Source organism: Oncorhynchus gorbuscha, linkage group LG10, assembly GCF_021184085.1.
Source record: "Oncorhynchus gorbuscha isolate QuinsamMale2020 ecotype Even-year linkage group LG10, OgorEven_v1.0, whole genome shotgun sequence".
NCBI classification, from domain to species: Eukaryota; Metazoa; Chordata; class Actinopteri; order Salmoniformes; family Salmonidae; genus Oncorhynchus; species Oncorhynchus gorbuscha.
The window spans coordinates 44,528,186-44,600,274 of record NC_060182.1 but is presented as its reverse complement, the minus strand read 5'-3'; the positions used below and the strand labels follow the sequence as shown (position 1 = coordinate 44,600,274).

Genomic DNA, 72,089 nt, shown 5'->3' with positions numbered 1-72,089 from the left:
TTTCTATGTTAAACAGTTTAGTTATATTTTAGTCTTCTGTGATGTATATAAAGTGTCATATTGGGATGCAAACTCAACATGTAATACATTTTAACTCTACATCTGACATGGTACAGGTGTCTCCTCATTTTAAAAGCCCTTAACCATGTGTGTGAGGTGTGCACTTTTGTTTCAAAGTAGACTTGTTTAAGACGACCAAGAATCACTCTGTGTGACCTTGATTTAGCCCACTGCAGTAAAAGGTGAAATACGTTTGGTTGTTAAGACAAGACTAACACAGAGGTAATGTGTTTTCTTAAAGGATTATTTGGTTGTCCCTGTAGGAGAACACTTTTCTGGTTCCAAAGGTACAGGGACAGAAGTGTAGCTCATTTTATATATATATATATATATATATATATATATATATATATATATATATATATATATATATATACACCGTATACAGGTATGGACATAGTAAGTGTGTTGTCTGATATGGTGAGATAAGACAATATGACATGAAATATGTCTACGGTAGAGAGAGAGATGCATATTTTCAGCAGTCCTTACCTTCCTCGGGGTGACAGTGCAGAGGATATTGATGATGCTGTTGGACTTCTCCTGTCCTTCCTGGGGATAGTTTTTACGGAACAAGCGGCTGCTGCTCGGGATGGAGAGGGAGGGAGGAGAGTGAGGGGAGGGAGGAGAGTGAGGGGAGGGAGGAGAGTGAGGGGAGGAGAGTGAGGGGAGGGAGGAGAGTGAGTGGGGAGGGAGGAGAGTGAGGGGAGGGAGGGGAGGGAGGAGAGTGAGGGGAGGGGAGTGAGGGGAGGAGAGTGAGGGGAGGGGAGTGAGGGGAGGGAGGGGAGGGAGGAGAGTGAGGGGAGGGAGGAGAGAAGCATGTGTTAGAACTTGTTTCCCATACAGGCCTGTAGCCTATCTGCTTGCTGTGCTACCAGTTGGGTTCCCAATGGCAGATAAAAACAATGAGTTCAAGACAAATGTGTTTCTTTCTGAAGAGTTTCTTTCTCTTGTCTGGTTTTTGTTTTGAAATAGTATGTGGAGTGTAAAAAAAACAGCTTGGTGTCACATTGTAAATCTGGGCTTTTTTTCTCTGGTTTCTCCAAGTGGTCAAGTTCCCATTCCAACACAACCTTTGCTCTTTTTTTCTTGACAGCTTAATGACGTCGAAACGTGGTTTGTGTCTCACCGTGTCATCTCAATTGACCAGGAACCCCCTTGTCAGTTCCGTTCGATATCACCAATTTAAATGAGCAGAACAATCGGGGCTTGTGTCTGAGATAGGCAGGGCCCTGAATAGATGAATCAGGCTTCAATGTCTTCCTTTGTCACGACTGACCCCTATCTGTCATCATTAGTGTCCCATCTTTATAACAAAGCTTTTCCAGTGCATTGATAAGAGAGGGAGTCAACTTTTACAATCTCCCTCGAGTCTATCTCCCTGTGTCCAATCTGAATGTAGTTAGCATAACAACAAAGATATTGTTCGCACTATGTGGGAATCAACTTCGGATCAGTATCTGATATCTGACTAACGTGACTGGCAAGCATCAATCATCAAATAAAGAGATCACAATTTGGCAGGGTCTTGTTCTTTGAGTTCTGAACAGAACCATATGTTGTGTACACTGACTGCCTGACACAGTCCAGAAATGTAAATTCAAAGAGGAATGCAGATAATAGACAGGTAGCTTGCGAACCTAGCATTCTTTTGTGTCACTGGATAGGCATTGACATTCACTCGCTTGGCTCTGTAGGGAATACCTGAACTGAATCTGGCCTGTTTCGCTAACACACAGGCAGCAGGACATAGAGGAAGTGAGAACACTGATGTTATTGTTCCAAGTTGAAAAATCAATTCACATGTGTATGTGTGAGAGAGAGAGCCCACTCTGAAAAGTTGATTTACTTGTAGAGTATATTGTTCCAAACAATGTCTTAAAATGAACAAAATCAAAACGGGTCGTTTTGAGATGTTCATATTAAATATATGAATGTGAGAATGTGTATTTCGACATTCTCCATATTTTAGAGCACACTGCATGGAGTATAATGACACCAAGATGTCTGTATCATGTCCGATTCCCAGATCACAGGGTCTTTACAGGAGGCATATATACAGTAGGTCTAAAAAGGGCCTAAAATGGACACACTGATCATGATGAAAAATAAATCATGGTTTGGGATACAAATGTAAAAAGCATGTCAAACATCCTTCGCCCAATGAAGTTTCTATGTGAGAATTGCCAGAACAATCGGAGATACCAAAAATATGTTCCGCTGTGGGGAATCGCCCATAAGAAAAAGCATTTCTCTGAGGGTCAGAAAGTCTTGATTTATTTATACTGATAGTTCATTAAAGTAGCATAAGAAAGTCTTGATTTATTTATACTGATAGTTCATTAAAGTAGCATAAGAAAGTCTTGATTTATTTGTACTGATACTTCATTAAAGTAGCATAAGAAAGTCCTGATTTATTTATACTGATACTTCATTAAAGTAGCATTAAAGTAGCATAGCATAAGAAAGTCTTGATTTATTTATACTGATACTTCATTAAAGTAGCATAAGAAAGTCTTGATTTATTTATACTGATACTTCATTAAAGTAGCATAAGAAAGTCTTGATTTATTTATACTGATACTTCATTAAAGTAGCATAAGAAAGTCTTGATTTATTTATATTGATACTTCATTAAAGTAGCATAAGAAAGTCTTGATTTATTTAAACTGATACTTCATTAAAGTAGCATAAGAAAGTCTTGATTTATTTATACTGATACTTCATTAAAGTAGCATAAGAAAGTCTTGATTTATTTATACTGATACTTCATTAAAGTAGCATAAGCTTACAGCACCGCTAATCAATTCATGAGCAGTCGTCCAACCATTACAAGATCATTCTTTCATGACCAGGATATTGACACTTCATGTTCTGGCAGTGTTCCTATTCAATTCAAACCAGTCTATTCTATTCTAATGGTGCTTCGACCCTGATAAGAGGAAGCAACCATATTATCTGACAACCCGACATATCAGCTTAGATGCAAATAAGAGGCAAATGGTAACTGCAGTACACACATACAGTTTAAAACACTGTTGTAATTATGGTTCACACAAGAGTCAGAAAGATATCACTGCTCATGTGCTCTCATGTACTTTTGTGATCCTGACTCAGACCCCATAAACCTCACAACCTCCATTTAAACCACACAGCTCCAACGCTGTGAAATACCAGGATTCCCTACCAGCTGAAACAGCCAGTCTAAAACAACACACCCCGCAACAAATGAGCCAGACACGTATGACATTTAGGCTCCGTCTTGAACAAACACCAGACGTACAGTGAAAAGACAAAGTTGAGTGTTTTGTGAGGGATTGTTATTCCTTCCTTACCTGTTCCTGCGTATGAAACTCTTGCTGGAGAACCTGAAGTTGTGTTGAGGAACACATGACATGCTGCTCCCCATGTTGCTCTACTGTTGTCGGGGCTGTAACCTCCTCTGTAGACGGCCTGGATTGTATTCCCTGTGTGATGGTGAATGTGTAATCCAAAACAGACTGTATGGTGGTGTGCTCCTTGCTGAAGTCAGGCAGATACTGAGGGAGAAGTGGGCAGGGCTGAGTGCTGTATAGACAGACTGGTGTGTGTGTGTGAGGGAGTGAGAGCGTGTGTGTGTGTGTGTGCAGGGGGAGGGGCTTTGAGTTGTGACAGGGTGTGTGTGTGTGTGTGTGTGTGTGTGTGTGTGTGTGTGTGTGTGTGTGTGTGTGTGTGTGTGTGTGTGTGTGTGTGTGTGTGTGTGTGTGTGTGTGTGTGTGTGTGTGTGTGTGTGTGTGTGTGTGTGTGTTCGTGGGGTGAGGGATTTCACACCATGCCTGGGATCCCTCTGTTAAAGCCATTCCACAACAAAGACGGGGCCCAGCGAAATGTGCCATTTCACACTTTTCACCAGCCAAATGGCCTCTTCTCAATGTTTGAAGGCCATCATGAGAAGATACAGGTCATTTTGAGTGATGGTGGTTGATGGTGGTGTCAGATTGGGGCATGTCTGAGCATGAAATTGCCTGTGGCCCAAAGGAGTGTTTATTATGGCCCCACATACTTTGAGCACAACAAATTCATTCTGAAATGTATGTAATGTTAATTTATTTGACCTTTATTTAACTACGCAAGTCAGTTAAGAACAAATTCATATTTACAATGACGGCCTACCCCGGTCAAACCCTAACCCGGACGACGCTAGGCCAAAAAACGACAAACAACACTCCTTCTGTGGCCTCCAGCTGCTCTTAAATAATAGTCAAATGAAATGCATGCTCTTCAACTGATCACTGCCCGCAACCTGCCCGCCCGACGAGCATCATGGTTCCGTGTTATAATATGTGGACAACTATAAATACCTAGGTGTCTGGCTAGATGGTAAACTCTCCTTTCAGACTCACATTAAGCATTTCCAATCCAAAGTTAAATCTAGAATCTGCGTCCTATTTCGCAACAAAGCCTCCTTCACTCATGCTGCCAAACATACCCTCCAACACTTTACTCAGCAAATTGGATGCAGTCTATAACAGTGCCATCCGATCGAACCCACAACCTTGAGGTTGCAAGCACCATGCTCTTCCAACTGAGCCACATGGGTCAACAAAGGAAAGAAACGTGTTAATATAATCAATGTTGAGAAAACTATATTTTTGAAAACATCACTTTAGACCCAAAATTAACTTAAATTAGTATATTACATGACATTTGACAACAATGAAGATATCATACTTGTACAGCAGACCATGAGAATATTATGTAATTACTGTATTTGACCTATTTGTCTCTAATATGTGTGCACTGTTTAAGCCTTGTATGATTGTTGCATATGAAACATAGTCCCACATTTAAATGAAATCCATCCTCACGATCCAGTGCTGAAGCAGTTACCGGTCAGGGTGGGATAGGGGGATTCTACCGTTTCAGCAGGATGCCGTTTGGTATACACAAAGCTCCTGTTAACCTAAAAGAACACATAAGACAAATGATATCCTGTTTGATTTATCAAAAGAACCAGCCAGGTGAATTTCATTGTCATTCACACTAACGTAGAACAGAGGAAAGGTGAAACAAAAGTGAAACAAAGTATCTGCTATTATACTTCAGGACTAGGAGCGATGCAACTGTTTCCCAGATTTCATAAAAGCATAATTAGAGGTTACTATGAGTAGAGAGGGCACATCTTTGGCATACTGAAAAACCTACAATTTTCCATTCAAAATTATACCCCAAAACAACATTTCTTAAATAGACGGTGATTGTTTCTCGGGTCAATCAGACAGTGAGTCACAAACTAATGATCGCCTGTGGGTCATCCCACATCCCAAGGCTTTAATTCCAGTTTCTGTCCATGACTGGGCTTTAAATGTCATGGCAATGGATTCACCCCAGGCACTAATCAGTCATCATCCTAGTTAAACACACTATTGGGAATCTCCACTCTTCAAGATGGCAATCTAAAGCCTGTCTGAAAAGTCACATTTACCATAACAAGGTTAGGTGCTACTCAAGCATGAATAATTTAATCAAGGGGGAATGTGGAGTATAGCTGTAATTTGATAGATACAAGCAGCCATGGTATGTTTCAAATGTAACATTGAGTGAGAAAAAAAAACTAGAGGCTGTCCATGACTTTTCTGATGTAGCCTAATTGTATTTATTTATTTTATTTTACCCTTATTTTACCAGGTAAGTTGACTGAGAACACACTCATTTTACAGGAAGGAGCTGAGGAATAATTACAGGGGAGAGTGGATGAATGAGCCAATTGTAATGATGTTGCATACAATGACTGATAGTCTCTATGCCAAGCCACATAAGTACCCTAACACATAGTGTCCTCTAGTCTCTTATTATTCCCTTATCTTAGTATGAATACAAATAAAAATGAAACTTGTCAAACATAAAATAACGTAAGTATTTTCTAATTGATGAGGCAGTGGAGTTTGTAAAAGTGTTTCACCTACATTACAGCCTTTTATAGTTATAACTCCCCCGAAGCAGACAAGCCAACCACGAGTTGGCAGGTATATACCAAAATCTGAAGCGATTTATTGACTGTGTAGTCTAGTGTGTGTGACGGATGAGTGAGTCTATCATAGGATGTCATGGAAAAATAAATGTGCGTGCTTGTCAGCAACTGCACACCAAATGGTGACTCACCCATGCAGTCACCGCGCGCACTCCAGTCCAACGCGCATATCCCAGAAGGAAGCAGCGCTCCTTATGAAAACTGACAGTTCGGGAAATTTCTGTGCAGTCACTCCGGTCTCTGTCGGGTTTCGATTGCATTTCTGCTGAAGTGCATAAACTGTCCTACACAAAGACGTGATACCGTGGAAAATAAAATAAAATCGCTAAGTGTCAAAAAGCAATCCAAACCCTGATAAACAAATATTTTCTGTTCATGTAGGGCACTGGGCACACCTAACAGCTACCCAATCATCATATCAAACTTCTAAAACTAAACGTAAATAGTAGTATACAATCATTCAATTAGGTCAGTTTTGTGAAGATAAATGACCTACTTAATGTGATATCTTTCAAGATGACAGTCATTTATTTCATGCTTGCTGGATGGGGATTTTTCTTCTAGTGGGTCCTAAATGAGATACCTCTTTATTCCCAACAAGGATGGCTTTACACAACTTTGTCCTATGATTATGTGTCATAGCATGCTCACACCACACTGTAATAATAACAAGCCATTCAGGTCTTTTTGGCCATGTAGTGTACGATCCATATCAAACCTAATTTTATTGGTCACATACACATGATTAGCAGATGTTATTGCGGGTGTAGCGAAATGCTTGTGTAGGCCTATAGCGGTAGTAAACATATGAAATAATCTACTTTTGGCACCCAGGTATACTGAGATTATTAACCTTTTGTGACTAGGGGGCAGTATTTTCATTTTTGGAGAAAAAAAACGTTCCCGTAGTAAACAGGATATTTTGTCAGGAACAAGATGCTAGAATATGCATATAATTGACAGCTTATGATAGAAAACACTCTAAAGTTTCCAAAACTGTAAAAATATTGTCTGTGAGTATAACAGAACTGATGTTACAGGCGAAAGCCTGAGAAAAATCCAATCCTGAAGTGCCTCATGTTTTGTAAGTCGCTCTGGATAAGAGCGTCTGCTAAATGACTTAAATGTAATGTAAATGTTGAAAGCGCTGCGTTCCAATGCGTCCCTATTGAGCAGTGAATGGGCCATCAACCAGATTACGCTTTCTACGTATTCCCGAAGGTGTCTACAGCGTTGTGACGTAGTTTTACGCATTTATGTTGAAGAATACCCGTAGGCGGCTACATTGCACAAGTAGTCACCTGATGCTCCCAGAGAGATTCTCGTGTAAAATACAGAGGTAGCCATTGCTCCAATCGGTCCTAGTGAAAAACTAATTGTCCCGATGGATATATTATCGAATAGATATTTGAAAAACACATTGAGGATTGATTATAAACAACATTTGCCATGTTTCTGTCGATATTATGGAGCTAATTTGGAATCATTTCGCCGTTTTCGTGACTGCAATTTCCGGGTGATTTCTCAGCCAAACGTGAAGAACAAACGGAGCTATTTCGCCTACAAAAATAATCTTTTGGGAAAAAAGGAACATTTGCTATCTAACTGGGAGTCTCGTGAGTGAAAACATCTGAAGCTCATCAAAGGTAAAACGATTTAATTTGATTGCTTTTCTGATTTCCGTGACCAAGTTACCTGCTGCTAGCTGGACAAAATGCTATGCTAGGCTAGCGATAAACTTACACAAATGCTTGTCCAGCTTTGGCTGTAAAGCATATTTTGAAAATCTGAGATGACAGGGTGATTAACAAAAGGCTAAGCTGTGTCTCAATATATTTCACTTGTGATTTTCATGAATTGGAATATTTTCTAGTAATATCTATGTCCGTTGCGTTATGCTAATTAGTGTCAGAAGATGACAACGGTCCCGTTCATGGGATGGGGTGTCACTAGAGGTTTTAAGATACGTGTTCACATAACCTTCTAGTCCGCCGACTGAAGATGTCTCCCAATATGTGGTCTGAGTTTAACTTTGGGCCTACCCAGGAAGCCACCCGCCTGTGTTTATCCAGACTCAGTGGGTGACAGCAGGGGTGCTAAAGTCACACCAAGGCCCTTTTAAAATGGAGTCTGGGTAAGAGCCCCCCCCCCATCATCAGGTGTCAAAGAGAAACCGTTCGGGCCAAAGTTCTCACACACAGGAGAACAATAAAGGAATCTTAATTGGACTGTCTTTGAAGAGAAGATCAATCAATTTAGGATCGTATGAATCTATGAAGATGTCATAAGATATTTGAAAGGTTCCATGGCTCACTTCATATATGGTCCTCAAAAAGGTTCTAAAACAAAAACATGAACAAAGGGGGGTGGGCTCAAGGAAGGGGTGTGATGTATCCGTTTATGTATCAAGGCAGGTAATACTGCATTTTGGATTATCCACATACAACACGTTGCAACTCCCCCCCCCCCCCCATTGTGTACCACTGACATACATAGATTTCCACAGAGCAAGAATGTGAATCACAAAGTTTTGTTGTGACAAGTCTAATGGATATTCACGCACACATTTTCCCCTTTCAGTTCTGAACCTGTAATCAGGTTGCCACATCTTTTTTTCAAGAATGATGACTCTATTCCTATTCCACACCTCAAATTACCTATATTACCACCAAGACCAAGTTCATAAACGAGTATGACAAGGACTTTACATTAATTCCTATCAAACTGGTTTAACCCTCCTGAACCTAATCAGGATGCTGCATCGTTTTTCAGAGAACATCAAATAACCAATATTACCTAAATAACATTTTCATAAACCAGGAGTTTACATTGATTTATTAGGATTTGTGATGTTTTCAGAAGTAAAAAGGCCCCCAAGCTTAGGCAACAGCCCCAAAAGCATATGGGTCCCACCCTTTCATGTTGTGGCACAGTTGACACTCCAATTTTTCCAGGGACGGTGGCTTAATCACCATAGCCAGATAAGGGCCGTTTGGCCATCGACACCAGTACAGGAATGTCAGTGGGTGACAGTCACAGAGGGACCAGGGAGGGGTGAAGGGGGTCTGGCTGTCTCTGATCCACTGTGTGACTGGCTACATAGCTGTGCCTGCGTTTATGGGCCCAGGCTGTAAACTCATTACCATCCACCTATCAGCACAGGGGACAGAATGACTACAGGGCAACCATTCATTTATACCCCCCCAAAGACATCAATAGGCTTCCATTTGACTCCTTACAGCAGATTGTTGTAGTGTAACAGTTCTTTCTGATGGCTCACAGTAAGTTTGATTAAAAAAATGACCAACATAGTATGCACTTTTCATATCAGTGTGTGCATTTATATTCACATTGTGTATGTGTCTTAGTGTATTTGAGTGAGTGTGCATTTTATGTGACCGAGGTCATGAGGGGTAAAGTGAGAGTGCTCAGCTGTCCACTCAGATTAGTGTGAAAGGAAAGCATGCTGGGACGATACTAAATGGATACTGTAGTGGGCATAGCAACACACACATGCTGTTAGCAAAGCAACCTTCAACTGAACTAGCGCCCACTAGGCAAAATTGGTTCAAAGACGTCTTTTAACGCCTTTTTAACAAAGACATATTTTTGACATCTTGTGCTTAGTGGGCTGTGTGTTCAAAATATAATCCATAGACAACACGGGTCCTCACACCAGAAAACATCTATTTATTTATTTTCTATACAGTGTATTGCTCCATTTTCACAATAGTGCAAAATTACTTTACAAGTGTCCTCATAAATATAACAAACATATTATAAATAAACAATGCATGTGACAATGTGTTAACTGAAAAAGCTACAGTCAATTTGACATTGCACAAATGTTTTAATCCAAGAAATTGGGTAACTTCTGATTTATATTTGAATCGACAAAATGGAAGCCAAGGTCTTGTGTGGTTGAGTGCGGATTTCACTCATGGTACATAAGGAGTTCACACGAACCCAGAAGGCAAAATTTGCCATGGAATGTTATGAGTTATTTTTCTGGTTGTAAATGTGTTTTCTGGTTGTATGGTCAGATACCAGATTACAACTAGTTAAAGACCTGACTCTGATGTCACAAAAAATATCAGTGCGACCACTTTTGCCCTTTGGGAACAAGACACTTCACCATTTCAGGAAATAATCTGTATTAGACAAACAGAGCTTTGTTTTCTAAAGGGTCTTTCTACAACTAACCAATAGTTGTTCCGGAAAAAACAAAACTAGAAAATCAAAATCCTTCTAAAAAAATGTTTTTTTTCAAAAGGGAGAAAAAAATTACTTCTCAGAAGTTTGACATCTTATCACACTGTGCTACATATTTATTGAACCTAGTTAACCATGACTGAGTCAAGAACTCAAATTAGGACCCGTTGTAGTCTGCCTTGGCTGACACAGCTCTTTCACCTCAGGCAAAGAGTCAGTATCAACTTTGTACAAATAGGTTCATTATTTTAACCACTCCACCTTTTAACTTCCAAAGAATCCTGGTATTATCTCACTTACGTGTTTCAGAGTATCATTCGAGCTTAGAGTTATATTACATGTTGTCACACGTTTATACATCTGTATCCAACAATACATGGATGAGGTTTGGGTGAAAGTACAAACTGAAGTGTATGTAAAACAAAATGACAGCACCATAGGTGTTCTACATTGACATGACTGTCGTTAGTGACAAAGTGTTCAGATTGGTGCCATTTGTGTTAACTTGCTAACTTTAACTTTACGCACTTAAGCCATTTCAAAGCTGCCAGAAGCATGATACCACTGTGTGTGTGTTTATGAATGATAATGATCTATACAGCACATTAGGCTCTTCTAATTAGCTAGTGGACAAGCAAGCTTGCATACCATAGCCTTCCACACAACAGGACATCAGTTGCCCTAATTTTTATTTTACCTTTATTTAACTCGGCAAGTCAGTTAAGAACAAATTCTTATTTTCAAGGACGGCCTAGGAACAGTGGGTTAACTGCCTGTTCAGGGGCAGAATGACAGATTTGTACCTCAGCTCGGGGATTTGAACTTGCAACCTTCCGGTTACTAGTCAAACGCTCTAACCACTAGGCTACCCTGCCGCCCTCATTAACTATTAATGACATTGGTGGTGTCATGCACGTGGCATGGCAATAAAAAAAAACACACAAAAAATATACTTACATATACAGTCAAGGTACCAACACACAAAAGAATATCCACGAGGACCTGTATGTGCATCAGCTAATTTCTCTCATGGTTACATGAACCACTGCATGAAAAAAATAAACCTTTATCTTTCAACTGTTTTCCATTACAAATAATACAAGAGATATTTCAGTTGACCGGGGTCCCGTATGTGTTAAGCGTCTCGGAGTAGGAGTGCTGATCTAGAATCAGTGTAGCCTTTTAAATCATTCAGAATAAGAGGGATGACCTGTTCCGGGATCAGAATTCCTACTCGGAGATACTTTATGAATACGGCCCTGATATTGTCTTCAGTTTAAGACATCCTTATCAATCCTCTCTTCACTCATACACTCAACTCTCAAGCACAAACTGAATGACTAACAGTGTCACACTTTGACATTTTCGATGACACACTTCCATCCATGATATGCACAAAGTTAACGCAACCAAATAAAAACAATATGTCTCTCTTGAATTGTAGCAGTGGTCCACTTGCTTTTCATAAAGCATCTTTGAAATTGTCTGAATATATTAGCTATAGATTGTTTTACATTTAATAAATAAAAGAAATAGAATTCAACGGAATTGTTTTTTTTATATAAAAAAAAGATTTAAACAAATCTACAGTTTCGAGTAATGGCAGATCTAGTATCAAATAGATCTATTTTTCAGTGTGACGTTTCCCCTAGGTACAGATCTAGGATCAGCTTCCCCTTCCCCAATCCTAACCGTAACCATTTGTGGGGAAAATGCTAAACTGATCCAAGATCAGCGTCTAGGGGTAACTTCACCCTCCTCCCCACGTGCGTCTGTGGGGTTGGACGGTAAACAACATTGGCCGTTACTGCCACCTAGTGTGACACATTCAGCAGCACTATACATTTTTATTCCTGCCGGCCAGGACACGATAAGCATGCATGGCAGAACCAGTCTATAGCTACATTCCTTAGTTAAAATCATTTCAATATCCATATATATATTATTGCAAAAATGGTGACATTTACAGTACACATGATACACAAAGTGACTGTCTTCAGAGACTGTGTTTCAAGCATTGGATTGCAAAGGGAAAGAGGGATAAAGGGAGGATGTTTTTTAGTTTGTTTTTATCTTTATCCAAGGAAAACTCTACCGTGTTCTTCAAGAGACTAGGAGCTGGTATCTTTACGGTAATACAGCGAGACCTCAGGAAACGAGACCGCAAAAGATCCACCAGCAACCTCTGTGTTTCTCTCTCTCTCCCCATCCTTCGCTCTTCCAACCTCATCACCTCTTCTCTGTTTAACTGCACCCCCTCCATTCCCTCCCCACCCCCCCCCCCCCCCCCCCCTTCACACAGAGCAGTTAAGTCTCTTGCTTGGGCCTGGCTGTGCGGGGGGCGGCGGTGACCGAGGCGGGGGCTGAGGTCAGCCGGAACCTAGCCCCGTGTCAAAGGCTGGTGGAGGACACGGAGAGCGTGGGCGACGAGGGCGGCGGGAAGTTGAGCAGCTCCAGGACGGCCACGCCCACGCTGCTGCGTCGCGTGAACATGCAGGAGGCCGCCACCCACTTGTTGCTGCGCGGGTTGTACTTCTCAATGGAGTTGAGGCTGGAGCTGCCGTCGTTGCCGCCCACTGCGTACAGCCAGCCGTCCATGGCCACAAGGTCATGGGTACTTCTGGGAAAGGGGTGCAGCATAACATGCAGACTCAGTAAGGCAGGTCAAATTCAGGTAGGTCCCTCCCCGTTTCAGCCTGTTTGCTTCCGTTTGGTTGTAGTGAATACGACCTTGCTGTGACTAGATGGGGCCTGTTTTTAGATGAATATGAGCCACACTGCTGATTACAACAATGGTTTATTTATGGACTGGAGCATCCATTGTCATCAGGTTTCCCTGGTCAATTCATTTCCTGTTGACTCCGTCTATTTCCCTGTGTGTGTGTATGTGTGTGTGTGATCTTGTGTGTGTGATTGTCTTCATGTTCGTGTGTGTGTGTGCGTGTATGTTTGACTCCAATTTAAATCTCCCAATCCTGGTCTCTAAGGCCCACTGCATGTGCAGGGTTCAGAAACCCTAATCATTAGGTGAGTAACGGCTGTAATGAACACCTCATCACTCTGAGACTACTTTCAAATACTCTTGTATAACAGAATGGCATCAAGTATTGTGTACATCATAACACCTTAAAGGCACTTGTGTGGGATACATTCTAAATGCATTCGCAGCCTTCATGTACATATAAAGGCACCTATATGAGGAGCGAGAGAAGGCTCTATATATGCACTGGTAATGAAGGTATAGCCACAGGTGGTTGGTAGCGATTGTGACGTGGCTGGCGGTGCCCACCTGCGGATGTTCATGGGCGCCACGCCCTCCCAGGCATTGGTCTTGGGGTTGAACCGCTCCACTGAGTTCAGGCAGCTGGTGCCGTCATTTCCCCCGGCTACGTAGAGCATGCCCTCCAGCACAGCCACCCCAGCACTGCTGCGTCGGCTCAGCATGTTGGCGATGGCCGTCCACGCGTTGCTCTGTTCCGACCAATCATAGAGGGTTGTTAGGAGTCACATGGTCAGTTGAGGGACTCATTAGTGTTGGTTCTACTTTTTGATCTGGGCAGAAGTTCAGCTTTATGGGCCGGTTTTAACCAGATTAAGCATATTAACGGACTGAAAATATAGCCTGGTGGGACCAGCCTAATCGCTACGTTACCCATTGTATTTAATAGGATGGTGAACACAGCGATCAAGTTGGTTCTACCAGGCTACTGAGAATCATGCTCAGTTGAGATTCTTCTATAGGCTTAATCTGGGTCCAGGAAACATGTTCATATTGATAGAGATCTCATTGTTTGTTTCGGTTTTTATTTTTTTACCTGTGGTTCATATTTCTCCACTGTAGCTAGGTGTGAGGAACTGTCATACCCTCCTACTGCATACAGACTACCATCTAGAGCGAGAGAGTAGAGAGAACGAGTGAGAGAGATGGCAGAGTGACAGAGAGAGGGAGAGAGAAAAGCGAGAGAGAGAGATGGTGGAGAGAGAACAGAAGAAAAATGATAAAAAGAGACAGAGAGTCACGTGATGACAAGCTCCAAATGCCAGATTAAAGCTCGCAAATGTTTGATGAGGCCCATAATAACCAGGAACCCAGTAGGAAGATCACTCTAGCCTACATTATATCCGTGCTCAATAGATGACATTATCACACCAAGGTGAACATCACATGCTCACCCAGAGTGGCCACACGGACATATCTCCTTCGGGTGCTCATGGCAGCGATGGAGGTCCAGGTGCTGGTCAGAGGGTCGTACCGCTCTGCACTGTTGGGGTGGAGGGGACACTCATTACATGCATGGATGGAGCACAACAATCAGCTCAGTATTTGTATATGTGAGTGAAAATCTGTTGAGACAACCAGTGGCGGATTTATTCACTGGCATTCAAGGAAGTCTCCCTGTAGACAGTGAGCTATTTGTAACAGTTTATGGAGCTACACATGTTAACGTTGTAACATTTATGACGGTGTCCCGAAGTTATTATGGAGGAGTCCAAGTCCTCAGAGTGGGTAGATGGAACTTCTTCTATCTACTGTACTAAGTCAAGAGGCACGGGGCTAGATTTGAACCCAATCCCGACCCTGGCATATGTGTTCCCAGGGGTCAGCAGCACTAACCGCTACAGGCCTAGTGAGCAGCGACAGAAGTGGACCTGTTGAGGCAGGAAGCTCCGTCGTAACCGCCGGCCGAGTACAGGAGGCCGTGCAACACCGCCACACCCAGACAGCTCCGTCGCGTCCCCATGGAAACCTCGGGTTGCCAGGAGTTGTTGACCGGGTCGTAGGACTCCACAGTCGCTAGATCGGAGGTACCGTCATACCTGAGCGAGAGAGAGGCCAGTGAGTGGGCTTAAGGGTTGTGTACCAGACACTGGTGGCAGAGCCCATCCTCCTATGGTTGGTCTAGGATGACTCCCAAATTGTACCCTATTCCCTATATAGTGCACTATTTTTTACCAGATGGCTCCCTTTTCCCCATAAGTTTCAGGTCAAAAACAGTGCACTATATTGGGAATAGGGTGCCATTTTGGACATATCCTTGGCCAACCATAGGAGGATGGGCTCTGACACTAGTGGTGTCTGGTACCTCTTCAGGTTTCGTTCTTTAAATCTCATTAAGCAATTCTTCACAACTGTATTTTGTTAACAGTTTAAAAAAAATATAATATGGATTTTAATAATGGATTTTAAATAAGGCATCATCTGTTTATTTATTTGTCATGTGGCTTATTTCCATCAGGGGCACCTGGATGAGACTGACATTCCAGACAGTGATAGTAGTCTGGATACTACTTTGTTCTACCTTTCACTTGATGTACAAAAGCAAAGGGTATTCGTTTTGTTTCCCTCTCCCGGATAGAGGGGACGTGCTTTGGCATTGAAAGTCACAATTTGAATAATTACACTTTAAGGGCAACGCTCATGTTAGTCCTGCTGCCACATTCAACTGTTTATCTTATCATACAAAATAATATCATTCAATGTGTTCGGTTAAATAAGATTACAACATATGTATCTTATCATACAAAATAATATAATTCAATGTGTTCGGTTAAATAAGATTACAACAAGTTATCTCCCCTAATCCTCTTCTCACGTTTAAGACATTCATATTAACCTAACCGAGCTAGCTAGCTAGCTAGCTAGCTAGCTAGCTAGCAAAACTACCACTAGCATACCATAACAGTCCTATTTCAGATAGCTAAGCACAACATTGGTTAAGACTTATTACCCACATCCAGATCTATCCTCATCCTATCTAGGGGTCAAAGGTTGGTCAGATGAGTTCATCCCTTACCCTCCCACTGCGTACAGCTTGTTTCCTATGGCCGCCACGCCCACCCGTGCCCGCCGGGTGGACATAGAGGCCACCATGTGCCAGCGGTCGGTCCGCGTGTCGTAGGCCTCGCAGTCGCCGTGGATGGCAAACAGACTGCCCCCACCTGGGCACAACACACACAGACAACAACCACATAATCATCATGGCTAACAACATGCACAACAGTGCTGAGGATGGTCCCATTTCAGTTAAAATACGAACAAATATTCTATAGATGGTAGTCGCGAACCGTAATATTCCAAACTCATTTTGGATAATTGCCAAATCACATCTATTTAAAATGTTATGTGTTTTGAATGTTACCCAGTATCTGTGAACCGGTTAGCCTTTTCACCAAGGGCCAAATTCAGGATCCCTGTTTAAACAATGGAACTCTATAGGTAGAAAGTACTTCATAAAGTATGGGTACGCGCGTGTGTGTGTATGTACCCTGGTGGGTAATGTCTGGGGCACACTGACCAACGGCGAAGAGCACGGGGCTGGCGCCCTCGCAGCGACGAGGCCGGGTGCGGCTGTTGCTCAGCACGCCTCTCTGCTCGGGCATCAGGTGGTACTTGAGGGCTTCGATGAGCAGGTCCTTGCACTCCGAGTGGTGACGCACCAACTGCTCCGTGTCCACGTTGCTCATGAGGAAATCCCTCCGCAGTAGGGGCAGGCGTACACACTTCATCAGCTAGAGAGGGGAATGGGAGGTGGGCGGCGGGAATGAAACCCACAATCCTGACATTGTAAGTGTCATGCTGCACAGGTGCATATTTGATCTTACCCAGGGAACGTGCTGCCTGCGCCCGTCAACGTCGTGTTTGACCCAGCTCAGCACGGCCCGGTATACCTCCTCTTCCGACGGCACGTTCAGGTTGTCACTGGAGATCAGGTCCAATACCTTCACACAGAGAGGAGTGAGAGAAGGAAGGGGGAGAGAGAGGAGGAGGAGAGAGATGGGGTGTGGGGGAGAGAGAGGAGTAGGAGAGAGATGGGGTGTGGGGGAGAGAGAGAGCGGGTAGGCATAGAGAGAAGGGGTGTGGGGAGAGAGGAGGAGAGAGATGGGGTGTGGGGGAGAGAGAGAGCGGGTAGGCATAGAGAGAAGGGGTGTGGGGGAGAGAGAGGAGGAGGAGAGAGATTGGGTGTGGGGTAGAGAGAGAGCGGGTAGGCATAGAGAGAAGGGGTGGGGGGAGAGAGAGGAGGAGAGAGATGGGGTGTGGGGGAGAGAGGAGGAGAGAGATTGGGTGTGGGGAGAGAGAGAGCGGGTAGGCATAGAGAGAAGGGTGTGGGGGGAGAGAGAGGAGGAGAGAGATGGGGTGTGGGGGAGAGAGGAGGGAGAGAGATGGGGTGTGGGGGAGAGAGAGAGCGGGTAGGCATAGAGAGAAGGGGTGTGGGGAGAGAGAGGAGGAGGAGAGAGATTGGGTGTGGGGGGAGAGAGAGAGCGGGTAGGCATAGAGAGAAGGGGTGTGGGGGAGAGAGAGGAGGAGAGAGATGGGGTGTGGGGGAGAGGAGGAGAGAGATGGGGTGTGGGGGAGAGAGGAGGAGAGAGATGGGGTGTGGGGGGAGAGAGAGCGGGTAGGCATAGAGAGAAGGGGTGTGGGGAGAGAGAGGAGGAGTAGAGAGATTGGGTGTGGGGGAGAGAGAGAGCGGGTAGGCATAGAGAGAAGGGGTGTGGGGGAGAGAGAGAGCGGGTAGGCATAGAGAGAAGGGGTGTGGGGAGAGAGAGGAGGAGAGAGATGGGGTGTGGGGGAGAGAGAGAGCGGGTAGGCATAGAGAGAAGGGGTGTGGGGGAGAGAGAGGAGGAGAGAGATGGGGTGTGGGGGAGAGAGGAGGAGAGAGATGGGGTGTGGGGGGAGAGAGAGCGGGTAGGCATAGAGAGAAGGGGTGTGGGGGGAGAGAGGAGGAGAGAGATGGGGTGTGGGGGAGAGAGAGAGCGGGTAGGCATAGAGAGAAGGGGTGTGGGGGAGAGAGGAGGAGAGAGATGGGGTGTGGGGGAGAGAGAGGAGGAGAGAGATGGGGTGTGGGGGAGAGAGAGATCGGGTAGGCATAGAGAGAAGTAGAGAAAAAAGAGGGCAAGAGAGCGTATCATTTTACTCAAGAGTTACAAACACAGCAGTCTCTACACCTCTTGACATTTGCTAGCGATTCTCTTACATCAATGAAAGAAGCTAGTCCCCCACAAAGAGCTTCATCCCATGTGGGATGAGTCACAAAAGTTGTCACAACAAGAAATTATAACACAAATTAATTCCTATTTATCTGGAATGAATGTTAATTTTGGAACATCTTGAAAAGGTCAGCTTTACTGAAATGTCCTTTACTGTCCTTTACTGAAAAAATTAAACAATGAGCCGAGGTAAATGTGTGGAATCAATTTTCATGAAGAAAATGGTTTAGAATCGTATTTCCATTAGCACCACAAAGACATTGTGTATGCTTGCTATCCCCGGCCCGCTAGCTGTCTGAATCGCCGTGACTCCAACCAGCCACTGGACCCTTATGATCACTCGACTAAGCACGCCTCTGCTTAATGTCAATATGCCTTGTCCATTGCTGTTCTGGTTCGTGTTTATTGGCTTATTTCACCGTAGAGCCTCTAGCCTTGCTCAACATGCCTTAGCTAATCCTTACGTTCCACCTCCCACACATGCGATGCCATCACCTTGTTTAAATGATGTTTCTAGAGACAATATCTCTCTCATCATCACTCAATGCCTAGGCCTACCTCCACTGTATCCAACCATAACTTTGTCTGTACATTACGCCATGAATCTATTCTATCGCGCCCAGAAACCTGCTACTTTTACACTCTGTTTCGGACGTACTAGACGACCTGTTCTTATAGCCTTTAGCCGTACCCTAATCCTACTCCTCCTCCGTTCCTCTGGTGATGTAGAGGTTAATCCAGGCCCTGCAGTGCCTAGCTCCACTCCTATTCCCCAGGTGCTCTCATTTGTTGACTTCTGTAACCGTAAAAGCCTTGGTTTCATGCATGTTAACATTAGAAGCATCCTCCCTAAGTTTGTTTTATTCACTGCTTTAGCACACTCTGCTAACCCGGATGTCCTAGCCGTGTCTGAATCCTGGCTTAGGAAGACCACCAAAAACCCTGACAGTTCTATCCCTAACTATAACATTTTCCAACAATATAGAACTGCCAAAGGGGGCGATGTTGCAATCTACTGCAGCGATAGCCTGCAGAGTTCTGTCTTACTATCCAGGTCTGTACACAAACTATTTGAGCTTCTACTTTTAAAAATCCACCTTTCACATTGTTATCGCTTGCTATAGACTAACCTCTGCCCCCAGCTGTGCTCTGGACACAATATTTGAATTGATTGCCCCCCATCTTTCTTCAGAGCTCGTGCTGCTAGGTGACCTAAACGGGGACATGCTTAACACCCCGGCCGTCCTACAATCTAAGCTTGATGCCCTCAATCTCACACAAATTATCAATGAACCTACCAGGTACAACCCTAAAGCTGTAAACACGGGCACCCTCATAGATATTATCCTAACCAATTTGCCCTCCAAATACACCTCTGCTGTTTTCAACCAAGATCTCAGCGATCACTGCTTCATTGCCTGCATCCGTAATGGGTCTGCGGTCAAACGACCACACCTCATCACTGTCAAATGCTCCCTAAAAACACTTCAGTAAGCAGGCCTTTCTAATCGACCTGGCCCGGGTATCCTGGAAGGATATTGACCTCATCCCGTCAGTAGAGGATGCCTGGTTATTCTTCAAAAGTGCTTTCCTCACCATCCTAAATAAGCATGCCCCACCCCACAATTAAAATCAGGAACAGATATAGCCCTTGGTTCTCTCCAGACCTGACTGCCCTTGATCAGCACAAAAACCTCATGTGGCGTTCTGCATTAGCATCGAATAGCCCCTGTGATATGCAACTTTTCAGGGAAGTCAGGAACCAATATACACAGGCAGTTAGGAAAGCTAAGGCTAGCTTTTTTTAAGCAGACATTTGCATCCTGTAGCACAAACTCAAAAAGGTTCTGGGCCACTGTAAAATCCATGGAGAATAAAAGCACCTCCTCCCAGCTTCCCACTGCACTGAGGTTAGGAAACACTGTCACCACCAATAAATTCACTATAACTGAGAATTTTAATAAGCATTTTTTATTGGCTGGCCATGCTTTCCACCTGGCTACCCCTACCCCGGTCAACTGCCCTGCACCCCCCACAGCAACTAGCCCAAGCGTGCCCCATTTCTCCTTCACCCAAATCCAGATAGCTGATGTTCTGAAAGAGCTGCAAAATTTGGACCCTTACAAATCAGCCGGGCTAGACAATCTGGAACCTCTTTCTAAAATGATGTACCGAAATTGTTGCAACCCCTAATACTAGCGTGTTCAAACTCTTTCGTATCGACTGAGATTCCCAAAGATTGGAAAGCAGCCGAGGTCATCCCCCTCTTCAAAGGGGGAGACACTCTAGACCCAAACTGCTACAGACCTATATCTATCCTACTCTGCCTTTCTAATGTCTTCAAAAGCCAAGTTAACAAACAGATCACCGACCATTTCGAATCCCACCGTACCTTCTCCGCTATGCAATCTGGTTTCAGAGCTGGTCATGGGTGCACCTCAGCCACGCTCAAGGTCCTAAAAGATATCATAACCGCCATCGATAAGAGACAATACTGTGCAGCCGTATTCATCGACCAGGCCAAGGCTTTTGACTCTGTCAATCACCACATTCTTATCGGCAGACTCAACAGCCTTGGTTTCTCAAATGACTGCGTGCCTGGTTCACCAACTACTTATCTGATAGAGTTCAGTGTGTCAATTCGGAGGGCCTGTTGTCCGGACCTCTGGCAGCCTCTATGGGGGTGCCACAGAGTTCAATTCTTGGGCCGAATGTCTTCTCTGTATACATCAATGATGTTGCTCTTGCTGCTGGTGATTCTCTGATCCACCTCGACGCAGACGACACCATTCTGTATACTTCTGGCCCTTCCTTGGACACTGTGTAAACTAACCTCCAGACGAGCTTCAATACCATACAACACTCCTTCTGTGGCCTTAAACTGCTCTTAAATGCATGTAAAACTAAATACATGCTCTTCAACCGATTGCTGCCCGCCTGACTAGCATCACTACTCTGGACGGTTCTAATACCTTGGTGTCAGACTAGACCGTAAACTCTCCTTCCAGACTCATATTAAGCGTCTCCAATCCAAATTTAAATCTAGAATCGGCTTCCTATTTCGCAACAAATCATCCTTCACTCATGCTGCCAAACATACCCTCGTAAAACTGACCATCCTACCGATCCTACCAACTTCGGCAATGTCATTTACAAAATAGCCTCCAACACTCTACTCAACAAATTGGATGTTTATCACAGTGCCATCTGTTTTGTCACCAAAGCCCCATATTCTACCTTCCACTGCGACCTGTACGCTCTCGTTGGCTGGCCCTCGCGTCATACTCATCGCCAAACCCACTGGCTCCAGGTCATCTACAAGTCTTTGCTAGGTAAAGCCCCGCCTTATCTCAGCTCACTGGTCACCATAGCAGCACCCACCCGTAGCACGCGCTCCAGCAGGTATATCTCACTGGTCACTCCCAAAGCCAATTCCTACTTTGGCTGCCTTTCCTTCCAGTTCTCTGCTTCCAATGACTGGAACGAACTGCAAAGATCACTGAAGCTGGAGACACATATCTCCCTCACTAGATTTAAGCACCAGCTGTCAGAGCAGCTCACAGATCACTGGACCTGTACATAGCCCATCTGTAAACAGCCCATCCAACTACCTCATCCCCATACTGTATTTATTTATTTATCTTGCTCCTTTGCACATTCATCTTCTGCACATGTACCATTCCAGTGTTTAATTGCTATATTGTAATTACTTCGCCACCACAGTCTATTTATTGCCTTACCTCCCTTATCTTAGCTCATATGCACTCACTGTATATTGACTTTTTCTACTGTATTATTAACCGTTTGTTTATTCCATGTGTAACTCTGTGATGTTGTTTGTGTTGCACTGCTTTGCTTTATCTTGACCAGGTCGCAGTTGTAAATGAGAACTTGTTCTCAACTAGCCTACCTGGTTAAATAAAGGTGAAACAATGTTTTTTTAAATTCACATATGCTGTGTGTACCCTTTTAACTGAAGCTAAATGGGTAAGGGCGTGTCCTGATATTACAGCGTGACTATGTAGTGCGTGGGTGTGTGTGTGTGCCTCTTTTAGGGTGATGTGTGTGTGTGTGTGCGCACTGCAGAGAGGGTGGCACAGCTCCTAGTCAGGCAGGGCAGGGCTGGAGTTGCCAGCTGCTGCTGAGATCAATAGAATAGCAGCAGCTTCAGACGAACAGCATTAGCTAATCCACAACTAGAGAGCCATACAGCACAGAGCCAGCACAGTACAGAGCAGCACAGTACAGAGTCAGCACAGTACAGAGTCAGCACAGTACAGAGTCAGCACAGTACAGAGTCAGCACAGTACAGAGCCAGACAGTACAGAGCAGCACAGTACAGAGTCAGCACAGTACAGAGTCAGCACACTACAGAGTCAGCACAGTACAGAGCAAGACAGTACAGAGCAGCACAGTACAGAGCCAGACAGTACAGAGCAGCACAGTACAGAGCCAGACAGTACAGAGCAGCACAGTACAGAGCAGCACAGTACAGAGTCAGTACAGAGCAGCACAGTACACAGTCAGTACAGAGCAGCACAGTACAGAGTCAGTACAGAGCAGCACAGTACAGAGTCAGTACAGAGTCAGCACAGTACAGAGTCAGTACAGAGCAGCACAGTACAGAGCAGCACAGTACAGAGCAGCACAGTACAGAGCCAGCACAGTACAGAGCCAGCACAGTACAGAGCCAGCACAGTACAGAGCCAGCACAGTACAGAGCCAGCACAGGACAGAGCCAGCACAGTACAGAGCAGCACAGTACAGAGCCAGCACAGTACAGAGCCAGCACAGTACAGGGCAGCACAGTACAGAGTCAGCACAGTACAGAGCCAGCACAGTACAGAGCCAGCACAGTACAGAGCAGCACAGTACAGAGCAGCACAGTACAGAGCCAGACAGTACAGAGCCAGACAGTACAGAGCAGCACAGTACAGAGTCAGCACAGTACAGAGCCAGACAGTACAGAGCAGCACAGTACAGAGCCAGACAGTACAGAGCCAGACAATACAGAGTCAGCACAGTACAGAGCAGCACAGTACAGAGTCAGTACAGAGCAGCACAGTACAGAGTCAGCACAGTACAGAGTCAGTATAGAGCAGCACAGTACAGAGCAGCACAGTACAGAGTCAGCACAGTACAGAGTCAGCACAGTACAGAGTCAGCACAGTACAGAGTCAGCACAGAGCAGCACAGTACAGAGTCAGTACAGAGCAGCACAGTACAGAGTCAGTACAGAGTCAGTACAGACAGCACAGTACAGAGTCAGCACAGTACAGAGCAGCACAGTACAGAGCCAGCACAGTACAGAGTCAGCACAGTACAGAGCCAGCACAATACAGAGCAGCACAGTACAGAGTCAGTACATAGTCAGTATAGAGCAGCACAGTACAGAGCAGCACAGTACAGAGTCAGTACAGAGTCAGCACAGTACAGAGTCAGCACAGTACAGAGTCAGTACAGAGCAGCACAGTACAGAGTCAGCACAGTACAGAGTCAGTACAGAGCAGCACAGTACAGAGCCAGCACAGTACAGAGCCAGCACAGTACAAAGCCAGCACAGTACAGAGCCAGCACAGTACAGAGCCAGCACAGTACAGAGCCAGCACAGGACAGAGTCAGCACAGTACAGAGCAGCACAGTACAGAGCCAGCACAGTACAGAGCCAGCACAGTACAGAGCCAGCACAGTACAGAGCCAGCACAGGACAGAGTCAGCACAGTACAGAGCCAGCACAGTACAGAGCCAGCACAGTACAGAGCCAGCACAGTACAGGGCAGCACAGTACAGAGTCAGCACAGTACAGAGTCAGCACAGTACAGAGCCAGCACAGTACAGAGCCAGCACAGTACAGAGCAGCACAGTACAGAGCAGCACAGTACAAAGCCAGACAGTACAGAGCAGCACAGTACAGAGCCAGCACAGTACAGAGTCAGCACAGTACAGAGCCAGACAGTACAGAGCAGCACAGTACAGAGGCAGACAGTACAGAGCAGCACAGTACAGAGCCAGACAGTACAGAGCCAGACAATACAGAGTCAGCACAGTACAGAGCAGCACAGTACAGAGTCAGTACAGAGCAGCACAGTACAGAGTCAGCACAGTACAGAGTCAGTATAGAGCAGCACAGTACAGAGCAGCACAGTACAGAGTCAGTACAGAGTCAGCACAGTACAGAGTCAGCACAGTACAGAGTCAGCACAGAGCAGCACAGTACAGAGTCAGCACAGTACAGAGTCAGCACAGAGCAGCACAGTACAGAGTCAGTACAGACAGCACAGTACAGAGTCAGCACAGTACAGAGCAGCACAGTACAGAGCAGCACAGTAGAGAGCCAGCACAGTACAGAGTCAGCACAGTACAGAGCCAGCACAATACAGAGCAGCACAGTACAGAGTCAGTACAGAGTCAGTACAGACAGCACAGTACAGAGTCAGCACAGTACAGAGCAGCACAGTACAGAGCCAGCACAGTACAGAGTCAGCACAGTACAGAGCCAGACAGTACAGAGCAGCACAGTACAGAGTCAGTACAGAGTCAGTACAGACAGCACAGGACACAGAGTCAGCACAGTACAGAGCAGCACAGTACAGAGCAGCACAGTACAGAGCCAGACAGTACAGAGCAGCACAGTACAGAGCCAGACAGTACAGAGCAGCACAGTACAGAGCCAGACAGTACAGAGCAGCACAGTACAGATCCAGCACAGTACAGAGTCAGCACAGTACAGAGTCAGCACAGTACAGAGCCAGACAGTACAGAGCAGCACAGTACAGAGCCAGACAGTACAGAGCCAGACAGTACAGAGTCAGTACAGAGCAGCACAGTACAGAGCAGCACAGTACAGATTCAGTACAGAGCAGGACAGTACAGAGTCAGTACAGAGCAGCACAGTACAGAGCAGCACAGTACAGAGTCAGTACAGAGCAGCACAGTACAGAGTCAGTACAGAGCAGCACAGTACAGAGTCAGCACAGTACAGATTCAGTACAGAGCAGGACAGTACAGAGTCAGTACAGAGCAGCACAGTACAGAGCAGCACAGTACAGAGCCAGCACAGTACAGAGCCAGCACAGTACAGAGCCAGCACAGTACAGAGCCAGCACAGTACAGAGCCAGCACAGTACAGAGCCAGCACAGTACAGAGCCAGCACAGTACAGAGCCAGCACAGTACAGAGCCAGCACAGTACAGGGCAGCACAGTACAGAGTCAGCACAGTACAGAGCCAGCACAGTACAGAGCAGCACAGTACAGAGCCAGACAGTACAGAGCAGCACAGTACAGAGCAGCACAGTACAGAGTCAGCACAGTACAGAGTCAGCACAGTACAGAGCCAGACAGTACAGAGCAGCACAGTACAGAGCCAGGCAGTACAGAGCAGCACAGTACAGAGCCAGACAGTACAGAGCCAGACAATACAGAGTCAGCACAGTACAGAGTCAGTACAGAGCAGCACAGTACAGAGTCAGCACAGTACAGAGTCAGTATAGAGCAGCACAGTACAGAGCAGCACAGTACAGAGTCAGTACAGAGTCAGCACAGTACAGAGTCAGCACAGTACAGAGTCAGCACAGTACAGAGTCAGCACAGTACAGAGTCAGCACAGAGTCAGCACAGTACAGAGTCAGCACAGAGCAGCACAGTACAGAGTCAGCACAGTACAGAGTCAGTACAGAGCAGCACAGTACAGAGCAGCACAGTACAGAGTCAGTACAGTACAGAGTCAGTACAGACAGCACAGTACAGAGTCAGCACAGTACAGAGCAGCACTGTACAGAGCAGCACAGTACAGAGCCAGCACAGTACAGAGTCAGCACAGTACAGAGCCAGCACAATACAGAGTCAGTACAGTACAGAGCAGCACAGAGCCAGTACAGTACAGAGTCAGCACAATACAGAGCAGCGCAGTACAGAGCAGCGCAGTACAGAGTCGCGCAGTACAGAGTCAGCACAGTACAGAGCAGCACAGTACAGAGTCAGAACAGTACAGAGCAGCACAGTACAGAGCCAGCACAGTACAAAGCCAGCACAGTACAGAGCCAGCACAGTACAGAGCCAGCACAGGACAGAGCCAGCACAGGACAGAGTCAGCACAGTACAGAGCAGCACAGTACAGAGCCAGCACAGTACAGAGCCGGCACAGTACAGAGCCAGCACAGTACAGAGCCAGCAGAGGACAGAGTCAGCACAGTACAGAGCCAGCACAGTACAGAGCCAGCACAGTACAGAGCCAGCACAGTACAGGGCAGCACAGTACAGAGTCAGCACAGTACAGAGTCAGCACAGTACAGAGCCAGCACAGTACAGAGCCAGCACAGTACAGAGCAGCACAGTACAGAGCAGCACAGTACAGAGCCAGACAGTACAGAGCAGCACAGTACAGAGCCAGCACAGTACAGAGTCAGCACAGTACAGAGCCAGACAGTACAGAGCAGCACAGTACAGAGCCAGACAGTACAGAGCAGCACAGTACAGAGCCAGACAGTACAGAGCCAGACAATACAGAGTCAGCACAGTACAGAGCAGCACAGTACAGAGTCAGTACAGAGCAGCACAGTACAGAGTCAGCACAGTACAGAGTCAGTATAGAGCAGCACAGTACAGAGCAGCACAGTACAGAGTCAGTACAGAGTCAGCACAGTACAGAGTCAGCACAGTACAGAGTCAGCACAGAGCAGCACAGTACAGAGTCAGCACAGTACAGAGTCAGCACAGAGCAGCACAGTACAGAGCAGCACAGTACAGAGTCAGTACAGACAGCACAGTACAGAGCAGCACAGTAGAGAGCCAGCACAGTACAGAGTCAGCACAGTACAGAGCCAGCACAATACAGAGCAGCACAGTACAGAGTCAGTACAGAGTCAGTACAGACAGCACAGTACAGAGTCAGCACAGTACAGAGCAGCACAGTACAGAGCCAGCACAGTACAGAGTCAGCACAGTACAGAGCCAGACAGTACAGAGCAGCACAGTACAGAGTCAGTACAGAGTCAGTACAGACAGCACAGTACAGAGTCAGCACAGTACAGAGCAGCACAGTACAGAGCAGCACAGTACAGAGCCAGACAGTACAGAGCAGCACAGTACAGAGCCAGACAGTACAGAGCAGCACAGTACAGAGCCAGACAGTACAGAGCAGCACAGTACAGATCCAGCACAGTACAGAGTCAGCACAGTACAGAGTCAGCACAGTACAGAGCCAGACAGTACAGAGCAGCACAGTACAGAGCCAGACAGTACAGAGCCAGACAGTACAGAGTCAGTACAGAGCAGCACAGTACAGAGCAGCACAGTACAGATTCAGTACAGAGCAGGACAGTACAGAGTCAGTACAGAGCAGCACAGTACAGAGCAGCACAGTACAGAGTCAGTACAGAGCAGCACAGTACAGAGTCAGTACAGAGCAGCACAGTACAGAGTCAGCACAGTACAGATTCAGTACAGAGCAGGACAGTACAGAGTCAGTACAGAGCAGCACAGTACAGAGCAGCACAGTACAGAGCCAGCACAGTACAGAGCCAGCACAGTACAGAGCCAGCACAGTACAGAGCAGCACAGTACAGAGCCAGCACAGTACAGAGCCAGCACAGTACAGAGGGCAGCACAGTACAGAGTCAGCACAGTACAGAGCCAGCACAGTACAGAGCAGCACAGTACAGAGCCAGACAGTACAGAGCAGCACAGTACAGAGCAGCACAGTACAGAGTCAGCACAGTACAGAGTCAGCACAGTACAGAGCCAGACAGTACAGAGCAGCACAGTACAGAGCCAGGCAGTACAGAGCAGCACAGTACAGAGCCAGACAGTACAGAGCCAGACAATACAGAGTCAGCACAGTACAGAGTCAGTACAGAGCAGCACAGTACAGAGTCAGCACAGTACAGAGTCAGTATAGAGCAGCACAGTACAGAGCAGCACAGTACAGAGTCAGTACAGAGTCAGCACAGTACAGAGTCAGCACAGTACAGAGTCAGCACAGTACAGAGTCAGCACAGTACAGAGTCAGCACAGTACAGAGTCAGCACAGAGCAGCACAGTACAGAGTCAGCACAGTACAGAGTCAGTACAGAGCAGCACAGTACAGAGCAGCACAGTACAGAGTCAGTACAGTACAGAGTCAGTACAGACAGCACAGTACAGAGTCAGCACAGTACAGAGCAGCACTGTACAGAGCAGCACAGTACAGAGCCAGCACAGTACAGAGTCAGCACAGTACAGAGCCAGCACAATACAGAGTCAGTACAGTACAGAGCAGCACAGAGCCAGTACAGTACAGAGTCAGCACAATACAGAGCAGCGCAGTACAGAGCAGCGCAGTACAGAGTCGCGCAGTACAGAGTCAGCACAGTACAGAGCAGCACAGTACAGAGTCAGAACAGTACAGAGCAGCACAGTACAGAGCAGCACAGTACAGAGCAGCACAGTACAGACTCAGCACAGTACAGAGACAGCACAGTACAGAGCAGCACAGTACAGAGTCAGCACAGTACAGAGTCAGCACAATACAGTCAGTACAGTACAGAGTCAGTACAGTACAGAGCAGCACAGTACAGAGCAGCACAGTACAGAGTCAGTACAGTACAGAGTCAGCACAGTACAGAGTCAGTACAGTACAGAGCAGCACAGTACAGAGCCAGACAGTACAGAGCAGCACAGTACAGAGCCAGCACAGTACAGAGCAGCACAGTACAGAGTCAGCACAGTACAGAGCAGCACAGTACAGAGCCGCACAGTACAGAGCAGCACAGTACAGAGCCAGACAGTACAGAGCAGCACAGTACAGAGCAGCACAGTACAGAGTCAGTAAAGAGCAGCACAGTACAGAGTCAGTACAGAGCAGCACAGTACAGAGCAGCACAGTACAGAGTCAGTACAGAGCAGCACAGTACAGAGTCAGTACAGAGCAGCACAGTACAGAGTCAGTACAGAGCAGCACAGTACAGAGTCAGTACAGAGCAGCACAGTACAGAGCCAGCACAGTACAGAGTCAGTACAGAGCAGCACAGTACAGAGTCAGTACAGAGCAGCACAGTACAGAGCAGCACAGTACAGAGTCAGTACAGAGCAGCACAGTACAGAGTCAGTACAGAGCAGCACAGTACAGAGTCAGTACAGAGCAGCACAGTACAGAGTCAGTACAGAGCAGCACAGTACAGAGCCAGCACAGTACAGAGCCAGCACAGTACAGAGCCAGCACAGGACAGAGCCAGCACAGGACAGAGCAGCACAGTACAGAGCCAGCACAGTACAGGGCAGCACAGTACAGAGCCAGCACAGTACAGAGCCAGCACAGTACAGAGCCAGCACAGTACAGAGCCAGCACAGTACAGAGCCAGCACAGTACAGAGCCAGCACAGTACAGAGCCAGCACAGTACAGAGCCGCACAGTACAGAGCCGCACAGTACAGAGTCAGCACAGTACAGAGCAGCACAGTACAGAGTCAGCACAGTACAGAGTCAGCACAGTACAGAGCCAGACAGTACAGAGCAGCACAGTACAGAGCCAGACAGTACAGAGCCAGACAGTACAGAGTCAGCACAGTACAGAGCAGCACAGTACAGAGTCAGCACAGTACAGAGTCAGCACAGAGCAGCACAGTACAGAGTCAGTACAGAGCAGCACAGTACAGAGCAGCACAGTACAGAGTCAGTACAGAGTCAGCACAGTACAGAGCAGCACAGTACAGAGCAGCACAGTACAGAACAGCACAGTACAGAGCCAGCACAGTACAGAGTCAGCACAGTACAGAGCCAGCACAATACAGAGCCAGCACAATACAGAGCAGCACAGAGCCAGTACAGTACAGAGTCAGCACAATACAGAGCAGCGCAGTACAGAGCAGCGCAGTACAGAGTCAGCACAGTACAGAGTCAGCACAGTACAGAGCAGCACAGTACAGAGTCAGAACAGTACAGAGCCGCACAGTACAGAGCCAGTACAGTACAGAGCAGCACAGTACAGTGCAGCACAGTACAGTGCATCACAGTACAGAGTCAGTACAGCACAGAGCAGCACAGTACAGAGTCAGTACAGCACAGAGCAGCACAGTACAGTCAGTACAGTACAGAGCCAGCACAGTACAGAGTCAGTACAGTACAGAGCAGCACAGTACAGAGCCAGTACAGTACAGAGCCAGTACAGTGCAGCACAGTACAGAGTCAGTACAGTACAGAGCAGCACAGTACAGAGTCAGTACAGTACAGAGCCAGTACAGAGCAGCACAGTACAGAGTCAGCACAGTACAGAGCCAGCACAGTACAGAGCAGCACAGTACAGAGTCAGTACAGTACAGAGTCAGTACAGTAAGTACAGTACAGAGCCAGCACAGTACAGAGCAGCACAGTACAGAGCAGCACAGTACAGAGCCAGACAGTACAGAGCCAGACAGTACAGAGCAGCACAGTACAGAGCCAGCACAGTACAGAGTCAGCACAGTACAGAGCCAGACAGTACAGAGCAGCACAGTACAGAGCCAGACAGTACAGAGCAGCACAGTACAGAGCCAGACAGTACAGAGCCAGACAATACAGAGTCAGCACAGTACAGAGCAGCACAGTACAGAGTCAGTACAGAGCAGCACAGTACAGAGTCAGCACAGTACAGAGTCAGTATAGAGCAGCACAGTACAGAGCAGCACAGTACAGAGTCAGCACAGTACAGAGTCAGCACAGTACAGAGTCAGCACAGTACAGAGTCAGCACAGAGCAGCACAGTACAGAGTCAGCACAGTACAGAGTCAGTACAGAGCAGCACAGTGTCAGTACAGAGTCAGTACAGACAGCACAGTACAGAGTCAGCACAGTACAGAGCAGCACAGTACAGAGCCAGCACAGTACAGAGTCAGCACAGTACAGAGCCAGCACAATACAGAGCAGCACAGTACAGAGTCAGTACATAGTCAGTATAGAGCAGCACAGTACAGAGCAGCACAGTACAGAGTCAGTACAGAGTCAGCACAGTACAGAGTCAGCACAGTACAGAGTCAGTACAGAGCAGCACAGTACAGAGTCAGCACAGTACAGAGTCAGTACAGAGCAGCACAGTACAGAGCCAGCACAGTACAGAGCCAGCACAGTACAGAGCCAGCACAGTACAGAGCCAGCACAGGACAGAGTCAGCACAGGACAGAGTCAGCACAGTACAGAGCAGCACAGTACAGAGCCAGCACAGTACAGAGCCAGCACAGTACAGAGCCAGCACAGTACAGAGCCAGCACAGTACAGAGCCAGCACAGTACAGGGCAGCACAGTACAGAGCCAGCACAGTACAGAGCCAGCACAGTACAGAGCCAGCACAGTACAGAGCCAGCACAGTACAGAGCCAGCACAGTACAGAGCCAGCACAGTACAGAGCCGCACAGTACAGAGCAGCACAGTACAGAGTCAGCACAGTACAGAGCAGCACAGTACAGAGTCAGCACAGTACAGAGTCAGCACAGTACAGAGCCAGACAGTACAGAGCAGCACAGTACAGAGCCAGACAGTACAGAGCCAGACAGTACAGAGTCAGCACAGTACAGAGCAGCACAGTACAGAGTCAGCACAGAGCAGCACAGTACAGAGTCAGTACAGAGCAGCACAGTACAGAGCAGCACAGTACAGAGTCAGTACAGAGTCAGCACAGTACAGAGCAGCACAGTACAGAGCAGCACAGTACAGAGCAGCACAGTATAGAGCCAGCACAGTACAGAGTCAGCACAGTACAGAGTCAGCACAGTACAGAGCCAGCACAATACAGAGCCAGCACAATACAGAGCAGCACAGAGCCAGTACAGTACAGAGTCAGCACAATACAGAGCAGCGCAGTACAGAGCAGCGCAGTACAGAGTCAGCACAGTACAGAGTCAGCACAGTACAGAGCAGCACAGTACAGAGTCAGAACAGTACAGAGCCGCACAGTACAGAGCCAGTACAGTACAGAGCAGCACAGTACAGTGCAGCACAGTACAGTGCATCACAGTACAGAGTCAGTACAGCACAGAGCAGCACAGTACAGAGTCAGTACAGTACAGAGCAGCACAGTACAGTCAGTACAGTACAGAGCCAGCACAGTACAGAGTCAGTACAGTACAGAGCAGCACAGTACAGAGCCAGTACAGTACAGAGCCAGTACAGTGCAGCACAGTACAGAGTCAGTACAGTACAGAGCCAGTACAGAGCAGCACAGTACAGAGCCAGTACAGAGCAGCACAGTACAGAGTCAGCACAGTACAGAGCCAGCACAGTACAGAGCAGCACAGTACAGAGTCAGTACAGTACAGAGTCAGTACAGTAAGTACAGTACAGAGCCAGCACAGTACAGAGCAGCACAGTACAGAGCAGCACAGTACAGAGCCAGACAGTACAGAGCCAGACAGTACAGAGCAGCACAGTACAGAGCCAGACAGTACAGAGCAGCACAGTACAGAGCCAGACAGTACAGAGCCAGACAATACAGAGTCAGCACAGTACAGAGCAGCACAGTACAGAGTCAGTACAGAGCAGCACAGTACAGAGTCAGCACAGTACAGAGTCAGTATAGAGCAGCACAGTACAGAGCAGCACAGTACAGAGTCAGCACAGTACAGAGTCAGCACAGTACAGAGTCAGCACAGTACAGAGTCAGCACAGAGCAGCACAGTACAGAGTCAGCACAGTACAGAGTCAGTACAGAGCAGCACAGTACAGAGTCAGTACAGAGTCAGTACAGACAGCACAGTACAGAGTCAGCACAGTACAGAGCAGCACAGTACAGAGCCAGCACAGTACAGAGTCAGCACAGTACAGAGCCAGCACAATACAGAGCAGCACAGTACAGAGTCAGTACATAGTCAGTATAGAGCAGCACAGTACAGAGCAGCACAGTACAGAGTCAGTACAGAGTCAGCACAGTACAGAGTCAGCACAGTACAGAGTCAGTACAGAGCAGCACAGTACAGAGTCAGCACAGTACAGAGTCAGTACAGAGCAGCACAGTACAGAGCCAGCACAGTACAGAGCCAGCACAGTACAAAGCCAGCACAGTACAGAGCCAGCACAGTACAGAGCCAGCACAGTACAGAGCCAGCACAGGACAGAGTCAGCACAGTACAGAGCAGCACAGTACAGAGCCAGCACAGTACAGAGCCAGCACAGTACAGAGCCAGCACAGTACAGAGCCAGCACAGGACAGAGTCAGCACAGTACAGAGCCAGCACAGTACAGAGCCAGCACAGTACAGAGCCAGCACAGTACAGAGTCAGCACAGTACAGAGTCAGCACAGTACAGAGCAGCACAGTACAGAGCAGCACAGTACAGAGCCAGACAGTACAGAGCAGCACAGTACAGAGCCAGCACAGTACAGAGTCAGCACAGTACAGAGCCAGACAGTACAGAGCAGCACAGTACAGAGCCAGACAGTACAGAGCAGCACAGTACAGAGCCAGACAGTACAGAGCCAAACAATACAGAGTCAGCACAGTACAGAGCAGCACAGTACAGAGTCAGTACAGAGCAGCACAGTACAGAGTCAGCACAGTACAGAGTCAGTATAGAGCAGCACAGTACAGAGCAGCACAGTACAGAGTCAGTACAGAGTCAGCACAGTACAGAGTCAGCACAGTACAGAGTCAGCACAGAGCAGCACAGTACAGAGTCAGCACAGTACAGAGTCAGCACAGAGCAGCACAGTACAGAGCAGCACAGTACAGAGTCAGTACAGACAGCACAGTACAGAGTCAGCACAGTACAGAGCAGCACAGTACAGAGCAGCACAGTACAGAGCCAGCACAGTACAGAGTCAGCACAGTACAGAGCCAGCACAATACAGAGCAGCACAGTACAGAGTCAGTACAGAGTCAGTACAGACAGCACAGTACAGAGTCAGCACAGTACAGAGCAGCACAGTACAGAGCCAGCACAGTACAGAGTCAGCACAGTACAGAGCCAGACAGTACAGAGCAGCACAGTACAGAGTCAGTACAGAGTCAGTACAGACAGCACAGTACAGAGTCAGCACAGTACAGAGCAGCACAGTACAGAGCAGCACAGTACAGAGCCAGACAGTACAGAGCAGCACAGTACAGAGCCAGACAGTACAGAGCAGCACAGTACAGAGCCAGACAGTACAGAGCAGCACAGTACAGATCCAGCACAGTACAGAGTCAGCACAGTACAGAGTCAGCACAGTACAGAGCCAGACAGTACAGAGCAGCACAGTACAGAGCCAGACAGTACAGAGCCAGACAGTACAGAGTCAGTACAGAGCAGCACAGTACAGAGCAGCACAGTACAGATTCAGTACAGAGCAGGACAGTACAGAGTCAGTACAGAGCAGCACAGTACAGAGCAGCACAGTACAGAGTCAGTACAGAGCAGCACAGTACAGAGTCAGTACAGAGCAGCACAGTACAGAGTCAGCACAGTACAGATTCAGTACAGAGCAGCACAGTACAGAGCAGCACAGTACAGAGCCAGCACAGTACAGAGCCAGCACAGTACAGAGCCAGCACAGTACAGAGCCAGCATAGTACAGAGCCAGCACAGTACAGAGCCAGCACAGTACAGAGCCAGCACAGCACAGAGCCAGCACAGTACAGAGTCAGCACAGTACAGGGCAGCACAGTACAGAGCCAGCACAGTACAGAGCAGCACAGTACAGAGCCAGACAGTACAGAGCAGCACAGTACAGAGCAGCACAGTACAGAGCAGCACAGTACCGAGTCAGTACAGAGCAGCACAGTACAGAGTCAGCACAGTACAGAGTCAGTATAGAGCAGCACAGTACAGAGCAGCACAGTACAGAGTCAGTACAGAGTCAGCACAGTACAGAGTCAGCACAGTACAGAGTCAGCACAGAGCAGCACAGTACAGAGTCAGCACAGTACAGAGTCAGCACAGAGCAGCACAGTACAGAGCAGCACAGTACAGAGTCAGTACAGACAGCACAGTACAGAGTCAGCACAGTACAGAGCAGCACAGTACAGAGCAGCACAGTACAGAGCCAGCACAGTACAGAGTCAGCACAGTACAGAGCCAGCACAATACAGAGCAGCACAGTACAGAGTCAGTACAGAGTCAGTACAGACAGCACAGTACAGAGTCAGCACAGTACAGAGCAGCACAGTACAGAGCCAGCACAGTACAGAGCCAGCACAGTACAAAGCCAGCACAGTACAGAGCCAGACAGTACAGAGCAGCACAGTACAGAGTCAGTACAGAGTCAGTACAGACAGCACAGTACAGAGTCAGCACAGTACAGAGCAGCACAGTACAGAGCAGCACAGTACAGAGCCAGACAGTACAGAGCCAGCACAGTACAGAGCCAGACAGTACAGAGCAGCACAGTACAGAGCCAGACAGTACAGAGCAGCACAGTACAGATCCAGCACAGTACAGAGTCAGCACAGTACAGAGTCAGCACAGTACAGAGCCAGACAGTACAGAGCAGCACAGTACAGAGCCAGACAGTACAGAGCCAGACAGTACAGAGTCAGTACAGAGCAGCACAGTACAGAGCAGCACAGTACAGATTCAGTACAGAGCAGGACAGTACAGAGTCAGTACAGAGCAGCACAGTACAGAGCAGCACAGTACAGAGTCAGTACAGAGCAGCACAGTACAGAGTCAGTACAGAGCAGCACAGTACAGAGTCAGCACAGTACAGATTCAGTACAGAGCAGGACAGTACAGAGTCAGTACAGAGCAGCACAGTACAGAGCAGCACAGTACAGAGCCAGCACAGTACAGAGCCAGCACAGTACAGAGCCAGCACAGTACAGAGCCAGCATAGTACAGAGCCAGCACAGTACAGAGCCAGCACAGTACAGAGCCAGCACAGCACAGAGCCAGCACAGTACAGAGTCAGCACAGTACAGGGCAGCACAGTACAGAGCCAGCACAGTACAGAGCAGCACAGTACAGAGCCAGACAGTACAGAGCAGCACAGTACAGAGCAGCACAGTACAGAGTCAGCACAGTACAGAGTCAGCACAGTACAGAGCCAGACAGTACAGAGCAGCACAGTACAGAGCCAGGCAGTACAGAGCAGCACAGTACAGAGCCAGACAGTACAGAGCCAGACAATACAGAGTCAGCACAGTACAGAGTCAGTACAGAGCAGCACAGTACAGAGTCAGCACAGTACAGAGCAGCACAGTACAGAGTCAGTACAGCGTCAGCACAGTACAGAGTCAGCACAGTACAGAGTCAGCACAGTACAGAGTCAGCACAGAGCAGCACAGTACAGAGTCAGCACAGTACAGAGTCAGTACAGAGCAGCACAGTACAGAGCAGCACAGTACAGAGTCAGTACAGTACAGAGTCAGTACAGACAGCACAGTACAGAGTCAGCACAGTACAGAGCAGCACAGTACAGAGCAGCACAGTACAGAGCCAGCACAGTACAGAGTCAGCACAGTACAGAGTCAGCACAGTACAGAGCCAGCACAATACAGAGTCAGTACAGTACAGAGCAGCACAGAGCCAGTACAGTACAGAGTCAGCACAATACAGAGCAGCGCAGTACAGAGCAGCGCAGTACAGAGTCGCGCAGTACAGAGTCAGCACAGTACAGAGTCAGCACAGTACAGAGTCAGCACAGTACAGAGCAGCACAGTACAGAGTCAGAACAGTACAGAGCAGCACAGTACAGAGCAGAACAGTACAGACTCAGCACAGTACAGAGACAGCACAGTACAGAGCAGCACAGTACAGAGTCAGCACAGTACAGAGTCAGCACAATACAGTCAGTACAGTACAGAGTCAGTACAGTACAGAGCAGCACAGTACAGAGTCAGTACAGTACAGAGTCAGTACAGTACAGAGTCAGCACAGTACAGAGCAGCACAGTACAGAGCCAGACAGTACAGAGCAGCACAGTACAGAGCCAGACAGTACAGAGCAGCACAGTACAGAGCCAGCACAGTACAGAGCAGCACAGTACAGAGTCAGCACAGTACAGAGCAGCACAGTACAGAGCCGCACAGTACAGAGCAGCACAGTACAGAGCCAGACAGTACAGAGCAGCACAGTACAGAGCAGCACAGTACAGAGTCAGTACAGAGCAGCACAGTACAGAGTCAGTACAGAGCAGCACAGTACAGAGCAGCACAGTACAGAGTCAGTACAGAGCAGCACAGTACAGAGTCAGTACAGAGCAGCACAGTACAGAGTCAGCACAGTACAGAGTCAGTACAGAGCAGCACAGTACAGAGCCAGCACAGTACAGAGCCAGCACAGTACAGAGCCAGCACAGGACAGAGCCAGCACAGTACAGAGCAGCACAGTACAGAGCCAGCACAGTACAGAGCCAGCACAGTACAGGGCAGCACAGTACAGAGCCAGCACAGTACAGAGCCAGCACAGTACAGAGCCAGCACAGTACAGAGCCAGCACAGTACAGAGCCAGCACAGTACAGAGCCAGCACAGTACAGAGCCAGCACAGTACAGAGCCGCACAGTACAGAGCAGCACAGTACAGAGTCAGCACAGTACAGAGTCAGCACAGTACAGAGCCAGACAGTACAGAGCAGCACAGTACAGAGCCAGACAGTACAGAGCCAGACAGTACAGAGTCAGCACAGTACAGAGCAGCACAGTACAGAGTCAGCACAGTACAGAGTCAGCACAGAGCAGCACAGTACAGAGTCAGTACAGAGCAGCACAGTACAGAGCAGCACAGTACAGAGTCAGTACAGAGTCAGCACAGTACAGAGCAGCACAGTACAGAGCAGCACAGTACAGAGCCAGCACAGTACAGAGTCAGCACAGTACAGAGTCAGCACAGTACAGAGTCAGCACAGTACAGAGCCAGCACAATACAGAGCCCGCACAATACAGAGCAGCACAGAGCCAGTACAGTACAGAGTCAGCACAATACAGAGCAGCGCAGTACAGAGCAGCGCAGTACAGAGTCAGCACAGTACAGAGTCAGCACAGTACAGAGCAGCACAGTACAGAGTCAGAACAGTACAGAGCCGCACAGTACAGAGCCAGTACAGTACAGAGTCAGCACAGTACAGAGCAGCACAGTACAGAGTCAGCACAGTACAGAGCAGCACAGTACAGTCAGTACAGTACAGAGCCAGCACAGTACAGAGCAGCACAGTACAGAGTCAGTACATTACAGAGCAGCACAGTACAGAGCAGCACAGTACAGTGCATCACAGTACAGAGTCAGTACAGCACAGAGCAGCACAGTACAGAGTCAGTACAGTACAGAGCAGCACAGTACAGTCAGTACAGTACAGAGCCAGCACAGTACAGAGTCAGTACAGTACAGAGCAGTACAGTACAGAGCCAGTACAGTACAGAGCCAGTACAGTGCAGCACAGTACAGAGTCAGTACAGTACAGAGCAGCACAGTACAGAGTCAGTACAGTACAGAGCCAGTACAGAGCAGCACAGTACAGAGTCAGCACAGTACAGAGCCAGCACAGTACAGAGCAGCACAGTACAGAGTCAGTACAGTACAGAGTCAGTACAGTAAGTACAGTACAGAGCCAGCACAGTACAGAGCAGCACAGTACAGAGCAGCACAGTACAGAGCCAGTACAGTACAGAGCCAGTACAGTGCAGTCAGTACGGTTCATAGCCAGCACAGTACAGAGCAGCACAGTACAGAGCCAGCACAGTACAGTCAGTACAGTACAGAGCAGCACAGTACAGTCAGTACAGTACAGAGCCAGCACAGTACAGAGCAGCACAGTACAGAGTCAGTACAGTACAGAGCAGCACAGTACAGTCAGCACAGTACAGAGTCAGCACAGTGCAGCACAGTACAGTGCCAGCACAGTACAGAGCAGCACAGTACAGTACAGAGCCAGCACAGTACAGAGCAGCACAGTACAGAGTCAGTACAGTACAGAGCAGCACAGTACAGAGTCAGTACAGTACAGAGCAGCACAGTACAGTCAGCACAGTACAGAGTCAGCACAGTGCAGCACAGTCCAGTGCCAGCACAGTACAGAGCAGCACAGTACAGTACAGAGCCAGCACAGTACAGAGCAGCACAGTACAGTCAGTACAGTACAGAGCCAGCACAGTACAGAGCAGCACAGTACAGAGCAGCACAGTACAGTACAGAGTCAGTACTGTACAGAGCCAGTACAGTGCAGCACAGTACAGAGTCAGTACAGTACAGAGCCAGTACAGTGCAGCACAGTACAGAGCAGCACAGTACAGAGTCAGCACAGTACAGAGCAGCACAGTACAGAGTCAGTACAGTACAGAGCAGCACAGTACAGTCAGTACAGTACAGAGCCAGCACAGTATAGAGTCAGTACAGTACAGAGCAGCACAGTACAGAGCCAGTACAGTACAGAGCCAGTACAGTGCAGCACAGTACAGAGTCAGTACAGTACAGAGCAGCACAGTACAGAGTCAGTACAGTACAGAGCCAGTACAGAGCAGCACAGTACAGAGTCAGCACAGTACAGAGCCAGCACAGTACAGAGCAGCACAGTACAGAGTCAGTACAGTACAGAGTCAGTACAGTAAGTACAGTACAGAGCCAGCACAGTACAGAGCAGCACAGTACAGAGCAGCACAGTACAGAGCCAGACAGTACAGAGCCAGACAGTACAGAGCCAGACAGTACAGAGCAGCACAGTACAGAGCCAGCACAGTACAGAGTCAGCACAGTACAGAGCAGCACAGTACAGAGCAGCACAGTACAGAGCAGCACAGTACAGAGCCAGACAGTACAGAGTCAGCACAGTACAGAGCAGCACAGTACAGAGTCAGTACAGAGCAGCACAGTACAGAGTCAGCACAGTACAGAGTCAGTATAGAGCAGCACAGTACAGAGCAGCACAGTACAGAGTCAGCACAGTACAGAGTCAGCACAGTACAGAGTCAGCACAGAGCAGCACAGTACAGAGTCAGCACAGTACAGAGTCAGTACAGAGCAGCACAGTACAGAGTCAGCACAGTACAGAGCAGCACAGTACAGAGCCAGCACAGTACAGAGTCAGCACAATACAGAGCAGCACAGTACAGAGTCAGTACATAGTCAGTATAGAGCAGCACAGTACAGAGCAGCACAGTACAGAGTCAGTACAGAGTCAGCACAGTACAGAGTCAGCACAGTACAGAGTCAGTACAGAGCAGCACAGTACAGAGTCAGCACAGTACCGAGTCAGTACAGAGCAGCACAGTACAGAGCCAGCACAGTACAGAGCCAGCACAGTACAAAGCCAGCACAGTACAGAGCCAGCACAGTACAGAGCCAGCACAGGACAGAGTCAGCACAGTACAGAGCAGCACAGTACAGAGCCAGCACAGTACAGAGCCAGCACAGTACAGAGCCAGCACAGTAGAGCCAGCACAGGACAGAGTCAGCACAGTACAGAGCCAGCACAGTACAGAGCCAGCACAGTACAGAGCCAGCACAGTACAGGGCAGCACAGTACAGAGTCAGCACAGTACAGAGTCAGCACAGTACAGAGCCAGCACAGTACAGAGCCAGCACAGTACAGAGCAGCACAGTACAGAGCAGCACAGTACAGAGCCAGACAGTACAGAGCAGCACAGTACAGAGCCAGCACAGTACAGAGTCAGCACAGTACAGAGCCAGACAGTACAGAGCAGCACAGTACAGAGCCAGACAGTACAGAGCAGCACAGTACAGAGCCAGACAGTACAGAGCCAAACAATACAGAGTCAGCACAGTACAGAGCAGCACAGTACAGAGTCAGTACAGAGCAGCACAGTACAGAGTCAGCACAGTACAGAGTCAGTATAGAGCAGCACAGTACAGAGCAGCACAGTACAGAGTCAGTACAGAGTCAGTACAGACAGCACAGTACAGAGTCAGCACAGTACAGAGCAGCACAGTACAGAGCAGCACAGTACAGAGCAGCACAGTACAGAGTCAGCACAGTACAGAGTCAGCACAGTACAGAGCCAGCACAATACAGAGCCCGCACAATACAGAGCAGCACAGAGCCAGTACAGTACAGAGTCAGCACAATACAGAGCAGCGCAGTACAGAGCAGCGCAGTACAGAGTCAGCACAGTACAGAGTCAGCACAGTACAGAGCAGCACAGTACAGAGCAGCACAGTACAGAGTCAGAACAGTACAGAGCCGCACAGTACAGAGCCAGTACAGTACAGAGTCAGCACAGTACAGAGCAGCACAGTACAGAGTCAGCACAGTACAGAGCAGCACAGTACAGTCAGTACAGTACAGAGCCAGCACAGTACAGAGCAGCACAGTACAGAGTCAGTACAGTACAGAGCAGCACAGTACAGTGCAGCACAGTACAGTGCAGCACAGTACAGAGTCAGTACAGCACAGAGCAGCACAGTACAGAGTCAGTACAGTACAGAGCAGCACAGTACAGTCAGTACAGTACAGAGCCAGCACAGTACAGAGCCAGTACAGTACAGAGCAGTACAGTACAGAGCCAGTACAGTACAGAGCCAGTACAGTGCAGCACAGTACAGAGTCAGTACAGTACAGAGCAGCACAGTACAGAGTCAGTACAGTACAGAGCCAGTACAGAGCAGCACAGTACAGAGTCAGCACAGTACAGAGCCAGCACAGTACAGAGCAGCACAGTACAGAGTCAGTACAGTACAGAGTCAGTACAGTAAGTACAGTACAGAGCCAGCACAGTACAGAGCAGCACAGTACAGAGCAGCACAGTACAGAGCCAGTACAGTACAGAGCCAGTACAGTGCAGCACAGTACAAAGCAGCACAGTACAGTCAGTACGGTTCATAGCCAGCACAGTACAGAGCAGCACAGTACAGAGCCAGCACAGTACAGTCAGTACAGTACAGAGCAGCACAGTACAGTCAGTACAGTACAGAGCCAGCACAGTACAGAGCAGCACAGTACAGAGTCAGTACAGTACAGAGCAGCACAGTACAGTCAGCACAGTACAGAGTCAGCACAGTGCAGCACAGTACAGTGCCAGCACAGTACAGAGCAGCACAGTACAGTACAGAGCCAGCACAGTACAGAGCAGCACAGTACAGAGTCAGTACAGTACAGAGCAGCACAGTACAGAGTCAGTACAGTACAGAGCAGCACAGTACAGTCAGCACAGTACAGAGTCAGCACAGTGCAGCACAGTACAGTGCCAGCACAGTACAGAGCAGCACAGTACAGTACAGAGCCAGCACAGTACAGAGCAGCACAGTACAGGCAGTACAGTACAGAGCCAGCACAGTACAGAGCAGCACAGTACAGAGCAGCACAGTACAGTACAGAGTCAGTACTGTACAGAGCCAGTACAGTGCAGCACAGTACAGAGTCAGTACAGTACAGAGCCAGTACAGTGCAGCACAGTACAGAGCAGCACAGTACAGAGTCAGCACAGTACAGAGCAGCACAGTACAGAGTCAGTACAGTACAGAGCAGCACAGTACAGTCAGTACAGTACAGAGCCAGCACAGTACAGAGTCAGTACAGTACAGAGCAGCACAGTACAGAGCCAGTACAGTACAGAGCCAGTACAGTGCAGCACAGTACAGAGTCAGTACAGTACAGAGCAGCACAGTACAGAGTCAGTACAGTACAGAGCCAGTACAGAGCAGCACAGTACAGAGTCAGCACAGTACAGAGCCAGCACAGTACAGAGCAGCACAGTACAGAGTCAGTACAGTACAGAGTCAGTACAGTAAGTACAGTACAGAGCCAGCACAGTACAGAGCAGCACAGTACAGAGCAGCACAGTACAGAGCCAGACAGTACAGAGCCAGACAGTACAGAGCCAGACAGTACAGAGCAGCACAGTACAGAGCCAGCACAGTACAGAGTCAGCACAGTACAGAGCAGCACAGTACAGAGCAGCACAGTACAGAGCCAGACAGTACAGAGTCAGCACAGTACAGAGCAGCACAGTACAGAGTCAGTACAGAGCAGCACAGTACAGAGTCAGCACAGTACAGAGTCAGTATAGAGCAGCACAGTACAGAGCAGCACAGTACAGTGTCAGCACAGTACAGAGTCAGCACAGTACAGAGTCAGCACAGAGCAGCACAGTACAGAGTCAGCACAGTACAGAGTCAGTACAGAGCAGCACAGTACAGAGTCAGTACAGAGTCAGTACAGACAGCACAGTACAGAGTCAGCACAGTACAGAGCAGCACAGTACAGAGCAGCACAGTACAGAGCCAGCACAGTACAGAGTCAGCACAGTACAGAGCCAGCACAATACAGAGCAGCACAGTACAGAGTCAGTACATAGTCAGTACAGAGCAGCACAGTACAGAGTCAGTACAGAGTCAGCACAGTACAGAGTCAGCACAGTACAGAGTCAGTACAGAGCAGCACAGTACAGAGCCAGCACAGTACAGAGCCAGCACAGTACAAAGCCAGCACAGTACAGAGCCAGCACAGTACAGAGCCAGCACAGGACAGAGCCAGCACAGGACAGAGTCAGCACAGTACAGAGCAGCACAGTACAGAGCCAGCACAGTACAGAGCCAGCACAGTACAGAGCCAGCACAGTAGAGCCAGCACAGGACAGAGTCAGCACAGTACAGAGCCAGCACAGTACAGAGCCAGCACAGTACAGAGCCAGCACAGTACAGGGCAGCACAGTACAGAGTCAGCACAGTACAGAGTCAGCACAGTACAGAGCCAGCACAGTACAGAGCCAGCACAGTACAGAGCAGCACAGTACAGAGCAGCACAGTACAGAGCCAGACAGTACAGAGCAGCACAGTACAGAGCCAGCACAGTACAGAGTCAGCACAGTACAGAGCCAGACAGTACAGAGCAGCACAGTACAGAGCCAGACAGTACAGAGCAGCACAGTATAGAGCCAGACAGTACAGAGCCAAACAATACAGAGTCAGCACAGTACAGAGCAGCACAGTACAGAGTCAGTACAGAGCAGCACAGTACAGAGTCAGCACAGTACAGAGTCAGTATAGAGCAGCACAGTACAGAGCAGCACAGTACAGAGTCAGTACAGAGTCAGTACAGACAGCACAGTACAGAGTCAGCACAGTACAGAGCAGCACAGTACAGAGCAGCACAGTACAGAGCCAGACAGTACAGAGCAGCACAGTACAGAGCCAGACAGTACAGAGCAGTACAGATCCAGCACAGTAGTCAGCACAGCAGAGCCAGACAGTACAGAGCAGCACAGTACAGATCCAGCACAGTACAGAGCCAGACAGTACAGAGCCAGACAGTACAGAGTCAGTACAGAGCAGCACAGTACAGAGCAGCACAGTACAGATTCAGTACAGAGCAGGACAGTACAGAGTCAGTACAGAGCAGCACAGTACAGAGCAGCACAGTACAGAGTCAGTACAGAGCAGCACAGTACAGAGTCAGTACAGAGCAGCACAGTACAGAGTCAGCACAGTACAGATTCAGTACAGAGCAGGACAGTACAGAGTCAGTACAGAGCAGCACAGTACAGAGCAGCACAGTACAGAGCCAGCACAGTACAGAGCCAGCACAGTACAGAGCCAGCACAGTACAGAGCCAGCACAGTACAGAGCCAGCACAGTACAGAGTCAGCACAGTACAGAGTCAGCACAGTACAGAGTCAGCACAGTACAGGGCAGCACAGTACAGGGCAGCACAGTACAGAGTCAGCACAGTACAGAGCCAGCACAGTACAGAGCAGCACAGTACAGAGCCAGACAGTACAGAGCAGCACAGTACAGAGCAGCACAGTACAGAGTCAGCACAGTACAGAGTCAGCACAGTACAGAGCCAGACAGTACAGAGCAGCACAGTACAGAGCCAGGCAGTACAGAGCAGCACAGTACAGAGCCAGACAGTACAGAGCCAGACAATACAGAGTCAGCACAGTACAGAGTCAGTACAGAGCAGCACAGTACAGAGTCAGCACAGTACAGAGTCAGTATAGAGCAGCACAGTACAGAGCAGCACAGTACAGAGTCAGTACAGAGTCAGCACAGTACAGAGTCAGCACAGTACAGAGTCAGCACAGTACAGAGTCAGCACAGAGCAGCACAGTACAGAGTCAGCACAGTACAGAGTCAGTACAGAGCAGCACAGTACAGAGCAGCACAGTACAGAGCAGCACAGTACAGAGTCAGTACAGACAGCACAGTACAGAGTCAGCACAGTACAGAGCAGCACAGTACAGAGCAGCACAGTACAGAGCCAGCACAGTACAGAGTCAGCACAATACAGAGCCCGCACAATACAGAGCAGCACAGAGTCAGCACAGTACAGAGTCAGCACAGTACAGAGCCAGCACAATACAGAGCCCGCACAATACAGAGCAGCACAGAGCCAGTACAGTACAGAGTCAGCACAATACAGAGCAGCGCAGTACAGAGCAGCGCAGTACAGAGTCAGCACAGTACAGAGTCAGCACAGTACAGAGCAGCACAGTACAGAGCAGCACAGTACAGAGTCAGCACAGTACAGAGTCAGCACAATACAGTCAGTACAGTACAGAGTCAGTACAGTACAGAGCAGCACAGTACAGAGCAGCACAGTACAGAGTCAGTACAGTACAGAGTCAGCACAGTACAGAGTCAGTACAGTACAGAGCAGCACAGTACAGAGCCAGACAGTACAGAGCAGCACAGTACAGAGCCAGACAGTACAGAGCAGCACAGTACAGAGCCAGCACAGTACAGAGCAGCACAGTACAGAGTCAGCACAGTACAGAGCCGCACAGTACAGAGCCGCACAGTACAGAGCCGCACAGTACAGAGCAGCACAGTACAGAGCCAGACAGTACAGAGCAGCACAGTACAGAGCAGCACAGTACAGAGTCAGTACAGAGCAGCACAGTACAGAGTCAGTACAGAGCAGCACAGTACAGAGCAGCACCAGTACAGAGCAGCACAGTACAGAGTCAGTACAGAGCAGCACAGTACAGAGTCAGCACAGTACAGAGTCAGTACAGAGCAGCACAGTACAGAGCCAGCACAGTACAGAGCCAGCACAGGACAGAGCCAGCACAGGACAGAGCAGCACAGTACAGAGCCAGCACAGTACAGAGCCAGCACAGTACAGGGCAGCACAGTACAGAGCCAGCACAGTACAGAGCCAGCACAGTACAGAGCCAGCACAGTACAGAGCCAGCACAGTACAGAGCCAGCACAGTACAGAGCCGCACAGTACAGAGCAGCACAGTACAGAGTCAGCACAGTACAGAGCAGCACAGTACAGAGTCAGCACAGTACAGAGCCAGACAGTACAGAGCAGCACAGTACAGAGCCAGACAGTACAGAGCCAGACAGTACAGAGTCAGCACAGTACAGAGCAGCACAGTACAGAGTCAGCACAGTACAGAGTCAGCACAGTACAGAGTCAGCACAGAGCAGCACAGTACAGAGTCAGTACAGAGCAGCACAGTACAGAGCAGCACAGTACAGAGTCAGTACAGAGTCAGCACAGTACAGAGCAGCACAGTACAGAGCAGCACAGTACAGAGCAGCACAGTACAGAGCCAGCACAGTACAGAGTCAGCACAGTACAGAGTCAGCACAGTACAGAGTCAGCACAGTACAGAGCCAGCACAATACAGAGCCCGCACAATACAGAGCAGCACAGAGCCAGCACAATACAGAGCAGCGCAGTACAGAGCAGCGCAGTACAGAGTCAGCACAGTACAGAGTCAGCACAGTACAGAGCAGCACAGTACAGAGCAGCACAGTACAGAGTCAGAACAGTACAGAGCCGCACAGTACAGAGCCAGTACAGTACAGAGTCAGCACAGTACAGAGCAGCACAGTACAGAGTCAGCACAGTACAGAGCAGCAAAGTACAGTCAGTACAGTACAGAGCCAGCACAGTACAGAGCAGCACAGTACAGAGTCAGTACAGTACAGAGCAGCACAGTACAGTGCAGCACAGTACAGTGCATCACAGTACAGAGTCAGTACAGCACAGAGCAGCACAGTACAGAGTCAGTACAGTACAGAGCAGCACAGTACAGTCAGTACAGTACAGAGCCAGCACAGTACAGAGTCAGTACAGTACAGAGCAGCACAGTACAGAGCCAGTACAGTACAGAGCCAGTACAGTGCAGCACAGTACAGAGTCAGTACAGTACAGAGCAGCACAGTACAGAGTCAGTACAGTACAGAGCCAGTACAGAGCAGCACAGTACAGAGTCAGCACAGTACAGAGCCAGCACAGTACAGAGCAGCACAGTACAGAGTCAGTACAGTACAGAGTCAGTACAGTAAGTACAGTACAGAGCCAGCACAGTACAGAGCAGCACAGTACAGAGCAGCACAGTACAAAGCAGCACAGTACAGTCAGTACGGTTCATAGCCAGCACAGTACAGAGCAGCACAGTACAGAGCCAGCACAGTACAGTCAGTACAGTACAGAGCAGCACAGTACAGTCAGTACAGTACAGAGCCAGCACAGTACAGAGCAGCACAGTACAGAGTCAGTACAGTACAGAGCAGCACAGTACAGTCAGCACAGTACAGAGTCAGCACAGTGCAGCACAGTACAGTGCCAGCACAGTACAGAGCAGCACAGTACAGTACAGAGCCAGCACAGTACAGAGCAGCACAGTACAGAGTCAGTACAGTACAGAGCAGCACAGTACAGAGTCAGTACAGTACAGAGCAGCACAGTACAGTCAGCACAGTACAGAGTCAGCACAGTGCAGCACAGTACAGTGCCAGCACAGTACAGAGCAGCACAGTACAGAGCCAGCACAGTACAGAGCAGCACAGTACAGTCAGTACAGTACAGAGCCAGCACAGTACAGAGCAGCACAGTACAGAGCAGCACAGTACAGTACAGAGTCAGTACAGTACAGAGCCAGTACAGTGCAGCACAGTACAGAGTCAGTACAGTACAGAGCCAGTACAGTGCAGCACAGTACAGAGCAGCACAGTACAGAGTCAGCACAGTACAGAGCAGCACAGTACAGAGCAGCACAGTACAGTCAGTACAGTACAGAGCCAGCACAGTACAGAGCAGCACAGTACATAGTCAGCACAGTACAGAGCAGCACAGTACAGTCAGTACAGTACAGAGCCAGCACAGTACAGAGCAGCACAGTACAGAGCAGCACAGTACAGAGTCAGTACAGTACAGAGCCAGTACAGTGCAGCACAGTACAGAGTCAGTACAGTACAGAGCCAGTACAGTGCAGCACAGTACAGAGCAGCACAGTACAGAGTCAGCACAGTACAGAGCAGCACAGTACAGAGCAGCACAGTACAGTCAGTACAGTACAGAGCCAGCACAGTACAGAACAGCACAGTACAGAGTCAGTACAGTACAGAGCAGCACAGTACAGTCAGTACAGTACAGAGCCAGCACAGTACAGAGCAGCACAGTACAGAGCAGCACAGTACAGAGCAGCACAGTACAGAGTCAGTACAGTACAGAGCCAGTACAGTGCAGCACAGTACAGAGTCAGTACAGTACAGAGCCAGCACAGTACAGAGTCAGTACAGTACAGAGCCAGTACAGTGCAGCACAGTACAGAGTCAGTACAGTACAGAGCCAGTACAGAGCAGCACAGTACAGAGCAGCACAGTACAGTCAGTACAGTACAGAGCCAGCACAGTACAGAGTCAGTACAGTACAGAGTCAGTACAGAGTCAGTACAGTACAGAGCCAGCACAGTACAGAGCAGCACAGTACAGAGTCAGTACAGTACAGAGCAGCACAGTACAGTCAGTACAGAGCCAGCACAGTACAGAGTCAGTACAGTACAGAGCAGCACAGTACAGAGTCAGTACAGTACAGAGTCAGTACAGTACAGAGTCAGTACAGTACAGAGCAGCACAGTACAGAGCAGCACAGTACAGAGTCAGTACAGTACAGAGCAGCACAGTACAGAGTCAGTACAGTACAGAGTCAGTACAGTACAGAGCCAGCACAGTACAGAGTCAGTACAGTACAGAGTCAGCACAGTACAGAGCAGCACAGTACAGAGCCAGACAGACAATGTGTCTGTCATGTAAAGTGTACCAGAGAGCGTGTTTGAGAGAGCCAGAAAGAACAGATACAAAATGTATATTTAAAAACATGAATAAACCAAATATCTGTGTATGTGAGCAATAACACTGTGTAGTAGATGACCATAAGGTCTAGTCAAAACTCCAGTTGCCCCAAAATGTGGGGGCGCTTTTCATATGGCTCAGGGAGCTCAAAAACACTTAGAGCAGGTAAATAAATCCTGCCCCTGTGCAGATCTGTGACTGGCACACGACCGCTGCAGAAAGACAAAGGAAGAAAAAGAGAGGCAGAAAGTAGAGAGCGACACAAAGAGAGAGAGAGAGAGAGAGAGAGAGAGAGAGAGAGAGACAGAGACAGAGACAGAGAGACAAAGGAATACAAAGAGAAAGCAAAAGAGAGAGCAGAGTCACAGCTGGCAGCCCTACAGCTCCGTTTCGGATGTCACTAAGCCTACTCATTCTACTCTTGGCTAATGGATAGTGCCCAATTCATTTCAATCTGGCTGGGTAACATTGAGATGGAAGAGAATTAAAGAGCAATCAAATCGTTAGTGTGGTGTTTCAGTCAGGAGGAAAATCCTAACAGCTGGTGCTGTCACAGCTATCACATAGCTTGACCTGTCCCGTCTCTGATATTGTCTCGAAAAACGGATGTTCACCAACACAACTAGGCACGCTGCTAACCCCAACTCAGACCCTAACAGAGACTACTGACTCCTACCCCTCAACTCATCAGGATGAAATGAGCGTTCACATCTGTCCACATGCTAGGTCGCTACTTCCCCATTCGCTTTTCATGGATGCGGGTTCCTGTAGGTGTTTCAGTCTCTTGGCGGTACATACACCATGGCCGTGTTCTAGGCTTCAAGACGCATGCCGGATCTTACAACGGCTCGATGGGTGTTTAACGTATGAGCTAAACATTACGATTCCGTGCCAGGACCCCCAAAAATGTTGGATATCTTATATTGTTCTGGCAATTCTCACATAGAAACTTAATTGGGAGGAAGGATGTTTGACATGCTTGTGACATTTGTATCACAAACCATTTTTGGGGGAAATTCATGACGAAGAGTTATTTTTGAGGACCTTTTTTCAGACCTCTACATGCGTCGTGTAAGACCTTATGATCCGGGAATCGTACGCGATACATGCAACATCATGGTTTCATTAAGCTCTAACATATGGATTATGTCTAGATTTTGAAAACAAAAAAGTACCCTATTTGATTTAGCTTATTTTTATACGTATTGTTTGGAACAATATGTGTCTCAACACCTGGATTTGGTCTTATGTAGTAACGTTTGAAACCGTTTTTTTTACATTGGTAAAAAGTAAAGACTGGTATATCATACACTGCATTTGTTTAGGATCTTTTTTTGGGGGGGAAGTTGATAAACTGGCAAATTGTCAAACTTAGTTTTGAAGCTATGACCCATTTTATATATACATAGAATTGACATTATAACCAAATCACAACAGAGGGAGTTCCTTTTTAATCCATTTCCCCATTCACTGTGTTGATGTTGCTCATTAAACGTATAAACACTTCAAAATGAGCAGGGAGCCCACTCTGGAAATTGTATGTACTTGTACAGTATATTATAACAAACTATATGTCTTAAAATGTACGAAATCAAAAAGGGTCCTTGTCAATTATTGATATATTTCATGTTAAATAAATGTAATTGTGTTTTGACAGGACCTCGACATACTACAGTATAGGGAGTATAATGACACAAATATGTTGTCCGTTATGCTTGAGCAAGGCACTTAACCCTAAATTGCGTTTGTAAATCGTTCCGGATAAGACAACTAAAATGTAAAGGTATCATGTACAGAAAGAAAACCAAGTCAAAGATCCTTCCTCCCAATGACATTTCTATGTGAGAATTGCCAGAACATTCGGATACAAAAAAAATATTCTAGCTGTATCCTTTCGTGGAATTACCCAATAGAAATCGGATTACCGACTGCGCAGTCGATGATGTGGCAAGCAACCATTGGTCGATGCAATGCCACATCTGCAATGTACTCAGTCTGGAACATGAACCATACTTGGCAGTGCTCTGCCTAATTACCACTTCCAGGTCATACCCCTAAACTAGGCTGTCATTGGACAAGTCCAGACAATGAACAAGTGACTGCTATGCTGAGCTGCTATGACAGAAAAACTAGACGGAGAGCATGATGAGTAAAACTACAAGAGACACTGATTGACAAGGAGCCGAGGATGGAGCGAGGTCTTCGTTTAATGAGTGTTCAAAAGGCAACTACACACTCTCGTCTTTGCTGCTTGCTCTATGAAGGACCTTCAGGGGGTTGAGGAAAGGATAGAACATGACAAGATGTTCTCCTCTTTCTGCAGGAAACAGAGGGACAGTCAGAGTGGGAGGAGACTAATGCATCCCAGTGCAGCTGAGCATCTTTGTTTTGTCTTTACCAATAACTGTCAGACGAGTGGACAGCACTGTAGATCACCTTGATCGATTAAGAGGTGAAAGGGTTTATATTCCTAGTGTGCCTAGAGCTCCCAACATCAGCGCACAAGTCATAAACCAAAGTGCCACAATAACTTTCAACAACTCCAATGCAAAACAATGACAAAAATAAGATCCCATCGTTGTCACGTCATTCTGTAAGGAAAGGCATATGACATGCTAGCTCAGTATTCTGTCTGGCCTCTACCTGTTTCAGCGGCAGCAGCATGAACTCCTCGGTCTTGGACACCTCCACGAAGTGCTGCAGGACGTACTTGTGCGCCGACTTGAGCAGGTCGCTGCAGGAGTGCGTGTCTGCGAAGCCGCGGATACCCAGGCAGTTAGAGGGGTCCAGCTGGCTGAGGAGGAACTTACAGCAGGCGTCCCTCACCCCGTTGAGCTGCAGCAGGCTGGCCGCTGGGAGTAAGGTCTAGAAGAAAAAGAGGACGATCGGGGGGGAGCCATAGACGCCTGAGCGATGTAGCAAACGTAGCTGCTGCAGTTTTTGCACCCCCACTTTTTTTTTTACCAGAAAAGTATCATGATCCATTAGGTAATTTCTCATTTTCAAAATGATTAGTAGTGTTTTTCACTAGTCTTAAAATACATTATTATATAATAGATCAAAATGGAAGTAACAGATTCCATTTTGCACCCCTTCCCCCTCGTTGCCTCAAGATGAATGGTTTGGCCCACTTGAAACCGATGCTTCACTCCCTTGCTCCACTGTTTTGGCTCAGTGCAGTTAGAAAGCACTCGCTGCACCACTGGTGTTAAAAAAAAACGAACATTTGTATCACTGTTTCATGTCGGATGCACACAGGGTGTTGTTACATATCATTTGAGAGGCAGCACCACGAGCAAAGTTTGCCATGTCACGTTGCCTGTAAGAACCTTGATGAGCACGAGCATGTCTGATAAGGCTTTGCTGTATCGCAGCCTCTGAGAGAACCTCAAATTGCTGGAGTCCTCTCTCCTCACCTCCTTCACAAAACTCATTGGAGGAGAAGGTCAGAGGGGCGGCACCTCTGGCTTTCTCATCCAATGCGATTTGAGAAGGAGGCGAGGACAGGGGACGTGAGGAGTTTACACTTGAGATTCTCCCACTGACTGAGTAGCCTTCCTTCAGCCTAACACCGTTGCGGAAAACGGCGTGTCCGGTAGCTGGCGGCTGTCAATGAGTAGCTGACAAGTAGATAGTGAGAAATAATCATGAGGCCTAATATTACATCGGTGAAATAACTTTTCTCCCCAAGCTGTTTACAGGTATTTAGAACCATTTGGCATTTGGCATTTTTGCCAACCATTTCCCCAAAATAAATTGGTTTAAACCACATTGCCAAAATGTTGTTTTCATTCAGTTACAAAAGTAAACAGCCTGGCTGAGCCCCATGAGAGTGGACCACGGCCGCGTCACGGTTACAATGTAGCCAAGCTGTGTTTATATGTGACTGTGTGTAAATTGAAAAAGCACAGGATATTTGTACCTCGATGAAACAGCTCTGCTTGGTTGGTAATATCGACCCAATAAGCTATTTCTACCCTTGTTACATCAAATATGTATGCTGCCGAGACAGATTTGAAACATTTTGATAGTGACAGCAGCTCGGTTTCTATCCAATTGGCGACATATTTTCATGCGAATATTCTAAAATATGCATGAAGAAAACATGTGCATTTTTTCACCAGTGGTGTGTTTCCACCAAACGGACTTGCAGATAAAAATCAGTGTGTTATGCCGTAGAGCATAATTTTTTTTCTTTTTTTTGCTTAAGTTTAAATGTACTGAATAAAAATAAATTAAGTTCAATGTGTTTCCATTGTATTTTTGACTAAAACTGTTAGGTTAAATAGCAAATGTCCCTACTCTGGTCTTGGTACATGTGCTCTAGCCAACAGCTGGAAGACAGTCTACAGTTTGGGTAGGCTAATCTACATGAGATTATTACTGATCAAATCGAGAACGGCAGTCAAGCATCGATCCTGTCACCAGAATAAGACTCTCAATATGTATTGGAAAGGAGCATCAAACTCACCACCCTGTGAAGTTCAGAATAACGTATTTCATCTGTAACCTAATACACTGCATGGTTTCCCAAGTCATAGTGGAAGGACCACACACCATATCATCATGTGAATCCAGGTTTACTTTGATATGGTTATTCTATCTATATTTGCATATAAATGAGTTTCCACCACCATTTCTCACAGAATACATTTTACCGACACAAAAAGATCCCACCTTGTCGGACAAACAAATTATCTTTAGGCAAATATAAACTTGTACCAAACCATCAGCTGTCCTGATTTTTTTTATATGGTATACCTTTATTCGCATAAAAACAACAGGGCCAAAAAGGCAGAACGGAAAAGTAATGTGCTTGCTGAGACTACACTTTGTTATTCCATTGTACTCCCACTTTTACATAAAGTCTGGTTCCAATGGGTGGAGCAATAGAAAACGTGAAGATGAGCATAGGATGATGTGGGGTGTGAGGATGAGCATAGGATGATGTGGGGCGTGAGGATGAGCATAGGATGATGTGGGGCGTGAAGATGAGCATAGGATGATGTGGGGCGTGAAGATGAGCATAGGATGATGTGGGGTGTGAAGATGAGCATAGGATGATGTGGGGTGTGAAGATGAGCATAGGATGATGTGGGGTGTGAAGATGAGCATAGGATGATGTGGGGTGTGAAGATGAGCATAGGATGATGTGGGGCGTGAGGATGAGCATAGGATGATGTGGGGCGTGAAGATGAGCATAGTATGATGTGGGGCGTGAAGATGAGCATAGGATGATGTGGGGCGTGAGGATGAGCATAGGATGATGTGGGGTGTGAGGATGAGCATAGGATGATGTGGGGTGTGAGGATGAGCATAGGATGATGTGGGGCGTGAGGATGAGCATAGAATGATGTGGGGCGTGAGGATGAGCATAGAATGATGTGGGGCGTGAGGATGAGCATAGGATGATGTGGGGCGTGAGGATGAGCATAGGATGATGTGGGGCGTGAGGATGAGCATAGGATGATGTGGGGCGTGAGGATGAGCATAGGATGATGTGGGGCGTGAGGATGAGCATAGGATGATGTGGGGCGTGAGGATGAGCATAGGATGATGTGGGGCGTGAGGATGAGCATAGGATGATGTGGGGCGTGAGGATGAGCATAGGATGATGTGGGGTGTGAGGATGAGCATAGGCTGATGTGGGGTGTGAGGATGAGCATAGGCTGATGTGGGGTGTGAGGATGAGCATAGGCTGATGTGGGGTGTGAGGATGAGCATAGGCTGATGTGGGGTGTGAGGATGAGCATAGGCTGATGTGGGGTGTGAGGATGAGCATAGGCTGATGTGGGGTGTGAGGATGAGCATAGGCTGATGTGGGGTGTGAGGATGAGCATAGGCTGATGTGGGGTGTGAGGATGAGCATAGGCTGATGTGGGGTGTGAGGATGAGCATAGGATGATGTGGGGTGTGAGGATGAGCATAGGATGATGTGGGGTGTGAAGATTAGTATAGGATCATATGGGATAGGATGTAAATGGTTTGTGGCGTTATGCTTAAGGATGTGACAATATATAAGAGATTAGGAACAGAAATACTTTAACGAAGTAATGTAATCATCAGTATCAGTGTGTTTTCGTGGAATACTTTTACGGTTTTTACTTTATGTTACTAAATGTATTAGTTCCAGAGAGGTAGGTATACAAAGCTATTAAAACAAGAGCCAAATACTTCTCAAACCCGTTCAGATTTCATGCTCTCCACGAACATCAGAGTACAGAACTCTCACGTTATTACTTTGACAGCGGTCAGAGAAGTTTACAAACTTTGAGAGTGTTCGAGACCACCATGTAGAATAATGATGGTACATTCCCTACATACGGACTACTTTTGAATATATAGCGCACTACAAATGTAGTTTTATCTCAATCTCTTCATTCAAAGACTCAATAATGAACATTCTTACTGACAGATGTGACTGCTTTGCATGATGTATTGTTGTCTCTACCTTCTTTCCCTTTGTACTGTTGTCTGTGCCCAATAATGTTTGTACCATGTTGTGCTGCTACCATGTTGTTGTCATGTGTTGCTGCCTTGCTATGTTGTCGTCTTAGGTCCCCCTTTATGTAGTGTTGTGTCGCTTGTCGTGATGTGTCATGTTCTATATTTCATTATTTTTTATTGTTTTCTCCAGCCCCCGTCCCCACAGGAGGTCTTTTGCCTTTTGGTAGGCCGTCATTGTAAATAAGAATTTGTCCTTAACTGACTTGCCTAGTTAAATAAAGGTTACATACAAGTAAATAAATACAAGTAGGGAAAAGGGGCTATTTGAGATGCAGTAGTCTTTTCTTCTTACCTGCACGTTGCCCTCCCCCACCACGATTTCTGCTGTGTAGGCATACTGAACCAGCTGTTCCAACGCCTGGGGGTCAATGTCATGCAGGGTCACGTGGGTCTGGCGACTCTCCGACATCTCATCTGCATGACCACAGACAGACAACAGAGTTCTCCAGTTTTCCAGTATGTGCCTGTGTCCGTGAGGACAAACCATATGCGAAACCAATTCAACATGTCAAGTGAGAGAAATCAAATCAGAGTTGATTTCAAGTGCAATTAACACTCCATTTTAACTGAAAGATTTGTGTGTGTGTGTGTGTAATGTGGTATATACTCTATTGCAGGGTTCCCCAACTGGCAGCCCATGGGCAGGGGGGGGGGGGGGGTGACATAAAAGACTGTAATAACACCAGCAACTCAGCTCAAAGTGATTCATTTATAAAATATGTTTCAAAGTATTCCCACACATAACAGCTAGCTTTGAAATTATTATGTTTTAGTCAAATGTTATATCTGTTTGGGCTTCTTGCGCTCAATTTGCATTCTAAAAATGTTTTGTAACTAAGTTCCCGGCCCCATGACCATTGTTTCAAGAGCAAAAATCGACCTGCGGCTTAATCTAGTTGATGATCCCTGCTCTATTGCCACAGACATGAAGCACGTACCTCCCATTATACACAAATTATCATAGGACAGTCACTGCATAGCACTATGAAATTGTTTAGCATTTGTAGCTGTCTGCGTCTGAGTGATTAATTGTTTTGACTGTCAGACAATCTGTGTGTAATTCCGATTCCTGGAACTATGAGGCGCTTGTGTTAAGCCAAACACAGCGAAGAAGCATATTTTAGCATGGAAGGTAGTCCATTTGTTCCAACAGGTCAAAAGAACCAGCACACACGCACAACAGCGTTTTGGTTATATTGATTAGATTGTTGGCTGTACAGGGCACTCGGAAAGAATTCAGACCCCTTGACTCAAGCTCTATCAGGTTGGATGTGGAGCGTCGTTGCACAGTTATTTTCAGGTCACTCTAGAGATGTTCGATCGGGTTCATGTCCGGGCTCTGGCTGGGCAACTCAACGACATTCAGAAACTTGTCCCCAAGCCACTCCTGTGTTGTCTTGGCTTTGCGCTTAGGGTTGTTGCCCTGTTGGAAGGTGACCCTACGCCCCAGTCTGAGGTCCTGAGCGCTCTGGAGCAGGCTTTCATCAAGGAGCTCTCTGTAATTTGCTCTGTTCATCTTACCCTTGATCCTGATTAGTATTTATTCCGCTGAAAAACATCCCCACAGTATGATGCTGCAACCCCCATGCTTCACCGTAGGGATGGTGCCAGGTTTCCTCCAGAAGTGACGCTTGGCATTCAGGCCAAAGAGTTCAGTCTTGGCGTCATCAGACCTGACAATCTGTTTTCTCATGGTCGGAGTCCTTGAGGTGCCTTTTGGCAAACTCCAAGCGAGCTGTTGTGTCCTTTTTACTGAGGAGTCGCTTACGTCTGGCCACTCTACCATAAAGGCCTGATTGGTGGAGTGCTGCACAGATGGTTTTCCTTCTGGAAGGTTCTCCCATCTCCACAGAGGACCTCTGGAGCTCTGTCAGAGTGACCATCGGGTTCTTTGTCACCTCTCCGAACTAGGACATTCTCCCCAGATTGCTCAATTTGGCCGGGCAGCCAGCTCTAGGAAGAGTCTTGGTGGTTCCAAACTTCTTCCATTTAAGAATGTTCTTGGGGACCTTCAATGCTGCAGAATTCTTTTGGTACCCTTCCCCCGATCTGCGCCTCAACACAATCCTGTCTCGGAGCTCTACAGACAATTCTTTCGACCTCACAGCTTAGTTTTTACTCTGACATGCACTGTCAACTGTGGGACCTTATATAGACAGGTGTGTGAGGAATGGAAACAGGATGCAGTTGAGCTCAATTTCGAGTCTCATTGCATAAGTATTCAGACCCTTTGCTAAGAAAATAAATTAATACATTTGCTAAAATTAAAATAAAAACTTTTCGCTTTGTCGTTATGGGGTATTGTGTGCATTTTGATGTTTTTTATTTTGTATTTAATCCATTTTAGAATAAGGCTGTAACGTATCAAAACGTGGAAAAGGGGAAGGGGTCTGAATACTTTCTGAATGCACTGTATCAGCAGACTTCAATAGGCCTAGGTTTAGAGCATGGTCAGTTGAAAATGAGTCTAGTGGTGAGTCTTAAAGCCTCATACCCTCACACGGCTCTAGTCTGAGCTGCAGGAGGGAGGAGGAAAACTGGGACACACCTCACCTGGTGATATATGACCCCGACAGGAAAGAACGCACACAGACAACAGGGAGGAAGGAAGGAAGTGGTCACTGACGAAGAAGGAAGCAAACAAATGAGGTGTTGCTCACAAGTTGAGGTGCCACTGCCACTCACACATATTGAGCAAAATGTAGCGCAGTTCAATGTCTGAGCATTCAAGCAACAACCAATAATCCCCACAAACCCCTCACACCACTTTGTTCATGGTAAAAGAGGGGGAGACGGTGTCCCAAAGTGAGTGACTAACACTAGTAGTGAACACTGGTGAGGGCGTGGAAAACAGAATAGCAGCCTCAGTAGCCGTGGGTGCGGACTCGGAGGAGGGATACTTACTTGTAAACATGGCGTGGAAGTAGGTACTGCAGGATGCCAGCACCACCTTGTGTGCCTTAATCTCCTTGTTGGAGACGTGCAGCACGATGTCGCAGAGCAAGCTGCGCTGGCGCATCCTGTTCATGGACACGAACGAGTCGTGGTAGTGGCGCTTGGAGTTGTGCGAGATGCTGTGGCCGTCACGGTTCAGCAGCTGCATGCCCCCCTCCATCATGGTGCCCTGCTCCGCTGCAGCCGGCTCCTGCCTGGGCCTCACTCTGGGAGACTGCAACACACAAGGGGATCAACCAATTCTAAGAATTTTACCCACATTCCCAGGTTTTCTAGAAGACACCAGAATTAATTTTGCAGCCCTAGGTTCATTCCTATTAAGTTGACCCAATTCAAAAAATCTCTGTTTTGTCATATGTGACTGTCATCAAAAAAACTCTTACATCACAACTGCTGTAATAGGCATGACAGGTGTCATAACAGTCATAGTAGCTGATGTGACAACTGACTGTACAATCATGACAGCCAGGTATACCAAAATGTAGGTTAGCTAGGCCAGCATGGTTAGTTTGTATAGCACTCTGCGTTAGCCAGTAATATCTACATCATAATACTGACATCAGCGATCAAGACTGCTTGATTCTAATTTGCTTTCAGTCTGACCGTCAATGTCATTGAAGATGTTGATGTAGGCTAGGTCCTAATCATGTATGTCAAATCAAAAGTACAATACAGGTTGAGTTAGTTTGACTAGGACTGATGGTTTGGTTAGCTAAACTTGCAAGTCTGTGTGTTTGGTTACCAAAGCATCTACTGTCGCCATCTAGTGAACTTGCTAGCTATGGATGAACACATTTCTAGTGGGAAATGTGTTAAATTATGGTATATGATGGTATAACAAGAGATTGTCAACTCCATGGAAGTTCATTATTTTCAATGGAACGCATAGCCTCTTGTTGATTATCCCTTATGTAAACTTGTTCAATGTTATCCTTGCTTATAAGGCAAGCTTGATATCGTATGTATTGTAATAGAATAAGGTCTTAGCTCATTGCCAGCTGCAGCTCCTGGCAGGGTGTGTGGTGTAAAGAAGGATGCGCGCGGGCACACACACACACACACACACCTTTCCTTTGAACTCTCTCATCCAGTGAGTTCTCACGTTAAGAACACACTTTAAAATGGTGCATAAGCATCTAGATGCCCTATACTGTACTCTGTAGAATCGTGTTATAATGAATATTTACATTCCTCTCAACTGTGTGTCATGCCACAAGTGGCTAAAAGTGTCATTTAAATCGGGGCCTTTTTCTACCAAATATGGTATATTTTCATAGTAGTGTTTTAGAATCTAAAGCAGGCCTTATAAAAAAGGTTTAGGAAGGCTTCATGAAAAGGCCCACCATGATATGTACTGCCATTTTAGCCTGAACAGCTGTTGACTCTTAGTATATCACTTGTAAATGCCTCGTCAGCTTTATTGAGCTAACCAGCCCGGTCTAACCCCGTCATAACCCAAAATGTCTGAAGACATTGTACCAAGGTATGTGTAAAATTATTCTGCTGGAAATGATATTGTTGTCAATATAGCCTACCTTTCTGATAGGCTGGATGTTTGTTGATTGAAGGCTGTGTGTACACACATGCCATAAGTTTGTGCGTTCTGGGGGTGTAACCAGTCTGAAAGATAACCACTGTTAAAACGGTTAACCCTATCAGTCCTGTGACCCCAGAAAAAGATTTGCCTTTTCATTATCTGACTTTCATTTATATGTAAAGCCCCTTATACTTCGCCTCACAAGTGTTTTACCATCTTCTTTTCAGGACAACCAGGGTTACAAGCTGAACACAAAACTATTTGACAAAAACAGTTGAATTCATGAGTTTTGTTGACAAATGTCAATTTAAAAATAAGGTCCACCAAAGCAAAAAACAGATAAAAGATGAATTTATATGAATTCTGTAAGTACGTAAATTGTTTGCTCACTGAGAGCAACATCCATCTAGTCAGTGACAAATGTGTGGAGTTTGTGAAAGCAACTATGTGAGCTTATTACAGTACTATAGACACTATGTCCTGGGATTTCCTATCTTCTTCGTAAAAGCTTGTGAGGTTTGTGAGAGTCTCAGCTTTTAATACAGCTTTTAATAGTTTGTAGTTCAAACCATTCGGACTCTACAGCCATGTTTGTAAAAAGACCAGGCCCTGGGCCCCTTCGGGATCCACCCTGAACATATTTTTGGCAAACTGGACTGCTGTGACTGTATGCTTGTTCTGGGACCCTACTGGCAGTAAAGCATTTCACCTGGCCAAGGTTGTACTTCAGTGTGTGTGAGAGGGTGAGGTACTACGATGTCAGTGGAGTTATGTTACAACTGGATAACGGTAACACTATCTTACGTTGGTTCTGTGGTAACAGAGTGTAAGTTTCATGCCGTGATGACCTAGCTTACACTTTAGGAATCCACTGTCCATTTCTATGAGGCCTATGCCATAGATTATATAGACTCAATGGAGACTTTGTAGTATGCATCAGTGTGAGATGCATTACTTTTTGCTCCTTCAACAAATTCATTTTTTAAACTGATAGAGAAGCATCTTAAAATGTCCCCACTACTGCATAACAGGGCTTGTTTCTTTCTCTTTCTCTCTCTCACACACACACCACACCCACCCACACGTTCTAATGCCCTGGGCAAATAGCTAGCATTGGGCTATTTTGCACATTGATAATTTCCAAATGTTGACATGACATTCATTCAAGTTCATATTTTCAACAGATACAAGGTTGCCAGCACCAATGAATAAGAATGCATTGTTGTCACTGCAGCGATGTGTCATTAACTGAAACACTGACTATTATCCGTAGCCATGCCACCGTCAGTGTCACTGAGGGGACACACAAACCTATTCACACACACATAACAATACCTTTTTTTCTGACTCACTAGGTATTCTGGATGACTGCCAGACGTACTGCTTCAATTTCTGCAGACCATTTCTCCGCTTCGTTTGTTCATCAGCATGCATTTGGTCATTTCACCTTCCCCCTTGAGGTGGTTTCTATTCATTTCTATTCCTAAAGGATGTGGCATTGCACCCCCAACCCCAACACCATCTATTTTGAATAACTATCATCAGCAAGAAAAGCAATGGCATAAAATACAAAATGACCAGTGATAAACGTTGCAGTTTCGTGGAACCAGGGAAGAACTGACGACGTGACTGTGGTAGAGGCCTGAACACCTGAATAAAGTTTAGGAAATGCATCGCGACAACATCAGCTAGACCAGCACGACAAAATTGAATAAGATATAGCCATGTTTGAACTAGCAACAAATCCGAAATGTATTGACTAGCTTGACAGCCAGCTAAAGTTAGCTAAAAGCTCTAACTATATTGAGTAAATTCAATTTGACGAAGCATTACTAAAATGTCAGAGAAGAAAAAAGGAAAGGTCACAGAAAGCGAAGAGGAAGGGAATTTGCAAGTATCCTACATTTTCCCAAATGGTGACAGATATGAAGGAGAGTGCTGCGGGTCCACAGAGGGAGTCGTGGTGAGGCGTGGTATGGGCAAACACACCTCAGCCAGTGGTGTCACCTACACTGGAGAGTGGCATGATGACAAGATGAATGGCAGAGGGACTCTGGAGCATCCCTCTGGGGCCCTGTATGAAGGGGACTTCAAAGACAACATGTATCATGGCACAGGGACATACAGCTTCTCTGACGGTGGAGGAATCCATCAATGTTCTGTTTCTTGAACGCCAACAAGAATGTACGTAGAATGTATGCACACGACTGTAAGTCGCTTTGGATAAAAGCGTCTGCTAAATGGCATATATTATTATTATTATTATATTTAACACCGACAACGAGACAGCCTATAGGGAGATCAGAGACCGGGTAGTGTGGTGCCAGGACAACAACCTCGCCCTCAACATCAGCATGACAAAGGAGCGGATCGTGGAATACAGGAAATGGGAGAGCCGAGCACACCCCCATTCACATCAGTGGAGTGGGTCGAGAGCTTTAAGTTCCTCAGTGTCCACATCACTAAGGATCGATCATGGTCAACACACACCAACACAGTCGTGAAGAAGACACAACAATTCCTCTTCCCCCACCCAGGAGGCTGAAAAGATTGGCATGGTCCCTCAGATCCTCAAACAACTCTACAGCTGCACCATTGAGAGCCTCTTGCATCACTGTTTGGTGTGGCAACTGCTTGGCAGCCGACAGCAAAGGCACTACAGAGAGTAGTGCGCGTGGCCCAGTACATCACTGGGGAAGAGCTCCCTGCCATCCAGGACCTCTATAACAGGCAGTGTCAGAAGAAGGCCCGAAAAATAGTCAAAGACTCCAGCTACCGCAGAGCAAGAGGTACCGAAGCACCAAGTCTGGAACCAACCGGAACATGAAAAGCTTCTACCACCAGGCTATAAGACTGCTAAATAGTTCATAAAATATTTAACCAAATAGCTAGCTGGACTATCTGCATTGACCCTTTACGCACAAATTTTTTTGACTCATTAAATACACTGCTGCTACTGTTTATCATCTATCCTGTTGCCTATGCACTCAATCACCCCTGCACATCAACTCGGTACTGGTACACATAATAATAAATATATATAATATATAGGCAATTTATCTTTACTCATTTTGTATTTATTATTGTGTGTTATTACTTTTATATTACGTCTCTATTTTCTCTTACTCTGCATTGTTGGGAAGGGCCCGTATGCAAGCATTTCACTGTTAGTCTACACCTGTTGTTTACCAAGGACATTTTCTTTGAACGACTGATCCCTCTCAATGAAGTCACGGAAGTTCAAGGCCGACCGTGGTATTGCAGGCATTGTTTGCAAAAAAACAGGTTCCTCCTTTACAGTGAATGGAAAAATGGCGATAATCGTGGTCAATCTTCATGTCAATGTATTTTTTTTAAGACAATCATTGCTTCTAATAGACCAGAAAGACAGGTCTTTGAACCAATATGGCCAAAAGTATCTGGACACCTGCTCGTCGAACATCTCATTTCAAAATCATGGGCATTAATATGGAGTTGGACCCTCCTTTGCTGCTATAGCAGTCTCCACTCGTCTGGGAAGGCTTTCCACTAGATGTTATAACATTGCTGCGGGGTCTTGCTTCCATTCAACCACAAGCTGACATTGTGCATCCGGAGGCCGTTTGGAACTCGGTAGTGAGTGTTGCAACCGAGGACAGACAATTTTTACACGCTTCAGCACTCGGCGGTCCCGTTCTGTAAGATTGCGTGGCCTACCACGTCACGGCTAAGCTGTTGTTGCTCCTAGATGTTTCCACTTCACAATAACAGCACTTACAGTTGACCAGGGCAGCTCTAGCAGGGCAGAAATTTGATGAACTGACTTGTTGGAAAGGTGGCATCCTATGACGGTGCCACGTTGAATGTCCCTGATCTCTTCAGCATGAGTCATTCTACTGCCAATGTTTGTCTATGGAGATTGCATAGCTGTGTACTCGATTTTATACACCTATCAGCAATGGGTGTGGCTGAAATAGTCATGTAGAGTACTTAACAAGAGGGGGCAGCACTGAGCTAGCCTGCAACATCTTCTCCTGGAGTAGCTCAAACTCTCCATGAGACGCCAGCTTAACCGACTTAATTTGGCTTCAATTCACATGGGAATTAATGGCGTCACGTGAAGCATCCAATTTGATAATCGTTACGGTCCGTCTCGGTCCATATTTGTGTAAAGCATATGATATATGAAGAAAGCCTCCGTTCAATCCTCTGCAGGGGTGTCGTGCTGCCGGAGTGCAGGCTCCTTCCCTTTTGACTCCAGAATATACTGAGCTTATAAAAATATTTCTGGAAAATTAATTCTGATACATTCTAAATAAATTATATTTAATGAAAAACTATAGAATGACAAATAAAAATGTATAGCAGCCTAGAGGTAGGTAAATTGGTGGTTTCTTCCCCGTCTTCTCTCTGGCGGTGGCAAGAATTCACTATTAGGCTACCTGTGTGCACTGCAGAGGCCAGTAAGACTCTTGCCCACTTTGGCCAATCAGAACGATGGGAAAAAAAGTAATTCTCTGTGTGTCTGCCTCGAAGATGTTCATAAAACTCCATGGAGCCTCATGCACAGTGGAACCCTGAACAATATGTGACCACTTCTTAAGGTGACAACGTTTTGCTGAAGACTCCCAAACCAAAGTGGCCAAAGGGAGACACAAGGATCATTCTGGCTTGGAATGTCAGGGTAGACAATTGGAAATGTGAAATGGGCCAAGTTGGAGGTAATAATGCATTTCGGTTATAGTTTTTGAGAAGCATGAATACAACACACCAAACACCTGATTTTTATGCCTGTGCAATTCTACATAGTAATGATTTATGTACACTACTTGGTCAAATTACTTGATAGAATGTAATTGCATGGATTAAAATGCAATGAATTGATAGTTGCCTTCTCTTTATTTTATTCTGTAAAACGGTACGATACAGTCGGAAAGTATTCAGACCCCTTGACTTTTCCCACATTTTGTTACGGTACAGCCTCATACTAAAATCGATTAAATAAAATGTTTTCCTCATCAATCCACACAAAATACCTCAATAACAAAGCAAAAACAGGTTAATAAGTGTGCACATTTATTATAAATTTAAAAAACTAAAATACCTTATTGACATAAGTATTCAGAACCTTTGCTTTGAGACTTGAAATTGAGCTCAAGTGCATCCTGTTTCCATTGATCATCCTTGAGATGTTTCTACAACTTGATTAGAGTGAACCTGTGGTAAATTCAATTGATTGGACATGGTTTGGAAAGGCACACATCTGTCTATATAAAAGGTTCCACAAATGACAGTGCATGTCAGAGCAAAAACCAAGCCATGAGGTTAAAGGCATTGTCCGTAGAGCTCCGAGACAGGATTGTGTCGAGGCACAGATCTGGGGAAGGGTACAAAAATATTTCTGCAGTATTGAAATACCCCAAGAATGCAGTAGCCTCCATCATTCTTAAAATGGAAGAAGTTTGGAATCACCAAGACTCTTCCCTGAGTTGGCCGCCCGGCCAAACTGAACAATTGGGGGAGAAGGGCCTTGGTCAGGGAGGAGACAAAGAACCCGATGGTCACTCTGACAGAGCTCCAAAGTCCCTCTGTGGAGATGGGAGAAACTTCCAGAAGGACAACCATCTCTGCAGCACTACAACAATCAGGCATTTCTGGTAGAGCGGCCAGACAGAAGCCACTCCATAGTAAAAGGAAAATGACAGCCAACTTGGAGTTTGCCAAAAGGCACCTAAAGGACTCTCAGACCATAAGAAATAAGATTCTCTTGTATGATGAAACCAAGATTGAACCATTTGGCCTGAATACAAAGCTTCACGTCTGGGGGAAACCTGGCACCATCCTTACAGTGAAGCATGGTGGTGGCAGCATCATGCTGTGGGGATGTTCTTCAGCGGCAGGGACTGTGAGACTTGTCAGGGTCGAGGGAAAGATGAACGGCACAAAGTACAGAGAGATCCTTGATGAAAACCTGCTCCAGAGCGCTCAGGACCTCAGGCTGGGTCAAAGGTTGACGTGGAATATTCCATTCAAACAATCATCTTTATTCAATGTTGATTAATTATTTCAATAATGAAACCATCGACTCAACATTCTTGACTATCGGGCCGAGAGCCTACCCTTCACAGACAATGCACAGTTTATATAGCTGATACCAGAATGCTTGGTTCCACCCATCCCATATAGATTGGGGGGCACCATAAGCCATTTTGGGTTCATCCTCTGGTCATCTGCCTCTGGTGTTGTCTCCCAGATCCCAGGACAATTAAGAATACTGAGGCCTTTGTTCTGTTCCTCCAGGCTCTCTCTATTTTGGTGAGGCCCACCACATCTGATCTATGGAATGCCAGCTGTAGGTTTTATATCACCAAGCCATCACTTAATCAGTTGCCAGTCCAAGTTCCATAAAGACTCCTCTCAGTTAACTCAGAAAGGAGCGAGACAGTCCTAAGAACCTTACTCTATTAAATAAAACAACCATTTGGTGCATAAATATAACATCATCTTGTACCCACAATGTAGAAAATAGTAAAAATAAAGAAAAACCTTTGAATGAGTAGGTGTGTCCAAACGTTTGACTGGTGCTGTATGTAAATGTGACATTTAAGTTCTTTATTTTTTTATAAACTTGCAAAGAATTATATAAACCTGTTTTGCTTTGTCATTATGGGCTAATGTGTGTAGATTGATGAGGGGAAAAAACGATGTAATACATGTTAGAATAAGGCTGTTACGTAACAAAATGTGGAAAAAGTCAAGGGGTCTGAATACTTTCTGAATGCAACATTTATTGTAACCATGTGTTCAAGCTAATCAAATCAAAGCGTATTTATAATACAGCGTGTGCCATACAATGTAAGACCTACACGCAATAAAGCCTTCCTTGCAAATAGTGCAATGATATTAAGCTATATGTATTTACATTAGGTTATAGCCTACAAATAGCTATACCATGTAGTCATAGGCCTATTACAAATGATTGTTGTTTGATCCTGAACTGGCCAAATGGAAGAGCTATCCTTCAGCACCACAAGTTGGTTCAACTTCTTTAATTGACATCATTGCACAATCCTGGCGCTGTACTTTCAGAACCTTTCAATTTAAATATCCCTTTAAAATTACATTTCATCAAGATCTGTTGCCTATGCCTATAATAGTCATATCAATCGCTTATTATTACAAATTGAAAATTGTCCCTTCTCACAACGGTGCTTGTTTAGTAAAGCTAGATCAAATAATCAATGTCATGTTACATAACCAAATACAACATAGGGCTGTAACATTCCTGCTACACCAAAAGCACCTTTTCTAATGAGATTTTAGAATGGTTTAGCTGAAACCGAATAGTCATTTCTTTCTCATGCACCAAAACTCCACAGATCGTGGCACAAGGCAGGATATGTGCTTTGATTTAAACAAAATACGAGAAAGGGTAATAGTTTAACACCATCTTCTCTCATTCACTCAGGGAACAGTAATTAAAGAATAACTAAATGCCTATTCCCATGAAAATGATTGAGATCAATAAAATAATCAGAATGGAGATACGTTTGGACGTTTCACCGGTAAAACATTAATAATGATCATTCATGATTGACAGTGATGATGGCCTATATTTTGAATTGAGGTAACCTATGCCTAACTCGATGTTTGAGAGTATTACACATATTTAGACAATAGCCTGTGTGTGGGCATAGGCAGACGTTGCAATTGGAGGATGCATTTTTTAAATAATTATTCAATTGGCTAGATCTGTCGGTACACACTGAGTGATAAAAATATGAAGTCACTTTTTTTAAGTCACCCTCATCAAAAAATAAATCGCACTACACCAGTGATCCTCTATGACGTTGCTGACTGCATGAGCAACGAAATCAAATTTAAGGTGGATCTGCAGCATTGACGAGATCCTCATCGTTGCGGCGTGAATAAAATTAGACACTGACAGGAATAAATTATGTTTTTTTTGCTGTAATTGTGATAACGACTAAAAGGCGCTTATGACATTAATACATTATCATTAGCTATCTACTATGTGCAAGGTGCTATCTCTACACCACCTTAAATCGCTGGATCGTCTGGTCTGGCCACTCAAGAACATCATCGCAAAACAGGGCACTCCAACTCTGTACCTGGGGAGCTATCCTCCTGAATGGTTTCACTCAGGTGTAACTAACCTGATTCATCCATCGTATCAACCAGCTAATGATTAGGGTTGGAGTGAAAACCTACACTACAGAACGATAGCACTCCAGCAACAGGGTTGGAGAGCCCTGTCCCAAAACATAACCTGCAGCAAATGATCAACCTCTCAGACAAATCGATATTGAAGTCAGAACATCGAATCCTAAATATATTTAGCCGCTCTATTGAGATTACGTTCCCACAGAAAAAAAAGTTGTACTATAGCTAGAAATGAGTGACTGCGTCTGGTGTCCCACGAGATGGACATAAAGTGCAATTTTGAATTTCCATAATGGCTATTTAGCTAGCGACACTCTTCCATATGGTTAGCTAAACGTTTCCCTGTTCATCTGTGGCTAAAACATAACTGTCATTGATTTTGCTACTATAGCTAACTAACCGATAGCTAGCTAGCTATACGTTTACTACATAGCCACCGGCAGCCGTGACAAAATGACATTGCGATGTCGGGATATAGCTAGTTAAAGTTAGCTAGCTAGCTACTACACAGTAGAACTCAAGACTCACCAGCCGTCGTCTGTGTCGCAAGGACAGCACAAACGTATTTCTAGCTGTAACCTTTTCCAGTTTCTTGATATGTTATAGTCCAGGTTCAGAATGTAACTTATTTGATTTATCAGTATTTTGAATTGCTAATCATCACGTCAACATTACATGATGTCGCATCAAAACAATGCTTGTGTCGCTCGCTCCACACAAGTGACACTGACAAATACTTCGTTTCTCCTTCTTTCAGACTGCACATTTTAAAACAGTTTTTATATCTTGCAAAAACACAAAGTGAACTAATACGTGTTTTGCTATTGCACATGATACCGATTGAAAATCGAAATACAAAATCAATTTAGATTAACTACAGTCTCTGCTAAATCTACTGGATTTGCATAAACCTTCTCAAATTGAACGTCACCCATAATATCAATGCTTTAGATTGGTGAAGTTCGAGGTCGTCTTCTTTTGTAGTCACGGTTGACGAATCATCAGTCTCACAATACCTATGTTCGAGAGGATCAAAACAGTAATGTATCATGAGTAAATTGTGACTGACGGATCTGCAAATAATAATGAGTAGTTATTTATGATTGCAAGGTTCTTTGTAGATCATTTGGCTGCAATGTTGAACAAGCCCACAAAATGGAAAAGCATTTAAAGGGGCAATCTGCATACATTTTTTTATTTCGAAATGTATTAAAGATTAGTGGAATCTGTGTGGGTTGCTGGACAGGTAGGATGACTGACAGTGAAGGTGAACAGGTGGTCACGTGTCAGGTGACAGAGGAATGTATGAGACTGAGGCAGGAATTCCTTTAACCATAAAGTGGTATATTTACTGGTAGTCTGTGCTGCATCACAAAGGAAACAAATAACATGTATACAATCAAATTCATAATCAAAGTTCAAATCATAGCAGTCATTATTAACAATTCACATTACACAATATGTTTGAAGCGTGCGCTCCAAGCCGCGCTCCGCGGTGATAACTATAAACAATAACTGAATGGCCCACTCTCCCGATCACCACAGATCATTCAGATGAAAGGTAAGAGTCGGTGGACTTACGTGGATTCATGGACGCACAGAACTTCTGGATCAGATGGATTTAGGGAAGAGAAAGCAGCGAGATCAGGCGATGGCAATTTCCTCCTTTTATAGAGTTGAGATCTGTAGGACATTTCCACCTGACCTAATTAAAGCGCCCCTGGCCCAGCTGAGTAAATGGCAATTAATTAAAGGAGTATTCCACCAACTCCATGGGCCTTTTCTACAGCCACCCCGGAAATTTGTTAATTTCCACATTCCTCAAAAAGGCTCATTGCTCCCCATCCTCTGTCATCTCAGGGAGAGGAATCAGTCGGGCAACTGGCCGGATATATGTCCGGTTCTTCACCTGGATTTCCACTGATCTAACATGACCATCGGTCCCAGGCATGGTCTTAGTTATACGGCCCACCGGCCAGGAGGCTCGAGGCAGCTGAGGGTCCACCATCATTACTACTTGGCCAGTTTCCAGGCTGGCCATTTCTCTCCGCCATTTCCCTCTGTGCTGTAGACTTGGTAGGTAATCCCGAATGAATCGGGCCCAAAATGGTCAGCTAAGATTTGGCTGTGTCGCCACCGGCGTCTGCCTACGAGGTTGGTATCAGCATACATGGCTTGAGGAAGTGACGCATCTCGGCGTCCCATCAAAAGCATATTCGGTGTAACCGGATCGGGGTCAGCGATGTCTGCAGAGAGATATCCCAAGGGTTTGGAGTTCAGAATCCCTTCCACCTCTATCAGGACAGTCCTCAAGACAGTTTCAGTGACAGTTTGGTCCCCTAGTACGACTCGTAAGGCCGTCTTTACAGATTTGATCTCTCGCTCCCATGTTCCTCCAAAATGAGGAGCGCCTGGAGGGTTAAATTTGAATGAGATTTGTTGGTCCATCAGCTGATCCTGGAGGCTGGGTTCCATGGCTTGGAAGGCTTCCTCCAACCTGGCTTCTCCTGCCTTGAAGTTTGTACCTCTGTCAGCCAGGATCTCGTAGGGTTTCCCCCGTCGGGAGATAAACCGCCGTAGGGCCATGAGGAAGGCTTCCGTATCCAAACTCTCCAGTAGGTCCAGGTGGACACATCTGGTTGTCATATACTTGAATAGAATGCCCCAGCGCTTTTCCACACGACGACCTAACTTGATCATCAAGGAGCCGAAGCAATCTACTCCTGTTGACCAGAAGGGTGGTTTAAGGAGGCGCAAGCGAGCAGGGGGTAAATCTGCCATTTTGGGCACCGTAGCTCCGGCCCGCCATCTCTGACATTCTACGCAGGCGTATTGGTGCTTACGAATGGCTCCTCGTCCTCCAATTATCCAGTACTTCCGCCTCATCTCCCCATAGACCCTCTCTGGCCCTGGGTGGAGTAGCCGCTCATCATAACTCTTGATGAGGAGCCTGGTAAGAGGGTGTCTGGAGTCAAGGATAATTGGGTGGATAGCATCTGGGTCCAAAACCTCCGCTTGGCGCAGCCTCCCTCCGACTCTGATCACTCCAAGGATTGGATCATATTCTGGGGCAAGAGAGAGAAGACGGCTGTCCTTAGCCACTTCCCTACCGGCTTTCAGAGCTTTTAACTCCTCAGGGAAGCTAACTGCTTGTGCTTGCTGGAGGAGTAGTGTCTCTGCCGCGAGGGAGGTAGGTATAGAAGCCACCCCATCTGAGGTCTGGTTTGTGGCGGTGATCAGATCCGGCAGTGTTTGGGATTGTGTTAGGTCAGGGAGAGCAGTTGTTGGTTCCGTAGAAATGCTGTAGCATTGGGCAGACTTCCTTAACTCATGAGCTTCAGTCGGTCGCGGAGGGGCCGCACGCCTGGGGGCTGTCGGCCACTCGTTCTCTGGTTGGGACAAGAATGGTGGTCCCAAGCTCCAGCGATGGGGTTTAGCCAATTCCTTAAGGGTTTTACCTCTAGTAATGTCATCAGCAGGATTGTTTATGCTATCAACATACCTCCAGTCCTGGACTTCTGTTAGGTCTTGGATTTCCGCAATGCGAGTCCCGACAAACACCTTATACCTGCAGGACTCCGACTTGAGCCATGTCAATACAGTGGTCGAATCACTCCAGTAGATGATCCTTTGGATTGGCAAGGTGAGCTCGGCTCGCAAGGTAGAGGCCAACTGGGCTCCGGAAAGGGCAGCACTGAGTTCCAGCCTAGGCATTGACAACTGCTTCTTGGGTGCGACCCTGGACCTGGCCATGACAAAGGA

The 72,089-nt window shown here is 46.6% G+C and overlaps 2 protein-coding genes across 4 annotated transcripts in view; both read right to left on the bottom strand.

Moving 5' to 3' along the window:
* LOC124046169 (pleckstrin homology domain-containing family N member 1-like) overlaps positions 1 to 3,609 on the bottom strand; it is a 16,430-nt gene extending 12,821 nt beyond the window's left edge. For both annotated transcript variants that reach the window (XM_046366251.1, XM_046366252.1), the window contains exons 1-2: positions 3,396 to 3,609; positions 553 to 643 (exon numbers count right to left, since the gene is read on the bottom strand). In XM_046366251.1, coding sequence (XP_046222207.1) covers positions 553 to 643; positions 3,396 to 3,469 — 165 coding nt within the window. In that variant the 5' untranslated portion in view covers positions 3,470 to 3,609. The remainder of the gene's footprint in view (positions 1 to 552; positions 644 to 3,395) is intronic.
* Positions 3,610 to 12,577: 8,968 nt separating this feature from the next.
* On the bottom strand, positions 12,578 to 69,044 carry LOC124046168 (kelch-like protein 17). Of its 2 annotated transcripts, XM_046366248.1 has the most exons (12): positions 68,856 to 69,044; positions 58,577 to 58,841; positions 55,965 to 56,086; positions 51,809 to 52,030; positions 16,886 to 17,002; positions 16,579 to 16,792; positions 16,078 to 16,222; positions 14,933 to 15,100; positions 14,456 to 14,544; positions 14,098 to 14,171; positions 13,572 to 13,753; positions 12,578 to 12,902 (listed from the first exon to the last, which is right to left on the bottom strand). In XM_046366248.1, the coding sequence occupies exons 2-12, from the start codon at positions 58,788 to 58,790 to the stop codon at positions 12,674 to 12,676; spliced, it is 1,776 nt and encodes a 591-aa protein (XP_046222204.1). In that variant the 5' UTR covers positions 58,791 to 58,841; positions 68,856 to 69,044; the 3' UTR covers positions 12,578 to 12,673. The 2 variants fall into 2 exon arrangements, with proteins under 2 accessions (XP_046222204.1, XP_046222206.1); XM_046366250.1 differs by lacking the exon at positions 51,809 to 52,030.
* Between the last annotated feature and the right edge of the window lie 3,045 nt (positions 69,045 to 72,089).

Coding starts and splice junctions, on each gene's coding strand:
- LOC124046168 (XM_046366248.1), bottom strand. CDS start 58,790: ATGATGGAGGGGGGCATGCAGCTGCTGAACCGTGACGGCCACAGCATC. Junction 52,031..55,964: donor TGGGGGAGGGCAACGTGCAG/GTAAGAAGAAAA, acceptor TTTTTCTTCTAG/ACCTTACTCCCAGCGGCCAG. Junction 16,223..16,578: donor CCCCGTGCTCTTCGCCGTTG/GTCAGTGTGCCC, acceptor TGTTGTGCCCAG/GTGGGGGCAGTCTGTTTGCC.